Genomic DNA, 57,196 nt, shown 5'->3' with positions numbered 1-57,196 from the left:
CTCACACAAATTTTCGAATCAGAATATATTTTTATTGAAAATAAATCGAAATATGTTAATGAGCAGCGATTATGGTGCATAAGTACTTAGAAACTAAGAGATCAAATTGAGATAACATCTTCATTTTATGGTTTAGGATATTAATCCATAATTTTCAAATAAAATTATCTTAAACTCGATCTAGCTTGTATAATAGTTTTTTTAGATTTATGGTGATTTAGTAGCAAATTTTCGAATCAAAATATATTTTTATTGAAAATAAACCGAAATACGTTAATGAGCAGCGATTATGGTGCATAAGTACTTGGAAACTAAGGGATCAAATTGAGATAGCCGAGGAGCAATTATGGTGTATAAGTACTTGGAAACTAAGGGATCAAATTGAGATAGCCTCTTCACTTTGTGGTTTAGGATATTAATTCGTAATTTTCAAATAGAATTATCTTAAACTCGATCTAGCTTGTATAATAGTTTTATTAGATTTATGGTGATTTAACGGTAAATCATCACCGCTCAGCTTACGTACTAATGTGTACAAATCACTAAAATAGATTGATTGTTTCCATATCCTCAAAGAATACACTACTCCCACTTGAAAAGATTTATCACATGAACGTGTCCTACGAATGAGTGCCATTATATTAAATTATTCTAAAAAATATTAGCAACTATGCATAGCTATGAGATATGAAAATTATATTAATTACTCAATTAAATTTCTTGCACCACTCTCTATAAAAAGGAAGCATCAAACTTTGATAAAACTCATCGACTTCTTTTCATTGTTAGTTTTACAATAGAAGTTTGATTGAGTTTTTGAGAATGTCCAATTTTGTGAAGATAATATTGAAGCTACTTGAATAGCAAGACATTCCCAATCACAATAAAAGAAGTATAATAAACATTACTTAAAATGCAAAACTATATTTTTGTCGAGACATTTATTCCCCTTTACATATAATACAAATATATTTTAGGGTTATTAGTTGAATGCATTTGCATCAAGTTTATGATTTTTCATGAATTATTCTTTGAGGTTAGTTTAATGTAGCACGCGTTGCATCCAGTTTCCAAATTCTCATTAATTATTTTTTGAGGTTAGTTCAATGCAGTTGCATCAAGTTTCCGATTTCCCATCAATTATTATTTAAGGTTAGTTCAGTGCAATTGCATCCATTTTATAATATCCCGTTACTTATTCATTAAGGTTAATTCAGTACAGTTGCATCCAGTTTTTTATGTTTCGTTAATTAGTATTTGAGATTAGTTTATTGAATTTGCATCCGTGTTCTAATCTCGTTAATTACTCTTTGAGGTTAGTTTAATACATCTCAGATCCAATTTTTGATTTCCCATTAATTGTTTTTCTAGGTTAGTTCGATAGTTTACAATTTCTATACAGTTTGCATACATGTAAGAGTCTGTTTTTTTAAACTCACTTTCATTTTGGGTTCCTAATTACTCGTAATTACTCATGTGAGAAGGCTAAAAAAGCCGACATTTATACTTTGAGGTTAGTGCGATGCAGTTACATTCGACTTTCGATTTTCAGTTAACTATTTTTGAAGATATTTCAATGCATTTGCATCCAATTTATGATTTCCCGTTAGTTAATATCTTATTTTAGTTTAATGCGATTGCATCTAGTTTTTGGTTTTTGTTAATTATTCTTTGAGGTTAGTTCAATGCAGTTGCATCCAATTTCGAATTTATGTTAATTGTTTTTGAGGTTAGTTCAATGCATTTGCATCAAGTTTTCGATTTTCCGTTAATTATTTAAATGCAGTTACATCACATTTATAATTTCCCGATAATTATTCATTTAGGTTAGTTCAATGTAGTTTCATCCATTTTTCAATGTTTCGTTAATTAGTCTTTGAGATTAGTTCATTGCATTTGGATCTAGTTTTCGATTTCCCGCTAATAAGTCTTTAAGGTTAGTTCAATACATCTGCATCTAGTCTCTGATTATTTATGCTTTGAGGTTAGTTCGATGCAATTATATCTGGTTTCTGATTTCCCGTTAATTATTTTTTGAGATTATTTCAATGCATTTGCATTTAGTTTCCGATTTCCCACCAATTATTCTATGAGGTTAGTTTAATGCAGTTGCATTCGATTTTTTATTTTATGTTAATTATTTTTTGAGTTTAGTTCAATGCATTTGCATCCAGTTTCCGATTTCGGCCCATTAATTATTATCCGAGGGTTTGTTTGATGTATTTGCATACCGTTTCCGATTTCCCATTAAATATTTTTCAAGGATTTGTATACAATTTCTAATTTCCCTTTAGTTATTATCTGACGTTAGTTTAATGCAATTGCACCCAGTTTTCAATTTATAGTTAATTACTTTTTTAGTTTAGTTTATTGCATTTGCATAAAGTTTCCAATTTCCCGTTAATTACTCTTTGAGCTCAGTTATGCATTTGAATCCAATTTCCGATTTTCTTTTAATTATCCAATGTGGTGTATAATACCAACTTCTACTGATCTATCTGTAGTGTCCTTACAAACATGACATAAAAAGTAAATTATGTTTGATTTACTATGTGGGATCATTGAAGATTATCCAGTTCCCGATTTCTCATTAATTATTCTTTAAATTATGCATGACTTACTATGTAGAATCTTCAAAGATTATCTACGAACGGGTGTTGTTATATTAATTATTTTGAAAAATATTTGTAAATATGCAAAACTTTTATATATTAATATTATATTGATCGCTCAACCAAATTTCTTATAACGTGAAAACCTTATTCTCCATTAAAAAAAAATAACTCATGTACCTTTAATAAAACCCTTCAACTTCATTTTGTTGTTTAATAATAAGAAGTTTGATTGAAGTTTTGTGAGATTGCCTAATAAAGGTGAAGTTCATATATATTGTAGCTACTTGAATAGCAAAGAGTTCCCAATCATACGGAAAGAGATAAGATAAACATCATTTTAAATGCAAAACTATACTTACCGAGACATTCCCACAACATATAACCCAACTATGTTTTGAGGTTAGTTTAATGTATTTGTATCCAGTTCGATTTTCCGTTATTTATATTTTGAGGTTAGTTCCGTTATTTATTTTTTTGAGATCGGGTTCAATGCAAGTTGCATCCAGGTTTCTGATTTCTCGTTAATTATTCTTTTGATTAGTTCAATACATTTGCATCTAATTTCCACCCCTGTTAATTGTTCTTTGAGGTCAGTTCAATACATTTGCATCCAGTTTCGATTTCCCATTAATTATTCTTGTCAGAGAGATTAGTTTAATGCATTTGCATCCAGTTCGATTTTCGTTTATTATTTGATAAAGTTATATTTGCATCTAGTTTCGATTTCTCATTAATTGTTGTTTTGAGATTAGTTCAATGAATTTGCATCCAGTTTCCTATTTACCATTAATTATTTCTTGAGGTTAGTTCAATGCATTTGCATCAAGTTTATTTTTGAGATTAGTTCGCAGTTCCATCCGGTTTCGATTTCCCATTAATTATTTTTTAATATTAGTTCCACGATTTGCATCATGTTTCCAATTAATAATTAATTTTTTTTTTGATGTTAATTCAATGCAGATTGCATCCAGTTTCTGATTTTCTATTAATTTAATCTTTGAGGGTTAGCTCAATGCATTTGAATCTAGTTTCTGATTTGCCGACAATTATTTTTTTTTATGTTAGTTTGATGTATTTGTATCCAAGTTTTGATTTTCCGTTAATTATTCTTTGAGGTTAGTTTAATACAGTTGTATCCATCCATATATATTCCAATTTTCTATTAATTACTTTTTAAGATTAGTTTAATGTTTGCATTTGCATCCAGTTTCTGATTTTCCGTTAAATATTATTTGAGGTTAGTTCGATACATTTGCATCCAGTTTTCGGTTCCCCATTAATTGTTTTTTACGTTAGTTTCATTCAATATTATATATATTTTAAAATATTTATCATTATTTTTTTTTTTTTTTTTTTTTTTTTTTTTTTTCTATTATATATTTTGTGATGTTATTTTGTATAATTATTTTTAACTATGTTTTGAGGCCATGTTAATGATATATTGAAATAAGTCGGTGTTTTATCATAGACACTAAAATTGTATGATTTGTAGTAAAGAATTAGTTTGTACAAATTACATATTTTTAGCAATTTTTTTATTTGATCAAATATATAAGAATTGGAACACTAAAAGTGTTTGATTAAGTAATAGAAAATTACTTTTACAAATCACCTATTTTTTTAGCAATTTTAAAAATATTTGTCATTATTGCTTTTCGCTATTTTTTTTTTTTCATTTTCGATTTATATATTTTGTGATGTTATTTTTTGTATAATTGTTTTAACTATGTTTTGAGGCCGTGTTAAGAATATATTCAAATAAGTCGGTGCTTTATCATAGACACTAAAATTGTATGATTTGTAATAAGGAATTCTACAAATTATATATTTTTTATTTGATCAAATATATAAGAATTGGAACACTAAAAGTGTTTGATTCATAATAGGAAATTACCTTTTACAAATCACTTATTTTTAGCAATTTTTTTATTTGATCAAATATGTAAGAATTGAAAATACACTCAAACTCTCCAAATATAATAATTAAATACACTCAAACTCTCCAAGAGGTTCTATGATGTGAGATCAGCAAAGGTTATTAGAAAAGACTATCTTTTATATTAAAGTCTTCACATAGGAGAGAGAAAAAACTAACTCTCTCATATTAGAGTGCCACATAGGAAAGAGAAAATCCTCAATTAGAGGTCTCTGCTTTAGTATATAGATAGTAGATAATAGATTTGGTATTTGGCAAAATACCAACGAAATTGGAATGATGGAAATCAGACGGTGCGGGGAAAATCTTGATGTTTACAAATGTGAGAGATTTATTATAAACTAGTGACAAATATGGGGGGTTTAAACAAATTAATCCTAGTATATAAATTCATGGGGTTTGATTAATGCGAATTGATTTTGAGTTGGGGCGTGGTTGGAAACCTTCTGATTATAGAATTATTTGAACGCGCTTTTGAAATGCACGTTCGCTGCCTTCTTTATAGATATGAGCTGTTGCAATCAAATAAAACCATAATCTAAATAAGCTCTTTCGAAAATACAAAACTTACCATCATAAGGAAAATATTGTACTGTACAGTCCAAAAAGTTTATCAATTTTTGGACCAGCCGTCTAATCTTAGATTGAACACGAACTGCACTATATTTAAAAAGATGATGTGGACAGCACCTCATGCCGTAGTGCACTGTGGAAGATTCGTAGTTTTGTACATGCATGGAGATAGATTAGTGAAAAGTGACTTTTACTTGTTTGATCTTTTTTGTGAAAAGTGACTTTTATGGCAAAGTGATTAATGGTTTTTTTTATCTTGTTGATAAGATGAATTTAAACATTTAGATTGTTTGATTGGTAGCTAAGTGGGAAGTGACTCCATGACACTTAGTGGTTTCTTGTATAAATGAAAAGTTGCAGTTAGCTAGCTTCAGTTTGTGATTGTCGAATGCTGATTAGAAGAAGTTGAGTAACTTAACAAGTACTCTCCAAATTCCGCAAGCAGGTGCACTCCATTTGCATGCTACATAACTACATTTGTTTCTTTGCTTTCATGTTTACATTTAGCACTTCACTTTCCCGGACATTGAACCCGAATGCCTAGGGCAAAGCATTGTACTAAACTGACACCTTTCAGAAAATATATAGATCAGGAGTTATAGACGGATTTTTTTACTTCACATTGTGTGAACACAAACAGCACCGAATGGAGAGTTGTTGGTGATGGTATATAGTGATGTTGTTTTCTGAATGAGAAATCTGGTCTGGGTGACTCATGTTCTGGTCCTATTAGTCTTGTTTTTTTGCTAAAGGGTAATTGTATTAAGCAAAAATGAAAAACATTACATGTATATTCAGTGAGAGCCTTGTGTAGGTTTCTCCAACTTAATTAAAGAACCTATAGTAGCTTCTAGGTGCCCTCCTCATCTTGTTTTCAAGACCAAGAGCCTGCAAGGTTGCCAACTCTTGTCTGGTGTTGTTCATTGTACCACCTGACTTGTGGTACGCTTCCAATATAGCCGTTCTAGTCGATCTGTAGCCTCACAAATCCTTCCTTGACTTGTGTCCTATCATACATAAGTTTATTTCTAGATTTCCAGATGGCGACTGAGCATGTAATTGCTGCAGCAGACCAGAGATCTTTTGTGAGAGAGCTCCTGGCAGTGCAATCCTTAAGCATGTCTAGCTTACATGTAATAGTTCTCTGCAGCTGAAACCAGTTTTGAAGATGATGCCATTGTTTTTGCACAAACCTACAACCGAATAAAAGATGCTCCTGTGTTTCTTCATGTTCAAGACACAAACAACATTTTGATGCCAGTTTGAAGCCTTTTTTCCTCAATTTGTCATCAGTCCTATTAGTCAAAGAGAAGGTACGATGAAAGTCACAACAACTTATAAATTTTTAAGACCAGATCATCTTAGTACTTACGCCTTGCAAGGAATTTCTTCATGAAAGAGTGTTTAGTGCACTAATAAGTTATAAACATAAATATATTAGTTTTTATTTTGTTCTCAAAGAATGTAACCTTCCTACGAACTGGGGCAATAATGAATTGGGGTCCACAAGAATATCAGGTGTTATCTGGTGATAAGCAGAACTAAATCTCCTCTTGTTCTATGTGCTTGTTTTTCTAAAGAACCAAGACTTGTTTAAACTTTAAACCTTGAAGAATATTTGGGTGGTATCTGGACGCGCGACTTGTACACATGGTTCTTACATACATGTATATATTCAGTTAACTGAGGGAGGTGTGTTTAGAGATGGATACTTTTCTGCTAAAGTTAAAACGATCCTACTTTTATTTTTAAAATTTCCGAATTTTGTTTCCTTGCCAACAATTTTATAGTTTCTCCATAGCCTTCGATTATCGCAATCCTTTTCACTATATAAGAAGTTGATCATGAGGAGTCCTGTGGAACATGCAGCTCGAATTCGAAGAAGTTTAGACTACTGGGGGAACAAGTGTCTTGCAGTTTTTTCCAATCATCTAATAGCTTTGGCAATTCGTGGGAACAAGTATCTTACTTGTGTTCTACATATTTTTTCTGGTCTAGTAATGGCAGAATCCAATTTGAATCTCTCTGAGGAAAGGAAGAGAATGCCTGCCCGCGTTTTCTTCCAGGATGCAAGGTATTGCTTTGTTTCTTTTACATTTCATATTGAGAATTAGCTTCTGTTGTGAGAAGGGAATTGGTCCTTGGAACTCATCCCAATCATGAATAGGTGATTAGAAATGTTTTCAGTTGGAAATGACCAAAAACCTCTAAGCTGGGAGAATGGTCCCAACTCCCAAGTCTCCCAACCCCCATAGGAAATGCTGCAAAGACAATGCAGAGGCTTGTTTAGTTATACTTCTTCCAGTCTTTAGTTTCTTTTGCAATTGCCTAATGGTTCATTGATTCTAATGCCAGCCTTGTTTTTAAGAAGGATGAACTTGGAAGGGAGATTATAAATATCGCATTGCCTACAGCACTTGCTTTACTAGCTGACCCAATTGCTTCTCTAATTGATACGGCATTCATTGGCCATATAGGTTGGTTATTTTCTTTAGTTTTCTCCAATGAACTATTAGAAACTTTGCATTTTCCTGCTCTACAGTACGTCCGTACCACTCATGCTATGTACGCTTTAGTGATACAATGTGTTTCTGTTATAACAGGTCTAGTGGAGCTTGCTACTGTTGGAGTTTCCATTGCTCTCTTTAATCAAGCTTAAAAAATTACCATATTTCCACTTGTCAGTATCACTACTTCTTTCGTTGCAGAAGAAGAAACTATAGTTAGAGTTACTGATGCATGCGAAAGTGATAACCTCGAGAAAGGACTTTCTAAAGACAGTGAGACAACAAAAGACTTGATTACAGAATCTGGTATGTTAATATCATATATGCTTCTAGTTCAAGAATTAAGACTAGGGTGCATTTATATAATTTCACTTCCCAAGTTCTGCTCATCAACTAATTATCACACTATCCGGTATACTAAATAGCTGAGGTAACTTCAATGTATAACAAGCATTCGTTAAATATCAATCAGATTCAGGTAAGGCTTTGCAACAATCAACCAGTACCAGCCGAAATCCAAAGATAGCCAACCTTAAGAATGAGAAGAAACACATTGCATCTGCATCGTCTGCACTGGTTATTGGTGGTATTTTAGGCCTTCTCCAAGCCGTCTTCCTCATACTCGCGGCAAAACCTCTCTTGGGCTTCATGGGAGTAAAATCTGTAAGCTTCTACATCACAATACTGGAGGGGTTCCAATGCATGCTACTTCTTGCCTTTAAAATCCTTTTTATTATTTATTTCTTTGGGCATTTCATGAAGAATGACTCTATTCCTAGTAGGGAATTCATTCAGAATTTTAGTCTGCCGTATATATTGTTTTGATCATGCATGCATGTGGAATATATCTACTTCTGTAAAGTCAGAAATTAAATAACAGATTAGTTTTGTTTGAATAGGGTTCTCCCATGCTCACCCCAGCACTTCAGTACTTGACATTGAGATCACTTGGTGCTCCTGCTATTCTTCTTTCCTTAGCTATGCAAGGGATTTTTCGGGGACTTAAGGATACAAAAACTCCATTATTTGCCACGGGTAAGACATATTAGCTAAATCTGTTATATAGTTTCATGTAACTATTCATAAGCATGAACAACACAAGTACACAACAGAATCTGATCCCTCTGTAGATTTTGATCAGAGGTTCTGATATTTATATCTGTCAAAGAAATATCATATTACGGACCCAATTTTTTGGTTTGGCTATTTGATTGATTACATAAATCAAACACCAAACGAGGAAAATAAGTAATGTATAGGTTTCCCTTTCCTGTCAAGGGTTGGTACCTCATTCAAAATGGGATCCTATGCTATCAGACTGTCTTTATAGCCTGCACATCCACCAGTTGCCTATGCTTCAGAACTCTTTGCCTCAATTTTTTCAGTTTATTCCTTGATTGCCTCCAATACTAAAAGATTTATCTGATTTCATCAGTTGCAGGAGACATAACAAATATCATACTAGACCCGATTTTTATATACGTCTTGCATATGGGGGTCCGTGGTGCAGCCATTGCGCATATTATATCTCAGTGAGTAGTCGTACCTAATTCTTCTTTAATTCTTCTTTGATTTTTCTCTCTTTTCTTCAATTTGGATTCTGATATATATTATAAAGACATATATTATAATAAAACAAGTTAAAGTTTCTCAAGAATCTAGTTTTGGTGTTTATGACCATATGTTTTAATCTACAGATACCTAATTTCAGTGCTCCTGCTATGGAGATTAATGCAAAAAATTGTTCTCTTACCTCCAAGCCTTAAAACTCTACAGTTGGGTCGGTTTCTTAAGAATGGTAAGTACTGAGTTTCATTGCTTCATTAGTAACACATTTCGGAATCTAGAATTGAAGCTCAACCTTGTTTATTTAAGATGTCTCCTTAGAACAATGGCATGATTCTTTTTTGATTGAGATGTTTAACTTTCTAAAACTTTTGGTACATCATCCTAGGTTCTCTGTTGCTGGCAAGGGTGATAGCTGCAACTATCTGTGTAACTTTGGCAGCTTCGTTTGCTGCGCGCTTGGGACCGATTCCAATGGCTGCATTTCAGATCTGCCTGCAGATTTGGTTGGCAACATCCCTTCTTGCTGATGGACTGGCTGTTGCTGGACAGGTAAACAGTAAACTATAGTTTTGGACTACTCTTAATAAACTGAACCAACTTGGGAAAACTTTAAGATCTTTAGTATATTCAATTCTTTCAATGGTTCTCTTTCGAATGGATTTTTATCAGGCAATAATGGCAAGTGCATTCGCTGAGAAGGATCTCAAAAAAGCTACAGCTGCTGCAGTACGAGTCTTGCAGCACGGCTTAGTTCTTGGTGTAGTGCTTGCTTTGGTTCTTGGAGTTGGCATGCAGTTTGGCTCAATACTATTTACCAAGGACAAACATGTTATCCATCTCATCAGTCTAACTATCCCGGTATATATCTGCTTCTCCCATGAACTAGAAATCGTTTGATACTATTCCCAAATAATTCTTGTACTAACCAATTTAAATTTCACTAATCAGTTCGTAGCAGCTACTCAACCACTTAATTCATTAGCCTTTGTTTTCGACGGTGTAAATTTTGGAGCATCTGATTTCACATATTCTGCTTACTCCATGGCAAGTCTAATTTCTCTTACAGAAGGAGCAGAAAATTTATACGTTCTAATGTTCTATATTCAGGTGAATTAACTATGTTGCTTGTTTTCAGGTTGTAGTGTCCATCATTAGCACAGTATCGTTGTTTCTTCTCTTTCATAGTCATGGTTATATTGGAATTTGGGTTGCTCTGACTATCTATATGGCTCTGCGCATGATTGCCGGAATTTGGAGGTAATTTTTTTTTTTGTTGATCCATAATTATTTGATAGATGTATTCCATTGAACTCCTTGGTTGACAAGCAATACATCTATCGAACTCCACTCTGGCGGTGTAGATCAAATTTTGCCAAAGTATAAAACTAAATTTCCATAATAGTTTGCATCACTCATCAAGATTTAATTGACACAATGCAAAAAAAAAATAATAAAAATCAAATCAAACCAAACCAAATCAATTCTAATCGAATTTGTTAATAACAATTGTGCTTCTACATGTGCAGGATGGGTACTGGAACCGGGCCTTGGCGTTTTCTTAGAAATTGATGCTCCCTTTCTTGTAACTGGTGGGCACCTTGGGCTTTAGGCCCATTCCATGTGTATAAAAAGGGCCTTCAACGACCTTTGTTGACTGAAGTGATAAAAGAAGGATAGATACAATGGAGCTGAAGATATTTTTGCTTGGAAGGATTGGATGAACATCACCCATTCGTCCATGTTACAAAGAATCAATGAAAGGGACCTGAGCCCTTAGATCGCAACCCTACAGACTACAGCATCAACATGACCACATGTACGATACTACTGTATACCCGGGCCACCGGCCCGTAGTGAATTGGGCCTTGCCCAATAGGAATCATTGACTACTGTTGTTCTCTGTGTCTAATTTTCATTTAGTTGACCCAATTTACATTGACTATGCTTATATATACATCTCGATTCTCGAATTTAGACCTACAGAGCACAGACTATTGTTTCATACTTTCAAAGTTTCATGCTGTTAAATGTTTTCCCATGCATAACAGTATGAAGAGCACCATTAAGGGGGACCAAAAAAAAAAAAAAAAAAAAAATGCAATGGCCTACTGACAAATATGTTGGAAATTACTACTGAAATAAATATAAATGAAAATAGCCAACACAAAGAGAGACTCATGAAACGAGTCGTTGACATCGGCAAGTTCTTCAAACATAATTCAGAGTTTATTGCCTAACAAATGTCTTTTCGTCTTGAAGTCTTGAACCTTGTCAGGTTTCCAATTGGGCAGTAGAGATTCCGCTTTCTGACGCCACTTGATGAACAGAATGTATGGGTCGTATTCATGACCTAGGAGGTTAGTGGTGACAATGGGACCGGATGCGGTATAGTATGGGGAAACAGGTTGCATATGATCAGATCCGCGATATCCTAACCGCTCTCGAACTGCTGCGAGATGTGGAGAGAGGGAGAGCGGAATCATAATCGTAAGATAAACTCGCGATGATAATGGGTGGAGAGAAGGGACAATGGATGAAAGAGGATCGAGGGACAGGAGGAGAAAGGGGGAAGAGGGGAGGGATAAAAAGGGTGAAGAGGGAGAAGAAAAAGGGGAAAAGAAAAAGAAAAAGACAGAGAGAGAGAGAGAAGAGCAAGAAGAGGACAAATAATCTCAGAGGTTGTATTAAAGGAGTATACATTTGGCGCCGTCTGTGGGGACTCGAGAAAAAATGGCTACGGTAGTGAAGAGAGGAGTAGGGAGACCTAAGAAAGCAACGATGAGAGAAACTATCGAGGAAACCGAGAGAACTGAAGAGGAAAGGATAGGAGAGGAAGAAGTATCTAACGTGGCGGCGGACGCTACCAGACTTCTTCAAGAAGAGATAGTTAGGCTACGGATGGAGAATAACGAGTTAAGGAAGGAGAGAGAGGTTACGCAGGGGGAAAGGTGTCGGGATGATCATCGGAGCAGTGAAGTAGAGGGAGAGAATGAGGAATACCCGCCACAGGAAGCTGAACCAACGGTGGGTATCACCTTGGAGGTAGTACATGCTATGATTGAGAAAGATAGGGAGAGGAATCGCACCGCAGAAAAAGCGAACTAGAACGCTACACAGAAGGAGGTTGCAAGCCTCAACAAAAATCCACTGGCAGATAAGATATGGAATTCGGAAGTGCCTAAGAGATTCTCCCAGCCCAGGTTTGAGAGGTATGATGACCACTCTCCCTTTGTTCCGCATACCAGACTTTTTACAGTTACTTAATGGATACTCTGCGCTGCTACTTGATCCCCCCTTATTTCATATGTTCCCCCATTAGTAGGAAAGCGGATCACTTGGTAAAATGTCGATGGAATGGCCTTCATTTTGTGGATCCATTTTCTCCCCAGGATGACATTATATTGGGAACTTGAATCCACCACCATAAATTTGGTGAACACCGTTGTCGGACCGGCTGTAACCCATAGCATCAATTCCCCCATGGGCTCTGTCATGCTGCCGTTGAACCCGTAAAGATTAGTTTGCGGCGCTTGTAGCTGATCTTTTCCAATATTCATCTCCTCCATCGCCCCCTTAAACAACAAGTCCACTGAACTGCCACAGTCTATCAACACCCTCTTTACCAGATAATTTCCCATCGCTATAGTGATCACCAACGCATCCTCATGCGGAGAAATTACTGACTCTATGTCTTTTGGGGTGAACCTTATGCTTTCCTTACCATTTGCGATTCCGCGCACTAGCCGCGGTATGCTTACCACCTCATTCACTTGTTGTAAACTTGTTGTCTTTCTCATCTTTTCTCGGTGTGCATTTCTTCCCAGGGTTTCCCCACTAAAGATGACATTGATGGTACCTAAAATTCTAGCCGGAGCTAGCACTCTCTCGGCTTGGTGAACCTCTGCGACAAACTCCCTGAGCATCCCTTTTTCAATCATTCTTTCCACCAACCATTTCAAGGCGTAACATTCATTAGTGGCGTGATTCCTGATTTTATGATAGGCACAGAATGGCTTCCCTTCTATCTCCACTGGCGTACTCCGCAAACCCTCAAAGTACTGTTGTCCCTTAATCAACGGCAAGATTTCCTCTAGAGGCCGGTTGAGCGGAGTCTGCTTGATTTCCCTGTACGGCTTCCTCTCTCGGATCTCTCTTCGACCGCAGTCTCCCATCCTATCTGGACCTCGGCTCTCTCCTCTGTACGCTCCTTTCTCTCTTTCCTCTACTCTACTTTTTCCCTTGCGGTCATCGCGGTCAACGGCCTGCACTGCCTTCCCTGCTCTCTTATGCTCCTTTGCATTTCTCTGCATTATATCCTCGTAGCATATGTATTTTTCTACTTTGGGATACAGAGCGTGTAAAGAAGTGATTTCGATTTTGGAAACCGACTCATGAACTCTAGTTCCCGCCCTCAAGCCGTGCTGGAAAGCTATGACCGCGGCATGTTCCTCCAAATTCTCCACCCTCAATGTCTCATCTTTGAACCTACACAGAAACTCTCTCAAGGACTCCGCTGATCTTTGTTTTATGTTGAACAGAGCTGCGATGTCAACCACCCTTCTTTTCTGGTGTATGAAGTGGTCAACAAACGCGCGCTCCAGTTCTTCAAATCTTGTGATGCTCCGAGAAGCCAACCGGTAATACCAATCTGAAGCTCCCCCTTTAGACTAGCGGGGAACATCATGCAACGAAGCCCATCATATTTATTCTCCTGCCATAACGGCATCTGTTGTCGGAAATGGTGCAGGTGATCCGTCGGGTCTCCCCTTCCATCATACCTCTCAAACCTGGGCTGGGAGAATCTCTTAGGCACTTCCGAATTCCATATCTTATATGCTAGTGGATTTTTGTTGAGGCTTGCAACCTCCTTCTGCGTAGCGCTCTGGTTCGCTTTTTCTGCGGTGAGATTCCTCTTCCTATCTTTCTCAATCATAGCCTGTACTACCTCCAAGGTGATACCCACCGTTGGTTCAGCTTCCTGTGGCGGGTATTCCTCATTCTCTCCCTCTACTTCGCTACTCCGATGATCATCCCGACACCTTTCCCCCTGCGTAACCTCTCTCTCCTTCCTTAACTCGTCATTCTCCTGTCCGTAGCCTAACTATCTCTTCCTGAAGAAGTCTGGTAGCGTCCGCCGCCACGTTAGATACTTCTTCCTCTTCCTCTCCTATCCTTTCCTTTTCAGTTCTCTCGGTTTCCTTGATAGTTTCTCTCACCGTTGCTTCCTTAGGTCTCCCTACTCCTCTCTTCACTACCGTAGCTATTTTCTCTCGAGTCTCCACAGACGGCGCCAAATGTATACTCCTTTAATACAACCTCTGAGATTATTTGTCCTCCTCTTGCTCTTCTTCTCTCTCTCTATGTCTTTTTCTTTTTCTTTTCCCCTTTTTCTTCTCCCTCTTCACCCTTTTTATCCCTCTCCTCTTCCCCCTTTCTCCTCCTGTCCCTCGATCCTCTTTCATCCATTGTCCCTTCTCTCTCCACGTATCGCGGCAGTTATCTTGCAGTTATGATTCCACTCTCCCTCTCTCCACGTCTCGCAGCAGTTCCAGAGCGGTTAAGATACCGCGGATCTAATCATATGCAACCTGTTTCCCCATACTATACCGCATCCGGTCCCATTATCACCACTAACCTCCTAGGTCATGAATACGACCCATACACAGAAGTACCCAATCAACTCACTTGCTCTCTTCCTTACTATGTTCCCTTCTTCAGCTAACACCAATTTCCTTATAAAATCTTTTATGGTACCTGAATGCTGAAGATATTAGTTCTTTCCGACGCGCCCATTCTGGAACCACCAAGCCAACCTTGAGTATTTCAGTCACCAACATGGTGCTCCAAGGCTGATCAGTATGCATAGGCCAAACAGCAATAGGTATACACCCATGCTAAAACTCTCCATGCATGAGTTCCAGCCACAGTGACTCAAGAATCCACCAGTTGATGAACGGGCCGGGATTTGAAGTTGTGGCGCTTAATCTCTTACTACCGGCCATTCCTATTTCTCTAACTCTTTCCTCAAAACCATCTGGCAATTAGTTAGGCTTTTCTAACTTCATCCTGGTATACGTTACCTCTATCAGCATCTCTCAATACCAAAATAAATCTCTATTCACTATGTTCCAGTCCAATGGCAATTTCAGCGATCCGATCATCGGATACTGATGACATTGTCCCAAATGAAACGTATATAACAGAATTTATTAGAGGCTGTTTGCTAGCCACTCTAAGCACTTGTGAGGAGTGGCTCACGTCGAATCAATTGTTACGGGGTTGAATGGCCCAATAGCCCATGCTTTTTTGTTTGGTTGAGTTTGAGCTAATAAATAATGAATTTGCCTTCTATTGCATCACAAGTGTTCTATAAATGCCCCACTGCGAAATTTCGATCTCCATTGTGCATTTTGAGCAGAAAACTCGAGAATCCATTCTGTGAAGCAATCCTCGAATGAGACACGAGGTAGATCGCATGGAATTAGCATTCCTCATGGTAGAGAATAGGATGAAACCAATTAAATTTGATGTTAAACACTTAATAGTGACAATAACTGTGTTGTCCAGTTTAGGTGTACTTCAACAAAACTTTCAGTCCTTTTTTAGTTTTATTAAAAATTGTAAGGACTAGTAAGCTCAGAAAAAGACCTGTTCCTTTGGATTCCGCCATATGTTCACTTCAAGGATATATCATACCATAAATTGAATTTCGGTGCTCTTCTTATCTTCGGCAGCTGGTTTACCAAGCATTTCCCACTTGCGATAGAGGCCGGAATATTAGTGGTGTCAAATGGGCTGGGAAACAATGAAGCCCTCATGCTTTGAGGGCCGGGCCAGCCCTACCCTCATTTACTTCGAGGGCCGGGTCGGGTCGGGCCAATACTTAAATCTCGAAAGTTTTACCCGCCTCTCAACCCTCGGAGGGCTTGAAGGGCGGGCTTGAGGGCCAAACGTGAGGGCCCGGATACTATGTTATACATTTGATTTACAAAATAAATTTATAAACATTAGTTAAAAATGATAAAATCGAATGCATTTCACAATTAAACCTTCAAACTACTAAAAAAACTTGTTAAAGTTGTATTAGTCAATTAAGATCAATTAAATTCATTTCATAAAATATTATAATGAAATTATAAGGTTGGCAAACTTAATAGATAAATTTTTTTTTTAAGTGATTTTTAGCATATTAATGTTAAAATAAAATATATTGTAAATCTTTTTATTAAAATATATGTAATAAATGTTGAGGGCCTAATGAGGGTCGGGCTTAAGGGAGGGCTTTAAGTTTCGAAGTCTAGGCCCTTACCCTCCCTCAAAGGCTTGAGGGTTGGTCGGCCCAAAACCACCTAATGTGTGGGCTTCATTTTGAGGGCTTTTTTCGCCCTATGGGCGGGCCTGGGGCGGGCTAAGGGTTTGAGGGGCCATTTTGACACTTCACGGATACAAATGACCGAGAGATGCCATGGAAGCGATGGAGTCTCAAAGACTAGAAATAAAAGGCTTCTTCAAAGAATGAATCGACATGAGTGAATCATACACAACGACTACTCATCTAGTAATAGAAGAAAGAGAACGAAGAAGTAAGCCGAGAGGTTTGCGAAGGTGCATTGAAGCATCCAAGGTTGGTTGTAAATGTGACGGGAACTTGTTTTAACAATGAGGGTGTGGGGGAGGAGTAATGAATTGAGGAAGTGTGAAATCGTGAAAATGAATGTTCGATATAGATAGTTGAAGGGTCCCAACCATGCAATCGATCCCTGGCTTGTTGATTGTGTGTGACGGGGCCGATGTAATGAACCGCTACATGTTTGGAAGATATGAGTCTGGTCAACTGTAGTAATTCGTTTAGATGTCCTCGTGCTGGTAATGGAACCATTACTGGTGTGTTTGTTATGATGGAAACACTATGGAAAGGAAAGGAAAATAAGAGTGGTCCACCTTTTCCATAGTTTTTAAGGCGTTTGTTTACCCATGGAAAGGAAATGAGCTTTTCCATATGGAAACAAAATCATAGAAATGGAAAAGGTTTTGTGTCTTTAGCTAACCTCTGAAATTTTTGTGGAAAGGAAAGGAAAGGAAATAGATAGATAGGGCTTACTACTAATACACCCATGACCCAACAATACAATTATTCCTTTCCATAGTTTTTGCAAACAAACATGATTATTCCTTTCCTCAGTTTTTACTTTCTTTTCCTCAGTTTACCAAACACATACCATTTAAAATTATTTCCTTTCCATTCCATTCCATAATGGACCACCCATTTTATTTCCTTTCCTTTCCATGAGTTAAAATTTAACAAACACAAAGTCCCTAACTAGCGTGTCTACCCGTGCGTTGCACGGGGACTGAACCGTAAGCCTGGGTCGTGAAAATCCTACCCACAACATAGTACGACTATGGAACACAATTTTTTCCTTTTTTTTTTTTTCTTACTTTGAAAAAATGCTTGTGTAAAACTTTATCATCTATGAATATTAATTGTCTGGCAAAAGACAATCTGGAAAAGACCCACGTTGTGAAAGCTAAATTTTGAAAATACAGCAGGATATTTTATATTTTTTTCACAAATCTGTGTTTGGGACATAAGCTGAAAGTAAAATAGCAAGATAGAAGAAAGACACCGCTGTGAAGTGCTAGTGATAAGATTCTATAAGCGGAAAACTGTGTTAATTTGACTTCTGAACTGTGAAAATAAACATGAGTACACTACTTTTGTACAGGATTATACCAAAAAATCTATTCTAATTTGTAATTCTAATTTGTAAGAGAAATGTCATATGTTTTCAAGGTTTAATATTGCACTTGGATTAGGAGTCAAGAGTCAAGAGTCAATAGTCAAGACAATGGATCATGTATGTTGTTGATTGCACACCACATGCATAAGTTTGTTTAGATTAAAAGGGAGCACTATAACATCACGGACTGACACCTTTTTCAAGGGAACTGCTAAGAAGTAAGATACGACCAATCAGCTTGTTTCTTGTATGGCCGGAGTCCCAACTGGAACAATTCTAGGCTAGTAAAATGCATGACGAAGATATGAGAAAATGTCTTCTATAAATTTATTAGCCGCTTAAGTAATTCGGCAAGATAATCGGATTTTCTTTGAAGTCAGGTTGGTATTCACAATATACCACTGGGCCATACATGAAAGGCCAGGGTGCAAGCTTGGTAGACCATAAATTACAACAGAAGAAAGGGAATTCAAATATAATTTAACGACCACCCAGTATTTGCCTCCAAGCCCAATCCGAGCATTGTTTAGGATCTGCAAGATTGCAAGTATCCTCCCTATCTTCTTTGTACTTCCCTAAAAAAATGGCACCAATAAAGTCAGCAACTCCTTTCTTAAAACTTAAGTTGATCACCATTTCTGCACCTTCCAAGCCAAATAGGATTTTGCCAGTAATAGACCTCACAATATCATACCCAACATTTGTTTTGCTAGTGATGCTCAAATAGCAACACGTTGTGCATTAACTATTCCTCTTTTATAAATACTCAATCCCCAGGTCAACTGTAATGGGAAAAAATATATGTTTAAAAAAAACATGAAGCCAGGCAAATGCTCTTGAACTCCATTCAGTGCACTAAGTTTGTTGAGTCAATACTGATGAACAAATAAGTGTGTTGTGTTTCTACTACAAATTAGTATTTGAGCATGAGAGCAGGAGTAATGAAGTCTGACATAGTTAAATTCAATCTAGGGTAATGAAGTCACTGGCATTCTAACATTTTTTTCATAGTTTCAAATCAAATCAAATCAAATCAAACTTTCAAGGAAAAACAAAAAGTAGATCCAAAATAGATGTGTTTTTTTCATAACAAACGAATTTCACAAAAACTAAGACACATGGAAGCAACTTAGATGTGTACATTTTTTTTGTAATAAAGAAACTTAAGATGTAGACATACCTAGTGTAGGAACAGCCCGAACTCTGACAAACAATTGCAAGAACGAATAAGAATGACGACCAATATTATATCGTGCTAGTCACAAAATGCTTCCATTTCCTTGTAATTAATAACAATGATCTCGGAAACTTCATATGGCGCTCACAGCCTTTTGGAGGCTTTTAAACATTTCTAGAAGCAATCCTCCATTGCCATATCTGTATTGACTTATTAACGTCTTCTAAATTTATATAACAGATGCCAAACTTGTTTTCGGTCAGTGTGTCATCTTGTTATACTTAAGAATCTCAAATTATGCACTAAAACTTGTTTCAATTCAAACCTAGTTTCGATCCTATATATATACATACATAATGTCGGATACGCTTCAGTCGTATGTATAATCTAAATAAATGAGACATTGTTTTAATTCTATGTTACATGGACATGCCATATTTCAAAAAAAATCCGTGTCGGATACGTATCCACGTGTCCATGTCGGACACATACCCGTATGTAATATACTTCAATTTTTTATATCTTGCCGTGTCAGACACTTCGTATCCGTGTTGGATATGGACACACATGTCCGTGTCAATGTAACTTAGTTTTAATTCTACTCGTAAAATATACACAAAATACATTATTGATGCAAGGGGGGACAAAACAAAAGACACCATGAAACTTTAGTAGTGGCAATGCACCACAACATCACTATGCACTGCAAAAGACATGGTAATGAAATGGATTGTTTGGGTTCAAACTGTATTCAATATGATACAAATTAAAAAATTAAACTGAGTTGAGTATGGGACTACTGGGTGAATATTAAATTGTGAAAACTATCAGGAAGTTATTAGACATCAAGAAACTATAGGTTAGTAAGTAATAAAGTAATTTGTTTCTCCAACATTAAGATTATATAGCACATTCCTGCAATATCAAGCCTGCTATGTATATCCGTTAATGTTCAAAAGCTAATGTAGTCACAGTCAACAAAGATGACAGTATTTAATGTTGTTTAATTGTTACAATGTTGGGAAAAAAAATCATCGGAATAAAGGGAAGAAAAAAGAAAAGAGGGGTCCATCAAAATATTTCATATAAACATTACATTTAATAACTATAGTGGTTTAACGACATAAAAAAGATTCAGTGAAAGAGAGGTAATACCTTGTCATTTATCAAAAAAGAAGTAGATTCCAGAAGTTTTTGAGAGCGGAATTATGTGATCAGATTAATATACTCATGCATTAGGATAAGGGATCCAAGGAGACAAACAGAGCCTTTTACCCTTCAGTAAAGGACCTTTTGAAATAAAATGATTGTCAATGAATTGAAGCTTCATCAGTGAAAGAAGTATCGAAGTTTCAGCAGGCATTGATTGATTCAGTCGCTGCTGACCTAGCTCTCACTGAAAATGGAGATTGCTTGCTTGATGATCTGAGTATGGGATCACTCATAAATATAATTTTAATTTTTTTCCTCCCTGTAAACAAAAGATAAATATATATATTAAATCAACTTATATAAACACCTTAAAAGAAAAAAATATTAAAACCTCAGATTTAAAAAAACCTATTTTGTAGCACTCAACACCCATATTGCTGACCAGACATCTCTAGTAACCCAAAGATGAACACCTTGAAGAGGAAAAGATAATGTAACTCTTCAGACATCATGAATCTTTGTTTTAGCACCCCACGCTAACATAATTGAACTCTATCTTCAATTGAGAAAATGTTTTTTACAGAGTAGGCAGAGTAGATTTTTTTTTCAAGAAGAATAGAAAATGGAATATTACCTTGTTTGCAAGCTTATGGAACAATGTTATACACATGGTTGTTAAGTTGGCAAGGCTTGCACTGAAGCCACTACACAAATGTTGAGTCTTAATTTATGCACAAAAATAGAGGATACCAACAATGGATAAACAAAGAACCGTTTTAAAAGAAAGATAAAAGAAACATTACAATGTTTTTGAATATACTAAAAATGGCTAAACTCATAAGTCAGACGTCAATTGAGTAAGAAAACTGAAGATTGGATACATATATATAAATGAAAAGAATTTCAGGAAGGAAATGGGTAACTGTTTTAATAGCTGGCTTTAACATTAGACTTGCGAATATGACTCTGTCACATTGTTTCGACCAGATATGATCAAAACATCAAGTGTTGATAAAAGAGACGAAGAACGTAGAAAAGTAATTAGAAAAATGATGGTGATCGGGGGAATGATGAGACTGTACCTTGCGGTTGCCTACGTACCCAAATTATCAATGAGATCAAGTCTCAAGAACGTAGTTCTGAATGAAAAATAGTTTGGTATTTATATAGGTAGAGTAGAGAGTCCTTGTAGCTCAAGTAATCTTGTAGCTTGAGTAATTGTGATAGATTATAACTTTCAACTGATAATTATCTCTTTGATAAGAAATGAATCTAGACATAAATCAATGTACATTAGTGGGAAGCCATGTGACTAAGGTTCAGCCTTAGACACATGAGTTAATGGGCCTGTACATTGATCCATGGTATTGCAAATTGGGCTTTAGCCCTGTCGATTAAACGAATAAAGTGGAGACACCTACTAATGGGCGTTTGCCCGCGTAGGGGGGGTCGAAACACCGCCCTCTTTGGCATGCGAACAAAGTTCATATGGCAAAGAAAAAAAAAAAATGAGTGGAATGTATAACGAAGTGTCGTCGTAAAAGAAATAATTGGAAAATTGATCGTCGAAAAAAAATTAAGTGAATTATCGGGAACGAAATAATGTCAAACTAACGATATCACGAGGGACGAATGTAGTTAAATAAAAGATGGCGAAAATGCACGAAATAAATAAAATATGCACGTAAATAAAATTGCAAAAAAATTCGATTAAACGCATCAACGCAGCGTCACGCGTAATAATACGAAATTTAAATTCGACGATGCGTGCCAACGGAATAGCGATACTTGGATTATACCGTTGAAAATTAAACGTAGGGGCAGTTTAGTAATAATAGTAATAAAAGGAAGTTAAATACTAATTGGACTCAAAATATTCGGATGAGATAAGAATGTGGAGGAGATAAGAATTGAGAGTAGAGATGAAGTTGGAGTTGGAGAAGAATCCCACCAGCACTGGAAAACCCGCTCGTAAACCCTATATAAGTGCTGGTGCAGCTCCCGTATATCCTAATCCATGAAAAACCATGACTCTTATTAAGTAAAACGTGGTCAAGGCTTGGTAGCTCGTAAACAAGAGATTTGCTCTGTCCTCTCTGTCGACTACAATATCGCCAACACTGCTGTTTTACAACTCCGTGATTCTTCCTCGCGTAGACCAACAAGTACGTCTCTCTCCCTTCAACTTTTTTTACGAGGGTTTGTAACGCAAGGGATGTGCCCCTCTCTGGTCGGGATTGTGCGAGCAAGTTTCTGTCTTGCCCGATCCAAGCTAGGAAAGGGTCATGCGGTTACGGGGGCAAAGGCCCTTGGTTCGTGGTTCCGAAAGTGGAGGGCACAGCGTCAGGCTAGTTTTACAGAACAGCGAATATCTCTCTCCTATCGGTGGAAGGATATCGAGATGGGTGTTCCTCAGCTTCAATAAAAAACCACAGCCGCGTCCAACGAACAGACACTCTGCATCGCAGCTTGTGTTTCGACTTCCATGGTAAGTAAATTTTGCGCGGTAAAATTTGTTTTTTTTTTTTAATTTTTTATTTATTTATTTATTTATTTTTATGGTCGTTGAACTGTTGAACTCTTTCCTCATGAATTCCTTGCATGGAACATATGGTGGCGACAAAAATTACTAACTTTGGTAGTTGCAGTGAACCTCTTCATGGTCTGGTGTGGAAGACACTTCGTGATGGCGATACTGATGGCGCTAGTATTCAAAAAACTAATATAAACCAACATGATACGGTGCAGCGCAAGGAAAAGAAGGGCACTGTACTTGCACTTATCTAGTTTGGCCTGGTACATCCGGAACTCAGATATTAACAAACATGATATCGTGTAACGCCTGTAAAGGAAGGGCACCGCACTGTGTTGTAACCGATTTGGCCCGATGAACCGGTTTTGAGCTTTTCTTTTTTTTGCAGGTAGAAACGATCGTATTACACTGATGAAAGATAATCAAGAAGAAAAAAACTCGATGACGATCGTAGACTTGGTGAGGTGGAAAGAAGGTGACAGATACAACAAACGCACGACGCCACGGCGATGTTCACTTAAAGAACTACGGAAAATACTAGTATTCGAGAGATTTGAGATGGACGAAGTGTATGAATTTGAAACGAAAGTCGAAGAAGATGAAGTAGTAATGGCTTACTCATAATTAAGTTGCGGGAGTGCAATTCCGTTAAGCAAAGAAATTGCGCAATTATTGAGTTATTCTGGGCTGCCGAAGAAGACGGAGAAAAGTTCGGAGACTATGACAAAGCGGTGGCAAAAAAAATGATGACAAAGATGAAACGGGTATGTCAATATTTTTTTACCAGTTAGCTTCAAATTTTGGTTAAGTCTGAAAGACTAACGAAAATATTTGTATTTGCGTCGCAGGTTGAAACGGCGGAATTACGAGCAAAAGATATTGACGAAAAGTTTCAAACAGAAAGATCACAATGCCGTAGAGAAAAAAAATAATAAAGAAGCTGAATAAAGTTTTCGCTTAGAAAGTGAACGTAATGCGAATTTTTTGCCGCATGGAGAAACGGCGGTAGTACGAACAAAATATATTCACAAAGAGTCGACGGAGAAAAGTTTTGAGTAACAAGGTGTCAATTAATGTCATAGAAGAATGAAAGAAGTTGAAAGAAATTTCGTTGAGAAAGATCAGCTCAATATCTTATAGCGCTGTTGGAAAGTTTAACTCGGAAAGATTCGCCCGGAAAAATCGGCTCAATGCCTTAGAAAAAATAATGAAACTGTTGGAAAGGTTCAATTCGCTCGGAAAGATTCGCTCAGAAAAATCGGCATGAAACTGTTGAAACTGTTTACTCGAAAAATTTCTCGTAGAAAGATCAGAACAATGCCTTAGGAAAAAAAAAAAAAAAAAAAAATTAAGCTGGCATATAGTTTTGCTTGAAACGGAAAGAGTTGTACGAGTTGTATAAGCAAAAAACTGATAAGGAACCATTGGCTTTTCCCAAACCAATGATTATGTGATTGTGTGAATGTAATATCATAGAGCTAAAAATTCTTGTAATGAAAATAAAAATAAAGTATGTGTTTGCAATTAAATATCGTTGTGATGTCAGATAACATACCTGTGGAAAATTGACAATGTTGTTGAGTTATGTAAATGAAACGAAATAGAATGAAACGCCCCATGTAGAGAAAAACGCCCCCAATGCTAACTTAACTTGGCAAAATTAGACTAAGCGAGCGTAAAAACGTTCAAACTTAGATTGACAAAGTTAAACGTGGTAACTTCGTCAGATTTTGCAGTAGCGATAGTAACGAACTAAGCGAACGTAAAAACGCTCAAACTTAGGCGGACGGGTTAAACGTGGCAACTTTCCGATTTTGTCGTGAGCGAAAATAACGAACTAAAAGCGTTCAAAGCATAAAAGCGTTCAAACTTAGGGCGATTAAATTAAAGCGTGGTAATTTAGCGTTCAAACCGGATTTTGCGTAACTTAACGATTTTGTCGTAATGAACTAAGAAAAGTGTTCAAAAGCGTTCAAACTTAGGCCGATTTTGAAGCTAATCGCTAAACGCTGTAACTTTGTCGATTATGTTTTGTCATAACGATAGTAAAAGATTCACTCTTAGCGAATTTAAATTAAACGCGGTAAACGCCGATTCAACTTAGCGATAGTAACCGATGAAATTCGCGTGGTAATTTCGTAAATTAAACGGGTAATTTTTTTGTAAATAGCGATAGTAACGAACTAAAGCGCGTAAAAGCGTTCAAAGTTAGACCGACGGCTAAACGTGGTAATTTCGCCGATTTTGTCGTAACGATAATAATGTTGCGATGGAAACAAAATGATACCATTAGAACCGGCGTGGAAAGAAAGACTTTATTGAGCACAAATCTTGAAAAGTGCAAAATAATAATGGAAAAGAAACTATTGAATCAGTAAACGCACTAACAAATTTTTGTCCGGTTTTTCGTTCAACTTGTTTATTTTGTCCGCTCCCTTTAGTAAAATAATTTGTTGCGACGGTTTAAAACTAACACCGCCAAGGGTCAGCCGGAAATAAACCAACAATGTCAAGGCCCCATTTCGCAAATGACCAAGGTTTATGGATTAGATGACGCTTCGTCGCGGGAAGTTGACCCATATCATATATCATGTGTTTGACAAGGCACACACTTCTCGAACAAACGCTTAACATCCTTTGGCATGTATGGCCACCAATACCATTAGGTCATTGCTATGTGAGCGAGACTTCGCCCCCGGGAGTGGTGTTCACATAGTCCTAAATGAATTTCTTCGAGGCCTAGTAAATTGTTCGTTCTGCCCAAACAACGAAGGATAGGATTGAGACTTGTGCTGCTGTGATAGAGTTTTTAGTCATCAGAAATTCCTGAGCATTGTCAGCTGCATGATCGTCGTCGGTAGATACCGAGACATTATCAGTGCCAAACTCGTTGGAATCATCTTACAGCATATAAGTGTCTAATATAGTGTTGTCATAACAGTGATGACTTGATTTTTCACGGATAAGTATGCGATAGAATTAGGATGCCTTACATCATAATGCGGATACTGTACAGTAATGATAGATGTAAAATTTCATGCAATTCGTTGAACGAAGTCTAAATAAACGTCCATTCTATCATTGCGAGCCGCATATTATCATTCAAATTGGCTAACGACTAACTTAGAATAATTAATCGTAACTTAGTCGCCCCCAGTTGAAGAGTTGTGCGTATACTACAAATGACAGTTTCGGACTCGGCCATATTATTTGACGCGTCAAATCCCCAATGTAGAGACCTCTCAATTATGTCTTCATTCAGCTTCAAGATGACACAAACAAGACCGGAGGCGGACTTATTATGCGAACTATCGGTGTAAATCTAACAATTAGCTGATATATCTGATAAATATTTCAAGTCATCGCCCCCCGGAGGTAATGACAATTAGAGATCGACGTTTTCCTCATCGAGTAATGCTTTCGACATAGGAATATCATCAATAAGAAAATCAGTCATTAGTGAAACCAAAGTTTGTCTCTGTTTAATTGTATAAGTGTCGAGACAATGCCAGAACGCTTAAGGTAACTTTTCCATTCTCGACTCGATCCGTAGACGCTAAAAAACTTGGCGCAATGCCGGATATTCGACAAGTATAAACTTCGACTATTCCTTCTTTGAAATAAGCTTAAGACGTCTTACAGCATGAAACAAGGCCAGTGTAATATTTTCAATACAAGAATGCCTCGAGACATATGACGGACATTATCCGTAATAGATGACGAAGAATCGTCAGAGGCAATAACTTCGTGCTGAATAATTTGGCGCATCGGTGGAACGGTAGCCGAGTCGTATGCAATCGGATGTTGAAAAGGAATAGGAGGGAGTAGTTTGATACCGCCAGGTTGACCTGGAACCGCACATTCACGATGATCGTCAGTAAGTGCATCGAGAACTTAGGCTCGTCGAGTATTCATCATAACTTTTGTAGAACGTGATCGTCGGTTTTGCATAAGAACCGCAGACGGCGCCAATTATGTTTCGACCAGATATGATCAAAACATCAAGTGTTGATAAAAGAGACGAAGAACGTAGAAAAGTAATTAGAAAAATGATGGTGATCGGGGGAATGATGAGACTGTACCTTGCGGTTGCCTACGTACCTAAATTATCAATGGGATCAAGTCTCAAGAACATAGTTCTGAATGAAAAATAGTTTGGTATTTATATAGGTAGAATAGAGAGTCCTTGTAGCTCAAGTAATCTTGTAGCTTGAGTAATTGTGATAGATTATAACTTTCAACTGATAATTATCTCTTTGATAAAAAATGAATCTGGACATAAATCAATGTACATTAGTGGCAAGTCATGTGGCTAAGGTTTAGCCTTAGACACATGAGTTAATGGGCCTGTATATTGATCCATGGTATTGCAAATTGGGCTTTAGCCCTGTCGATTAAACGAATAAAGTGGAGACCCCTACTAATGGACGTTTGCCACATAGGTGGGGGTCGAAACACACATCTCACAACTACTTCTGTAACTTGTAGGTATGTCAACAGATTGTGGCAGTTCAATGTAATGAAACAGTCCTTCATACTTGACATACTGGGTATTACAGAAAGAACCCTAACGTAATATGGACCAGACTGCAACAATTTCAAATGGAAAGTTGTGAATTCTATCTACTCCCTATTCGGTTGTGATTAAACCCAAATATTTTCTATTCGATTATGATATTTGAATAACATAGCACTGAAATGCCTAGTGGGGACATAAAACTAAAAAGACAATAAACACATGAAGTAAGTAGTGCAGTAATATCTTCTTTGGCGTTTTCTCAAACAACACATGGTATAGTTTCTTCGGAAGATGAAAATACTAAAGAAGGAGAAGAAAATGGAATGGAGAAGAGAGCAATTTCTCTGTTGTTTTCAAGAAACCAACATTAAAACTGATGAATTGATTTAATTGTTTGTAATCCTCATAAACAACAGTACGTGAATGTAAACAAACCGTAGGAGTAGAACGATTAGAAATCGGTCGTGACCTTTTATTTAAGAACTGATTATATAGACACTCAATCTTCCTCTTGGGAATCTCAACTTTCTCGCCTCCTCCATTGTAATAGTATTCATTTGTGCCTGAAAAAAATTAATATTAATAAGTAAGGATATATATATTACAAATAATTGTATACATAGAATTCTCTTCTAAAAATGTTGAACAATTAGTTGTAAAGAAATGTAAAGTGACAAAAGAGAGGAACGAACAGATAATAATATTGGAGTTGGAAGATATTGATAAATTGGTAACACATAAGCAAATGCTTTTAATAAAGAATGAAAAAAACAGCAGAGTAATTCTAATAATATCAATTATATCATAGATGAACAGGAATTACTCCCCAAATCTATAAGTATAAATATTTTAAAAATCTTTTGATTTGAAATGAATTGGCGTGATAGAAAGATTGAACATACCTTTTTTTTTTAAGTCATAATCTTGTGTTAATGTTTGTGTATGGATGTAAATGAAAAATAGAGGGAAGAAACGGATTAGAAAATATTGAGGGATTGAAAGAGGGCATTTGCAGTGAGGGATTGAGTCCTCCTCAAGTGTTGCAACGCTTCGGGAAGAAAATATGAGAGAGTGAACGAAACCGTAAAGATGACATGGAGCTCTCAGAACACAGTAAAGGACAGCGCTTTAGTAGTGTTAATAGATAGATATTATTGGACAGTCCGATAATAGCCCGGCTCAAAATCTATTTTAGATTTGTGTGTTTTATAGTTATGATTAATAATATACTAGTTTTTGGACCCGGCATATGCCCCGGGATCTTTTAAATACTTTGCCAAAGAATTTTCCTCTTTTATAATTAACTCCAAAACCAAGTTTAAACTTGTTTTTTTTTTTTTAATCATAAGCTAAAAATTTCTGTAAAAACATTTAAATTCGGAAACTAATAGAATACTTCATAAGGTAATAATAATTTAGGAAGGACTTCTAGTATAGGCGTGTTTATAACAATTAATTATGGATAACTCTCTTTTCTCTAAAAAATAAAATAAAATAAAATAACATCGTGGAGACTGGAGAAACAACTCTCTTTTCGATAATACACTTATATTTTTTTTATGTGATAGAGAAAGGCTCCATTTCATTTATGTTACATAAATTTTCAATTGTCTTGAAAACCCACGACTTAATGTGTTAATGATCAAACAATGAATGGTGTGTCTTATGCAACCTGCTGAAGGTGAGCATTTGTTGAAGTTGTATTCTGGCTCTATTGCTAGGGGCTATTCCAGTTTTTTACGCCTCAAGGGAAAAGACTTCATCTTCATCCATTAGAAAATCACAATATAAATTTACACCAATGAAAAGGAGAGCAAGGCATTTAACAAATATAGATAGAAGAGATAATGTTGACCTAATGGCATAATGACATAGTAAATGTGAGTACTATACCTTAGATTCTACTTGAGGAACACATTATAGATCTTCTACGAAAGGTGCAGACGATCTAATTCATTGAGTAACGCATATTGAGTATTAAAAAGATATTTAGTAGCACTATTAAGAATTGAACAATCCAAAATCTCTCGTTTTTCGTTTCCTATTATATTTACTCTAGAAGATGAATTGTGTTCCCGCTTCTAAGGCCTTATAACTCCTGCTAGTTATGTCCTCTTAATTGGTGTTGAGCGGACTTGAGTTTTACTCTGTTTATCTGGAAATAATATCATGAACCTACAACATGTCTTACAATTCAAACTATTTATACTAATCCGATTTAATGACATAAATTTTGTCGAAAGATTTTAGAGATAGTCTGTGCTGAACATATACCACACTTAAGACTTAATTCAATAATATACCGAGCTACTATATATGAGATTCCCAATCCATCCTAACAATGCACCCCCACAATCAGAATCCTAAAATACATTAAAAACCCCAAAATCTATTAGGATGAAAACTTTCTTAACCATATAATGACAAACTCTATGTTGATTTAATTACAACAATGTGAAACAGTTACGTGAAATTCACAAACAAAATCGATATCAAACAACATAAACAACGAATATACAGTACATTTAACCAATTAAAAAAATATGTGACATGCATCTTTGATTCTTTTCCATTACTTCTACATGTGTCAATATCTAACATGCTTAACTAATTAACCTTTCACTTCATGATCATATAGCTTCAAACCAATTTCTAGTCAATGGATCAAACATGTACGTATAGGCTATTACCACTGTTTGCTGGTAATGCACATTAACGTTGGTGACTTGAAGACCACAGCCTATTGGGAAAGATGAGTATTCAGCAAGTGTTGCATGTGTCATGCTTCTTTATCTCATACAGAACATAATGTGCATCGATTACATGTAACGATAATGTGTAATACTCAATATATACAAAAGCTCAATGCAATTAGTAGAGAATTAAGAAGAATAAAACATAGTGTCGAAGGTTTACAGGGTTTAAGAAGAAGATGAATGAGCATGCATGAACATCAGTGTTAGTGCCCATAGTCTCTCACAATGAAATCGATTATATGACATTGACATCCAATAGATCGACAATGGAGTGTCTAACACTCTCACAATCATAAAAAAACTGCATATATATAGTTGTCTGGCTTATATTACTTTCGGGCCGAAGCTTTGGAATTCCCCTGGCTCTAGTTTTTGTGTTTCAATCTAATAAATACTTCTAAGGGAATTTTATTCATATTATTAGCATAAAGGTGGCATCTGATAATATATCAAGTGATGTGAACGAAATGAAGGTAGAGGTCCTCAGCCTTGAAGTCTCGTTAGAAAGTTTCTCTCATGTGTATGAAGATTTCGGCGAATCGCTAAGAAAACTGCAGTCTGAGTTGGGTTCTCCCCCCCGATTATTCTACTGAATTGGTTCCTGGTATGCAGAACCTCATGGTGAGCATGTAAAGAACTGCTAACCTTATGCAGCATATATGCCATTCGACTCTAGTGTTAGCTAATTTGGAGTTTCTTTACCAGATGCTCTATGTTTTTGTACCTTAATCAAGAAACGAGGGTGATGTATCTACCCGAAAAATTGTTACTACTTGAGCAATATCTCGTAGGAGATTGCTCAGCTTCACTTTGAAGTTGGTTTTCACAATTTGTTGAAACTCGATTGTTTATGCAAATGAATTGCTTCTTTGTGACTGATAGATTTCTTAATATAGTATGTCAAATGTAAATATTACTTGAACTAAGTAGCAGTTACTACTTGTTCCTTCTTCTCCTGTATTTAGATGTTGTTTTCATATTACTTATTTCGAATTGTTTTCTTATACCCTCTGGGATTCTGGGAATGGAAAACGATGGAAGACATAATTAATAGACCTTCAATTCGGGGAGTTGATTGTGTCGGGCATATGGCCTTAAGCCTAGAATTTCATCAGTCCTTACATGTTGTTCATTTGGTCTTTGGTCCAATAGTGATATGGTCTCTTAGAATAATATGGTCTCTTAGTTAATTTAATAATATTCATCGTCAACAATCCTAACTACCCTACAATTATTCCATCTTCTAAAAACCTCTTTCTTCCCTGTTTCTTATCCGACTCTCAGGCAAATCAACATGTTGATGAACCACACAGTAGTTCTATACCCTTCACCAGCAATAGGCCACTTGATCTCCATGGTAGAATTTGGCTAGCTCATACTCAAACACCATCCTTCTCTCTCCATCACAATTCACAATTTTCATCACAACTCCACCTTACAACACTAGCTCCACTGCTCCTTACATCAAATATGTCTTTCATACTTCTTCATTAATCCATTTTTACTACCTTCCCATTATCAATCTTCCTTCCACCAACTCACGCACCTCACAATGAAATTCTAGCTTTCGAGTTTCTTCGCCTTAACAATCCATTATTCCACCAAGCTCTTCAATAATCTATCTCTCATAACTCCACCAACCAATCTTTCATCATTGACAACTTCTGTACACCTACTCTTGATATTGGTATAAATCTCAACATCATCCCTACGTTCTACTTCTTCACCTCTGCCATCTCTGCTCTAGCTCATCTTCGATCTTTACTTCCCCACACACAAATAAACTTGATGATCAAGACACCTATCTCGATTTTTCTGGACTGCTGCATATCTCAATATCTTATATGCCGAAACCAATGCTTGATCGTACTGATAAGGTTCATGAGTTCATCTCAAATACATGTTCAATTCATAATAGAAAACTCCATATTGGAAGCATTCCATTGAGTAGTATTCAATTCAATTAAGAAGAGTCCACCTAGGATCATAACATTCTATTATTAAATCGGGAAAGTGGAAATGCATTCAAATTAGGAATCTACTAATATTTTCATAGTAAATTGACTTTTTTTTTAATGCATGTCCTAATTAATGGGGTTGAATTGTTGGAAATTTTGGGATTTTCCAGTTTCCTAATAAATTGGCCCTTTCTATAAATTTTGTATATGTTCCACATGGCATATTAGGGAGAGAGAAAAAGATATCTCGCATATTAGAGTGCCACCTAGGAGAGAGAAATGTTTTTCTTAGAGGTCTCTACTTTAGTATATAGATAAGGTTTTTTACCAGGCCATATAGCCGGCTCTTTTAGATATCACCAAAAAATGAATCCTATATGAATGTATAACTATCAAGTCAAGTATATACACGTCGTGATCCATCCTATGACGAACACATTTTTTACGCAGAGCCCACAAACATACTTTTACGCATAAACAAAATGATTGTGAGCATACAATAAAATGATTATGAGCATACAATAAAATGATTATAACGTACACGGTACACCTAAAAACTGCAAATTTCAATTTTTTTAATGAATTGAAGATTAAAATTTTCTATTTTTAAGAAAAACTCAATTTAAACTGGCAATGGCATACACCCACTTCCTGAAATAAAACATGTGTCACGGAAATAACCATTGAAGAAAAAAAAAATAAGAAAAAGTTACATGATAATTGGATGAGCACAAAACCAAATCGACCAGAGCCAGAATCGAAGAGAAGAACTGCTAGCAAAAAACTATTGGAAGAATTTCAAAAGGGAAAAACTAATAGCAAATTTGAGCTATTAAAAACCCAATAATAAACTGAACTGAAAAAGGCGTCCATAGAACTAAACTGAAGATAACAATATAATATTAAATTCAGCGCAGATGACTGAGCCTAAAATAAATCCACCAAAACCAGAATAAAAATCAAAATGAATTGATTGAAGGAGAATAAGAGATTACCCAAAAAGGAGAAAGAAATCAATAGAATGAGCAGGAAGAGAAATCTACCAAATGAACAGATTCAATGAAGAATCGAGAGTCGAAATCGAAAATTGTGAGATTAAATTGATCTCGTATTCATGACATTTTCAGAACCCAATATTACAAATTAATACCAATCATCACTCAAAACAATGAATTTAGCAAATGTGGCCACTGGTGTTGCTACAACAGTAAGTACATTGTTTGATTCAGCTGTCACTCATTGTAACGAAACAACATGGAAAAATCATTTCGACCAGAAGACGAATCGTGTCTGTTCATCCAAGAAAGGATATAAACAGCTACCCGCCAACGGTAGCACATTGGAAACAGTAATTTGATAACACCGAAATGGAGAACGTAAGCAAGAACGAAGATGTAGTATCCTGATAAGCAAATCGGATAGATCAGATTCCTCTCTTTATCTAATGTAACGGTTACACCAGCCATGAACGCTTGTATCATCGAGAGAACTGCTAGTGCAGTGGCCAGTTGTGATGCACAATATGTAATAGTTGCTGGTATTTTACCTCTCATCAGTTGTAACCGCACAAGGAGAATCACTGTTCCTGTTGAGAGATATAGTGCCAATGTATCAGCGGCAACAAACTCTTCAAACTTTTTCTTTTTCTGTAGGACGGCCATTCCTTCATGCTTGTCAACTTTCTCGTCGTCAGTTTGGTTATATCCTCCGGGCATTGTGAAGCCTGCAGCAAATGTGACCGTGGCCACCAGTGTCGCCACCACCAGAAGCACTTCGCCTTTCTTCTTGTATGACTCGATTGACTCTAGTTGATTTTCAAAGCAGTAATTGATTTCTTTTCTTAAGGTTTCACAATTATAGGATCGTGGATTTGCAATTGAAACATGCAACAATGTCGATAACACCAAGGCCTGCGTGTAGGTGAGAATCAGAACACCATGTAATTAGCATATTTGGTTCACTTTTACAACTTCAAAAAAAAAAATAAAAAATCTGACATTTCAAGCCTCAACTTAATTGTGTATGATCTTGTAGCTCAACTGTTTTTGCACCCGTCTCCTCATGGGAGGTAGCGTATCAAAATCTCAAAAGCATATTATTTAATTAAGCTCTTTCGGGACAGTGATATTAGCCTTCCGGCATGATTTTTTAGAGCCGGCGCGGTTACAGCTCCATGACCAATTATCCATTTAGAGCCTTCGGATTAGGTGGACTGTGACGTAGCAACATAGGTCGATTAGACTACTTAATTGGTAGTAACATGTGTTGTGATTCATATATACACCTGATTGCTTAGGTTAGTTGTAAGCAATACTATAAAGAGGTTTTTATTATTAAAACAAAAAACATCTCAATTTGTTTCCTCTCGATAATCCCTTGAAAGTGGTGCTATGTGAGTCCATGCTAAGGGTGGCAATGGCAATGGGTCGGGTGTTGGGTCGGGTTAGGAGAACAAAACCTAAACCCGACCCAATTACTAATCGAAGTTTGTCATATTCGAGTCGGGTGACTATTAAGCGGCGCCGGTTAATTTTAGTCATATTCACAGACAACATGTATGCAAAATATTTAGTATTTCACGATTTTATTTAAAAAAAACATATATATAAAAAAATATATGTATTAATTCTAAAAAACAATCCATAATCCAATTACATATCAATGAAAATTGAATAATGAAACATATATTTATCGAATGAATCAATATGACGATGGCTAATCCTTCTCTTTTTATTCGTTTATTTTAGGTTGTTATGATAATGAGATTTTAAAAAATAATGAAACTTATCTTAAAATAGGTTATACAGGTCACGGGTTGATGACCCGACCCATTAGACCTGAGAACTAATCGGGTCTACTAACGGGTTATTCGGGTTAACATATGTGGTCCTAACCCAACCCATTTATTTGACGGGTTCGGCGGGTCAACCTTTAAATGATCCAAAAACCTTTTTTTCCAACCTAAACCCGCTAATTTCGTGTCGGATTAGAGGGTCGTGTACAAAACTGCCACCCCTAGTCCATGCTACCTGGGAGGCTGGAATAGACAACATTTTTTAAGTGTTCGATCTTATGGTCACCAAGAGGAGGGGCGAGAACCACATGGCTCTCATTTTCACTAATAATCTGAAATAACTTGCTTGTTGTTGAGCCAAGTGAAACTTAAGTTTTTTTTTTTTATTGTTTTCATTAATTAATAATAATTGATACCTTTCTTTCCGTCCTTTCTTGATATTGTGACCTTGCAATGTCTAGAGCAGACAATCGTGTGTTATTCAAGGCCATCACATCTACTCTCTTGTGTTTGACCAGAATATTCACAATGTAGGGGTTACCAGTGATCGCAGCTTCATGCAAAGGAGTGTTACCATCCTTATCCTGCCCATTTAAAAGTCCATCAAATCCTCTTTCATTTAGTATGTACTTAACCACTTTCCAATGTTGCGATTTGATCGCAATATGAAGCATGTTCTGCCCTCTTCCATCGAGCAAGTCTTTTAGCTCTGGTCGCCGGTTCACAAACTCTTTGATTATGTCAAGTCGCCCATATTGAGATGCAATGTGAATTGGAGCAGATCCACTTTTGTCTAAGAAATAGCTTGTTGAGATATCATTTTCCAATAACATTTGCATCGAGTTGAGGAACCCGAATGCCGATACAAAGTGAAGTGGAGTTCTTCTGTTGTCATCTGCTTCTTTGACAAGTTCGAGCCTTTTCTCCAGTAATATTTTTGCTATACCTATAAAATGTTGAAGATTTATGAAAAGCAATAGTAGGTAGTCAGAAACATTAGTAGGAACCTGAATGCCAATACAAAGTGAAAGGTAATCATATCAATTTTTTTTGGAGAGACCAAGGAAACAGGGGAGCATGCAGATGAGAGGAACCGAAAATTGACCCGCAAGTAATGTTGTTTTTGTGCGAATATATATAACCATAACTCCATAACCAGTGAAAGGAGAAAAAGAATGGCGGCTGCAACATACCCTAGTATATAGATTGTGGAAATACTATATTTTCACGACACACGCATGCCGCCAGCAACAAAACACTAGTATCTAATAGGAAGAAACCAAGTGAACCAAACACATGCATAGTTCTCACTAACTAAATAGAGATTCTAGATGAATGGGTTGATCAGAAGTAAACTACCAGTTTTTGAGTTCATACAAAAAACTTATTCTCTCTAGGATAGATTCAGATCTTACCTGGCTTTTTATAAATAAGAGCAGCATGCAAAGCTGTTCGACCATTTGGGCCTTTATAAGAACAATGTTCAGCTTTCAACATTTCCTCTATGACATCTAATTTCCCCGCTTCCACGGCAACATGTAGTGGAGACTCACCAACATCATTAATTATACATAGCAGTTCGGGGTCTTCTTTAATGAGAGATATTACAATTTCAAGGTGACAGTTTCTCGCTGCTTCGTGCATAATAGTATCTTTTTTCCTGTTTTGCTTCCGCATAATTTCAGTTGCTTCTGCTCTGCCGGTTTCAATGTCTCTCCAAGATGAACTTTGAGAGTTTTTAGCACAGCCAATTAGTAAATTTAGTATATGCAAATGACCAGCTCTTGCGGCTATGTGCAGTGGGGTATCACCAACTAAGTTTGCTTTGGAAAGAAGTACCCTAAGAAGTATTGGATATTGGATAAGGATGAATTTGACAAGTTCATAGTGTCCATACCCTGCAGCAATGTGAATGAATGTTTCTTTATTGGTTGTGACTTGTTGGAGGACGTCTGTGTTTCCTTCTAAAATAGGCTCCAAAAGCTCGACTTTCCCCAACGAGGCTGCTTCAAACAATCTGTGATCCATACCTGTAACCTCGAGTGCTAGACCATCTGCATCGCCAGCGTTGAACATTGGATCTATGTGTGCGTACTCTGGCCTCTCCCTGTCAAAGCAAACAATGTAGTTTTATATTAAACTTTTAGCTATTAGATAATCAGACTGAACATATATGCTACGAAAACACTGAGAAAATAAGAGAATGTGCTTCCTAATATTAACCTGCAAAGCTTGTTCATCAATGATGCCAACAAAGAAATTCTTCACTTGCCCCTTAAGACACTCAAAAACTCAAAACACATTATAAAGCAGTCACCAGTTAGAGATCCTAAAGAAAAGAGGCCCAACAATTAATTTTTAAGTCCGACTTTTTAATTTTTATTCTTTTTATGGAAAGCAATTTTGTTGGAACTTGGAACGTTTTATTAATTGCACACAAAAATGCAAACTCAAGATAATCCAATTAGTAGAACATGTGCTGATGTGCCGGTTTCGTATCATCACAATTCACAATTCACAATTCAGTGAATTCACAATCGTGCTGGAAACTGTGAAATGTATCGATATTCCGCATATATCTCGATAGTTTCTAAACTGCATTGACGTGGCATTTATTTTCGAATTCAATTCGGCGCGAAAAAAGAAGGAAAATGGGAGATTGAAGCTTTGAAAGATTACAAATTTTGTAATTCTAAGACCCATCTCTCTGTAATGGAGAATCGAAGACAAATAGTGTGTCCAGAAAATGACGAATTGGCAATGTATATGTGGAACAAGCGACAAGAAATGTCCCAACATAAATCAATTTCTGATCGTTTCGATAATACACTTAACAAAGGTATTATGGTAAGGATGAGTAGAACTTTGAGTTTTCAGGAGAGCTACAAATGGAATAGAGTTTATGAAAAAACAATAACTTATTGATGTGGCTGAAGCAAGTGGGCTTTCAAGAGTGCCGATTGCGTATGTTCTATCGTTGTTAGTTTTATGATTAATTGATTTATCAAGATTTTTTATTTCCTAACCACATTTGCTTTTGCCTATAGTCCTGAACTGGGAAAAGGAAGACAAGGACAGTTTGTGAATTCACCTAAGGAGTGGTATAGTGGATGGAATGCCATGAGTACTCTGATTACGAAAGGATTGGTTGCAAAATCAAGTAACCCTGCAAAGTATGACTTGGAACTCATCTCTTCTCTATGCTATTTTTGCAATATTTTGAGAGTATATATTGTGTTAGGAAAATTTATCAGTGTTAGGCATTCTTTTCTATGTATTTAGAGGGGATATTATAATTTAGGAAAAGTTATTCTTGTGTCGTGAATGTTTTTCTTGTTTTTTAATACTTCGCTTTTGGCGTTTAGCGTGGTGCTTGCTTATGGTTACTTCCCTTTTCTCTGGTTGTAATAAATTTCTTTTTACTGACCTAAAGAACTAGATAAAACTAAAAGATATTAAAGAAGAATATATGTTTACTTCATGAAGTACGGTGATATCTATTTTTTACTCATTTTATACAGCTTAACCTGGTTTCTGTATGCTGATGATTGTAGCTGTTCTTTTTCCCAGATACATGCTAACGCAGGAAGGTCGTGAAGCAGCACGTGATTGCCTCTCAAGGTCTGTGTATAGTGATATTGTTCTTTTACTAGTTAGAGATTTGAACTCTCTAAATTGGTATAAAAAAATCAACTCAAAGTTCCTTACTCACGATTTTCGTTTTCGTAAAGCTAAAGTAAGGATTCGAACTAACCTAAAGTTTAGAACAACTACAAATTGGATGTTACAATAAAGGAAACTAAGGAGTAAGGTTATAATATTAATGCTAGGTTTTCCTTCCTACACAAACATTAAGAAAGACATTAAAGTTTGAAAACATGCACTTAATACCAAAATAGAGATTTGAAAGAAAAGGTGGAGAGTTAATCCTCCTCATGTGAAACTATCATTAGTTGTTGAATTGAAAAATGTTATTTGATTCTTCCTAGACTCATAGACAAGCCCCTAATGGAAGAAAATATTTGATCCCTAGCATGTATGGCTCACTTAAGAGCTCACACATGCTAGCAAGTGGAACCAAGCAATGACTTATCTCTAAGCTCATTACTTTGATTCCTAACTAGACACTACACCAACTATCATTTTGGGATAGGGTGTAGAGCTAGTTGTTCTTCCTAACAACCTACCAAACCAACAACAATGGATTTACCCTCACATGAGTTGGATTAACTCCCCAAAAGGGAAGTTAGCTCATGATCCTTGGGACAAGAATTTATAAACTAGGAAATCAAAAGAGAGAGAGAGAGAGAGAGAGAGAGAGAGAGAGAGAGAGAAGAAAGACAAACAATCAAACTCACTTCTATTTATTTTCTAGAAGAAAACAAGTGTTTCCTCCATTAAAACTATTACAAGCTTTTCTTATAAAAACTAAAAACTAACTTATGATTTTTCCACTAAGGAACTAAAATAATACCATGTAAGGAAAAGAAGTCAAAGGAGTAAATGGAGTGTCCCCCACCCTTGTCTAATTTCTTCTCCATTTGAGAGAAATCTCATTTCCTCCCACGTGAATCATCAAACCACATTAATTCATTTTTATCCACCACATTAAAACAAAGTGACACCTTGCCTTTTTTCACTATTAACACCTAATTTAATTTATTACATGCAAGGTGTCAACTTTGCACCAATAATTTGTTATTTTTGTCTTGACATACTCCATGATTGATGACTCATCCAATCTTGTGGCCCCGCATGGTGGGTCCATGTGCAGTCCAGTGGCAGTTCGGTTTCTGGGCAATTTTACAACTTCCCGCCTATGCGTAGAGTTCATCATACGATCGTCGAAAGCGACTCTCTTGTCGCGATTCGAGTCCCGGGTTTAAGAGGTAAGAGCTTCGGAAGTTTGATGCTTCTGTGCGGATTTATAAGAATTCATATATATGTCGTTCCTCGTGCTTTATCGCAGGTTTAACCAATATTTCCATGTTTACTGCAAATACCTGCAAAAGTATGAAAACATATTTATTTCATGATTATTAAACACATAATTAACCAAATTTATATGTCTCAATGGGGTTTCATAATACACTTTTGGGTGCTTATCACACTACTCCCCCAAAGCGATTACTTTTTGTCCTCAAGCAAAGAAGAGACATTAAAACAGATAAGTGGCCAAAAATGTGTAGTCCTAACTAATTCTCGTTTCGCAGAGTGCGGTTGCATTGACCATATGCAACAAGGCCTTGAACCACTAGGACTTCCCTAGTGGACGAGTTATAGCCTCGTGAGAGTTTTCTAGAGAAGATACTCACAAACTTCATTTATACTACAACGACTTAGTGACAAAAACTCGTTTCCTAATTTAATCTCAGATATCCATACATCTCCTTAGTAGGGAACGATGATTGATTTCTTTGAAACTCAACCTAATATATATTCAATAATTAAAACATCTACATATGATCATGCATGCAGTGAACTTTTCATTGAAATGTACTAGCAGGGTTGTTTCTGGATCCTTTGGAGAGCGTACCTAAATGGGTTCTCACAGGTATGTGTCGAAACACAATTTCACTCAAAATTTTACCACTCAGGTTTTGTTAACTCCAGTGTGCAGTGGGCACACGTTTCCTCACATCTCAATGACAGTCAGAGGAGCCGATGTCGATCAATCACGTCTACTACTTATTATCACACCAACCTACTCCTAATTGAGCTAGAGGTCTTTATTAGGTATTGAGGGGCTTAGGTGATAGTGTACAAGAAAATAGAAATGGATAATCAAAATTTACGAGTATGAGATAATAGGGTCTTCATATATTTATACTAGAGAAATTCTTGTTTCTTTTACTTCTTCTAACTGAGTTTCTCCAACCTTGTTCTTAAGCCTCTGGATACTGATGACGATTTTATATATATATATATATATATATATATATATATATATATATATATATATATATATATATATATATATGGCTTAAGAACATGATTCTATTTTTCTTTCCCGAAGCAAGTAACCCGACTTTTTATTTGGGACAAGTCTTTCTCTTTATTCTTCCACATTTCATCCTATTTTCATATTCATCACTTAGGTAGGTTCTTTTATTTGGTTTAATAGATGGGTTTTTTTTTTTTTTTTTGGTGAAAGTGAAAGGTTTGATGAAAGGTTCAGTGAAGTGACTAGCGGTAAAATTTGTAACAGGTAAGAATTTTTAGCTATGTCGATCCAAAGACGGCCTAAATTCTCGCCTAGGGTTCGGGTGGTGATCAAGTAAGTAGATGCATGATTTCCTCTAATCGGAAAAACTACTCCTATGTGTCATCACACACAAATCACTCATGTCAAGGCTTTTGGTTAGATTCTCACAGGATTTATAGTTTAAGTAACTAACCATTGGTTCCAGAAACTTACTGCTATGTACAATCGATGATACTCAGTGCATGAATTTTCATGAAAAGATGTTTAAACTATTGCATACGTATTATCTTAAGTTTCTTAAAAACAAATCCTAATTCAGATACTTATGTGAGATTTCTAGACAATTTTCATCATTGAAAAGGAAACAAGACTTTGTCACTAAGTTCAATGAAAATAAAAACTATATACATGCTATAATATGCCTAATTTTTGCTACTGGTTAAAGCACCCCCAAACAGAATGATGCTTAGTCCTCGAAGGATCAATAAATAAATAGAGAAAGTACCTGAGAACCGTGAGCAAAATTAGGGCTAGATTGCTGGAACAGAAAGGTTAGAGAACATAATATATTATTCAGAAAGAACAAGAAAATGTTCAATAGCACACTAAACATAACACACGAAATAATGAAAAACAATAGCATACCAAACATGAGGTTTAGCTAGATATATGTACAATGGCAAGCTCAAGTTTACCATCCAGCAGGATGTGAAGCTCTGGCGTCCTCTTGAAGGAAATGCATTTCCTTAGCATCGCGCCAAAAGATAATAGTCTGCCAAATTTCTGCCCATTCTTCGTCTCCAGATTTCCTCAAATGTGTTTTCATATTTTCATCCTTCGGGTAACAACGAACATGCCTCAGGTACCGAGCGGGACGCTTCCATTGCCGAAACCTTAATGAACGAATGATTCTGTTTGCTGGGCACATAGAATCGACCTTGACCTAGTCATGAAAAGTAGCTGCAAACTGTGGTAAATGTGTCTTCATGATTCAGCAAGCAGTGACCGGTAAAAGTATATACTGATCCTGAAAAGTGCGAGCTTATTTCAGGTTGGAGATAACACAACCTAAGATGTTAAATAATGTATGACCTTGAGCTAGTGTAATTGAATACGACGCGTAAGCGACCTCATTGGCGAGAAAAATGCTAATCTCCCATAATGTTCAGGAGTACAAATAACATCGCAGTCCCCATGTTCATGGTCATGCTTGCTAAGGGAATGGTGACGTCACGCCATGCCACATAGCCATTTCCTTCTCATGTAATCGCAAGACCATCACCGTAAGTGTCACGAAATGCTTGCCACTGAAAGGAACGGTAATAATTATGATAGATGTAATGCCATGATGCAACAGGTTCGTGAAATGGAAGATCCAAAGTTAGGGCAAGTTGTTGTTCAGAAAAGATATGGGGTGTGTCACCAACTCGGATTGTGAACCCGTCTAAGTAGAAACCATGCGCATGGTTAAATGCTGGTATGTCTTCCATATTAGCATAAAAGTATGCAACCAAACTCGGAAAATAAGTTTGGTCAGGTTGAAGGATTAGGGAAGACCACCCAATGTTTGTAATGTAGTCACGGAAGAGATGACCATAGGTATTGGAATCCATCATAGACTGAAAGGATTGCTCAGGAATGAGTTTTGGAGGTACCATGTTTGATGAAGATGCAATTGATGAAGATGCCATAATGGATCAAGTAAAGAAATAAGTAACGACAAAGGCAAACTGGATGGATAAATGAGCTAGAAGGAAATAGACCCTCCTATAATCACATGTTACAATTATATTAGTCACAACAGAAATGATGAAAATCCTAATAGTGTTTCGTACAAAAGAAAACACAAAGATAAGACAAAAATAATAATATGACTAAAAATGTAATAATATATACGAATATTTATTTATTGACTGAGTATTATTAGGAAATCATGGATTATTATGTTGATTCTGGAGACGCATATCTTGCACCAGACTGTTTAGTTCTTCAATTTGTTGGCCGAGCTGCATCTGAATGTCCCCTTGGCTGGCAGAGAGTACAGTTTGATTTTCCATTAGGAGAGCATGATTTTGCAAGGACTGAGAATGATTTTCCAAGATCTCCTCCTGTTCAACATTATGCATTGCTTGACGGTCTTAGAAATCTGTAAGAGTTGTAATGATGATATTCTGACGAGCGTGTAGTTCCCTTAAGCCCTGATGAAGAAATTGAATGCCTTCCATGGGATTAAAAATGTTAAACATGGCATTTTCATCAAAGAAATGGTCAGAATTTAAGCTTGGTTCGGTATGTTCATCGATCAAAGTATCAGGAGTCCAAAAACCAACGGAGTAGTCTGTTTGGAGTACATGTATATGTGCTCTTTGAAGGGGTGTTTCTGGAGAAATGACTAGATAACCCCAACGCATCATAATTTGCGTGACTAAAGTGGGTAGAGGTGCTGACCTTCTTGTTTTCTTGGTGATTACGTTCCAGAGGTGTTGGATTAGACAAAAGTCATCTCGTTGAGTCTGCAAAATCCAAAGTAGGTGAAGTTGAGACTTTGTGACTTCTGATTGGTGTGATGTACCTACCACATTGTGTCCCAACCAGTGGAGCACAACACGTTGATTCTGTTTCAAAGAGCGTTGAAGAACAATGTGATGTGTATTTCCGATTTCGTCATGAGATACGGTAGCTCGTAGTAAAGATTTGGCGGACTCAAAAGATGACTCTGGAAAAAGGGACTCCTGGGTATTCATTGGGATTTGAAGTATGTCGGAGATCATTTCCTTAGTCAATTCCGATCGTCGTCCATAGGCATTGAAGTAGAATTTTCCATCTTCAGATCCGCTAAATTGGTAGAACATTAAAACCAATTCTCGAGAATAACCAGCTGCTGAATGATATAGAAGAGGCCCATCCGACGATATGATTTGAGTGTCAAAATAAGGAGAAAACCGCCATCTTCGAAAGTTTTCGTGTAGTCTTTCTCACCGTTATTTTTCTTGGTTGATCCATTGGTAGTATTCTTGAGGGAAGGATAGTGAAAATTGTTTGAATAAGAATGGCTGAAAAAGAAGAGATTTATAGCCAATCTATGAGTCTGTACCAATCTGGATTCCAAGTGTAGTTAATGACCCATGTGAGTATGAACAGCATCAATGGGGATCCATAGTAATTCTTGTCATGTCAGATTTCCAAGGACAATTAATGAGATGGTTCAATGTTAGAAAATACGGAGAAAAGTTTCACAGGATAGTTAGACTTACACGTAATTTCAGAATTTATGATCATACTTCAGTAATAGAATATGGATAGGATAATTGAGCTACATGTGTGACGACTGTTACGCGTACCTTGTAGCGTGCGCGATCTTCTTTGAACACCTCTAGTATAGAGTAATTAATTTTTGAATGGTGTGTCTTTGATATGGTTTGTTTATTTATTTATTTTATTTTTTTAATTTTTAGAAGAGAGAAGAAGACAATTAAAATACACAAATATTTAATACGAGACTTCTCCATTTAATACGTAACTCGTACAAATGTGTGAGAATTATTTAACACACCATACTAATATACAAAACGACAGACAGAAAGAGAGATGGTTACATAGATCTAGATGTTCTGGATCATGTTATGCATCAGTGACAGCAGAACAATAATAAACACTGTTATCACGAATATTGTGATAGCCCATTCGCGTTGCTCCTTTTCCCATAGCTCTATTTGATTCATTATGGTCAAGAATGTGAGAATTTTTGAAGAAGAATTTGTGAAGAGTGAGAGAAGGGGATGAGTGATAGTGGAAAAGGGGAGTTGTATTTATAATTAGATTTCTGACCGTTTGGATCAGTCCGTTGGGTTATGACCGTTGGGTTTTGAGAGTAGGCCCAATGAATCAAGAAGCAAACTAATATTTTTGAAAGTACTATATTCGCATAACGTAAATAATTTCTCATTCAAACCGTCTGGAGATAGAAAATTATGAGAAATAAACCGATATATAATTTTATCACTAGAAAAATAAAAATGCAATGCATAAGGGAAATAAATGACACAGTCATTTCTAAACCAAAGAAAGTAAACAGCTACTGGGAATCCTCCGGGTTAGTAGAAGATGAACCCGGTTTTACGCCGCCGGCCCGCCAATTTAACTTTTGGCCGAAATGGGCCGGTCCGGAATGTGGCCTATATAGATCTTGTAGGAATTGATCTTGGAATTGCTGCTGATTTGCCATCATCATTCTCTGGAAATGGCCTTGGCGATTGCGCATTTCTTGCTGGAAGTCATTCTGTGAAGTAAGCATCTCTTCCTGACGAAGAAACATCCTGCGCATACTAGTATTCATGTGCCTCAAGGCTTCTATGGGCGTGTTGATTCGGCTCATGGTAGCCTTATTAAAACAGTCTGGTGGTGAAGGAGGAGGAGGAGGTACGTTATCATGCTCAATGTCATCTCTAGCTACTGGGTCCCAGTGGTCCAAAACACAAGTCTCAAAAATTCCAAAATTCTCGAAAGACCTAGTTTCAATGAAAGGAGTAGCGAACTGAAATCCTAAGTTAAGCATAAGCTGAGTAACAAGTACCGCAAGAGGAGCTGACCTGTTTGACGCGGTCGTGAGAATATGGCCCAGGAAATGGACCATACAGAAGGTGTGCTTCCTCTCCTGGAGGATCCACAGAAGGTGCAAGAAAGTCTTGTTCACGTCAGACGTCTTTGAAGTTCCAATGGCGTTTGCGCACGCCCCATCGAGTGACGGCTAGTTGGTTACGCCCGAAGCGAATCTTTGGTACACTTGATTCGAGCGGTGTTGTACTCTCCCTCGAGAAGCGTGTCAAACATCAAATCCCTCGTAGACGGATACTCTGACAATAACAGGGTCGAACTATCAGAGTTTATCGGAATCTGTGTGGTATTCGAAATCAACTCCAGTGTGAGTTCACGTTCCAACCCATCCGCCGTAATCCAAAATCCATCACCCCGGAAACCTCCATTGTTGTAAAATTTCAACCCCAATTCTTCGGAATAATGAGCTGGAATTCGATGCAATAGATATTCCCACTCTCTACTAGCAATTTCTTCATCGAAAAATGGGTGAAACATCCCGGAATTGTAGAGATTTCCGAAATTTTTCTCAACTGTGATTCGCCTTCGTGTTGCCATAGCGCGGTGTAGATGAAATTTTTAGGGTGCAAATAGCAAGAGGAGGTGGAGGAGATGGTGCTGGAGGAAGGGGGTTGAGTTTGGTGGAGTTTGGCCCGCGTGCGCGGGTCTAATTCACTGGTGGCAGGTCGCACGCGCGAGTGGTGTGTGGGGGGACCAAGATCCGATTTTTGTGGGAGAAGAAATGAGAGGGGTGGACGCGTGGGTGCCTCGCGCGTGGGCTTTGTATCCGGATTTTTGATTTTTGGGTCGGTAAAATTTTTGCCCAAGCCCAATTGAATTCCAGAAATCCCCCTTTCGTCCTGAAATGATCCGAATTTTCAAACGTGGAAATTCGATTCGTTTGAACTCCGAATTGAACGGATGAGATATCAAAACAATCGGAATTAAAAATGCCATCCACTAGAATATGAGAAAATCATATTCAAACCTCTTTTTTTATTATTATTATTTTATTTTTTATTTTTTTTATTTATTTATTTATTTTTTTATTATTTTTTTACAATCTTTGGTTTTTATTTATTTACACTTTTATTTACAAATGTACAAATCGAGAGGAACGTGACAACATCACCAGAAGTCCAAAAGAAACAACATATCACAACAGCTTAAATCAGGCAACTTTCATGTCGGCTCTGGGGCGAGCCCAATCCAGCCAGAATGTTGCTTAACCTTTATGTTTTGGGGGCCTAGGGTTCAGGACGGTACCATCCCTGACCAATGTGCAATGGTCTAATAATAATATTACCCTTAGTACATATAGTATAGCCTCAAGCCGCCCCAAAATAGTCACATAGAAAACTGATCGGGGTTGGCCTGGGTGGAATCCATTGCCTGCACGAACTAGGAAATGTCCGATGTTGTATATCACGACTCTCTTTGGGCACCATGCTGGGTGCTAAGGGAAAAATACAAAAGAAAAACAAACGAGTATATACATGTTGAGTCTTTTTACATCAGATCCTCAAGACGAATGTGAGTCTTTTAACGTCAGATCCTCAAGACGAATGTGAGTCTTTTAACGTTAGATCCTCAAGACGTCAAATCCTCAAGACGAATGTGAGTCTTTTAATGTCAGATCCTCAAGACGGCACGTCTTTTAATGTCAGATCCTCAAGACGAATGTGAGTCTTTTAACGTCAGATCCTCAAGACGAATCCCAACCTGTGGGAACAATGGGACGACGACGAAGTTTATCCTGCTGAGCTGGTGTCAGACAATAATATACCTTATACCGGCTCATTTCGGATAGAAGATCAAGACCTGGACAGAAAGGAGTTTGACAGTTCATACACCACCCCATCCTTTTCGCCCGTCGCTTTCGAGCAAAAGTACTATGACCATTACCTATTCGAGATGGGTGAGATTTACACCAAATGATTAGTTGAAGCTCGCGAGGAAGAGAATAGAAAAGGGAAGAGAAAGAAGGAGCTAGTTGAAATCTTTGGTACCCATTGTTTTCCAGGAGGCACGTTTGCTCGATTATCAGAAAACATTTATACTCAATTCTGAAGTAGAGTTTTTGTGGACTAAGGTTCCGGCGCTTGCAACCACACACTCTAGGGATTTTTAGAAAAGAAAATAGAAGAGGGCCTGGCTACCCAAATGGCGTACTTTTCTTGTTTAAATAAAAAGAAAGAAGTACACCAGCGAATCGATTAGTTAGTCTGCGTAGATTGGATCATTTAGAAGAGTTTCTTCGACATCTGGAGAACGCAACTCATGATAATGTTTAAGGCGTTGGCCATTTACTTGAAATTCGCTATCATCATTTATGTTTTTCACAGAGATAGCCCTATAAGGGGTGACAGCAGAGACAGTGAAAGGACCAGACCATCGAGTTTTTAATTTTCCTGGAAAAATGTGTAATCTTGAGTTGTACATCAAAACTTTTTGACCTACTTTGAATTCTTTTCTCAATATGTGCTTGTCATGCACTCTTTTCATGTTGGCTTTATAGGATTTCGAGAGATCATAGGCATCACTCCGAATTTCCTCAAGCTCATTTAACTGTAATTTTCTCTTTTCGCCTGCCACGTTAGTGTTATAATTGAGGCTTTTGATGGCCCATAGAGCACGGTGCTCAAGTTCAACCAGCAGATGACACGGTTTTCCAAAAATGAGGCGATACGGAGACATCCCTATAGGTGTCTTAAAAGTCATTCAGTATGCCCACAAGGCATCGATAATCGTAGAGACCGATCTTTTCTAGATGGATTGACAGTTTTTTCCAAAATGGATTTGATCTCTCTATTAGAGACTTCTACTTGACCACTGGTTTGAGGATGATACGGAGTTGCCACTTTATGTGTGACTCCATATTTCTTTACTAATGATTCAAAAATTTTATTGCAGAAATGTTTGCCCCCATCACTAATTATAGCTTTTGGAACACCAAATCGAGAGAAAATATTTTCTTTTACGAACAAAACGACCGTTTTATGATCGTTAGCACGACATGCTAATGCCTCAATCCATTTTGACACCTAATCAACTGCTACTAGTATGTATAGGAAGCCATGAGAATTTGGAAATGGACCCATGAAATCAATGCCCCATACATCAAAGATTTCCACAATTAAAATTGGATTTAAGGGCATCATATTGCGTTGAGTAATGCGATCTAACTACTGGCAGCGATTGCATGCTTTGCAATGCTCATGTGCATCTCTAAATAGTGTTGGCCAATAAAATCCACATTGTAGAACCTTGGCCGCAGTTTTCTTACCACTAAAATGACCACCACAAGATTGTTCATGGCAGAAGGATAACACGTCAGTGTGTTCCCAGTCGGGAATGCAACGGCGGATTAGTTGGTCTGAACAATACTTGAAGAGGTAGGGATCATCCCAGAAATAGAATTTTACAGTGGATAAAAACTTTTTTCGGTCATTACGAGACCAAGATGAAGGAACTTCTTCGGTAACTAAGTAATTTACTATGTCAGCGTACCAAGGGGATGAAAAAATAGAGTACAAGTGTTCATCAGGAAAGGAATCACAGATAGGTTCCGTATCATTATCAGCATCACTGACGAGTCGTGATAAATGGTCTGCAACCACATTTTCGCAACCTTTTTTATCTCTAATTTCGATAGTAAACTCTTGCAAAAGGAGAATCCAACGGATCAACCTTTGTTTTGCATCTTTTTTCGCTAATAGGTAACGAAGTGCTGCATGGTCAGTGTAGACAATAGTTGGAGAACCCACTAGGTAAGGACGAAACTTATCCAAAGCATATACAACGGTGAGAAACTCTTTCTCAGTGGTGGTATAGTTACGTTGAGCTTCATTAAGGGTTTTACTTGCATAGTAAATGACAACTGGCTTATCTTCTCGACGTTGCCCTAGTACAACTCCAATAGCATAGTCGCTCGCGTCACACATTAATTCAAAAGGTTTAGACCAATCGGGTGGTTGAATTATGGGGCGGTAGTTAATGCGGTTTTTAAAATCTCAAAGGCTTGTTTGCAATTGAAACTGAAGTAAAAAATGGCATCTTTAAGCAGGAGATTTGTTAAAGGTCGAGCAACCTTTGAGAAATCTTGAATAAATCTCCTATAGAAACTTGCGTGTCCTAAGAATGCACGAATGTCTTGAACTGTTTTTGGTATAGGAAGTGAAGCAATTTTTTCTATCTTAGCTTTGTCGACTTCGATTCTGCTTTTTGAAACTATATGTCCTAAGACTATTCCTTTTGTAACCATGAAATGATATTTTTCCCAATTAAGTACAAGGTTTTTCTCTTCACAACGTGTAAAGACCTTTACAAGATTTGATAGACAGCTATCGAAAGAATCTCCATATATTGAGAAATCGTCCATAAATACTTCTATAAACCGTTCAACCATATCACTGAAAATGTGGAGCATGGAGCGTTGGAAAGTACCAGGTGCATTGCAAAGGCCGAAAGGCATTCGTCTATATGCAAATGTACCAAATGGACAGGTGAACGTGGTCTTTTCTTGATCAGCAGGGTCTATGACTATTTGAAAATAACCTGAATAACCATCAAGAAAACAGTAATAGGCATAACCAGCTAAACGTTCGAGCATCTGATCGATGAATGGAAGTGGAAAGTGATTCTTACGAGTAACGGCATTAAGTTTACGATAGTCAATACATATTCGCCATTTCACTGGGATACGAGTGGAAATGCATTCATCTTTATCATTTCGCACAACTGTAATGCCAGATTTCTTTGGAACCTCGTGTACAGGACTCACCCAAACACTATCAGAGATAGGGTAAATAATACCCGCATCGAGTAATTTTAACACTTCCTCTCGTACCACATCTTTCATGGTAGGGTTTAGTCGACGTTGTGGTTCACGCGACGTCTTAGCATTTTCTTCAAGGTGTTTGCGATGGGTGCACACAGTAGGTTCAATGCCTTTAATGTCATCGAGGGACCATCCAATAGCAGAACGATGTTCTTGAATTACATTAATTAAACGAGTTTTCTGATCGTCAGTCAACTGTGAAGAAATGATAACTGGGTGACGACCATTTGGGTCTAGCTGTATGTATTTTAATTCCGAAGGAAGAGATTTTAAATCAGGGGTGGGCGGAGTGGGTATTAAAGATTCTTGAGGAAAGTCATCGTCCAATGAGTAAACAAAATTATGATCATCCAAGTTAGTGGACACCACAGTCATAGGGTCAACTAATGGTATTGACTCTAATAACTCATTTACTTCTTGTGTATAATCATCGTCCTCAAACTTGGATTCACTAAAGGAAAGAAATTGATACACTTCATCTTCTGGAAAAGAGTTTGTTAAATACTCTCGCGGAATGCTGTCAACCCTGTTCACCTCACCATCAATGTCAGGCTCTGGAATTTGTTTCATCAACTTGAACACATTTACTTCGACCGAAAGATTCCCGAAGGACATGGTCATGGAACCATCCCTACAGTTAATAAGAGCATTAGCAGTTGCTAGGAATGGACGTCCTAAGATGATAGGAATGGAATCACATGCAACTTCTGTATCCAAGATAACAAAGTCTACAGGATAGAAGAAGTCTTGGACTTTTATAAGGACGTTTTCCACAATTCCTTTTGGATACTTTATGGAACGATCAGCTAACTATAGAGTCATGGTGGTAGGCTTGAGCTCATGAAGACCTAGTTATTTAAATAAGTAATATGGAAGTAAGTTCACACTAGCTCCTAGGTTTAGTAGCGCAGTAGCCGTATATTTGTCACCTAAGGTGCATGGAACTGTTGGTCGACCAGGGTCCTTGTATTTGACTATACCATTGTGTTCGGTGATTGAGGGAAATTGTTCAGTGAGGAACGCTTGTTGAGGAACATTAGTTCTCCTTTTTGTGATGCACATGTCTTTCAGAAATTTTGCATGTTTTGGTAATAGCTTTAAGGCATCGAGAAAAGGTAAGTTGATTGTCAAATTTTGAAAAGTTTCTCGAATTTCAGCAAAATTATCATCAGGTTTATTCTTTGCCAAGTGTGCAGGAAACGGAGCCTTAGGTTGAAATTTGGCAAAGGGATCTACTTGCTTGTTTCCTACGTTCGGAGTTGTTGACTTTGTTGGAGTTGTGGACTCCTGCGTAGGTTCATTATTAGAAATAGATTCATTGGAACCTTCGGGTTCTTTTGGTTGATCATCTGGCATACGTATTTGATTGTCTACAGTTTTTCCATATCGTAAAGTAGTGATTGCATGCACCTCACCTTGGTTGTTTGTGCTTGTACCAGGTGCATTGGTGAGTTCAAAGGCTGTGTTTGCTGGTTTAGGGTTTGGAACTGCTTGTGCATGAAACACGCCTTTCTGACTCTTTTCTTGTGCCAATTGTTGAAGTAATTGTTGGATAGACGTTAAAATTTAAGACTGTTTGTTCATGTAAGCTAAGAAAGTCTCGTTTGTCCTATCCGACGCGGTTGGCGTTTGTTGTGCAACAGGTAGTAGTTCTCGATTATTGCTTAGAAGTTGTTGATTATAGTTGGGATCTGGATTAGCTGGAACAAGACTGCGGTTGTTTTGATAATTAGCATTGGAATTATTTTGAAATTGACTTTGTTGGTATTGTTGATTATTTCCTTGGCGGTATGGAATAAAGTTGTTGTTTGGACGAACAGGTGGATTAGCAAAACCTGGAGGAGCCCCCATCGGTTGTGTATTTTGGCGCCAAGCGAAATTTGGATGCTGTCTCCAAGGTGCATTAGGAATGTTGAATGCACATGCCTCCTCCGATTGTTGAGAAGGGGAGGCATATAACAAGGGACAATATGCATCAGGATGGTCAGGACTAAAACAAAGAACACATGGGGAGGTGTCAACGTTCATGACTGGTTTTGGAAGTTGGTCGTTTACTTGAACTGCAAGGGCATCTACTTTTTTAGTTAGGGATTCTATCAAATTTTTTAATTCGGGATCGGGTTTTACCTCAAAAATAGATGTAGCCTTTGTAACAAAGTCCTTTGATGACCTAGACGACTCAGTGTTACCCCAGTGTGTACCTTTTTTAGCTTGTTTTTCAAGAAAAGTATAGGCTTCAGTAGCTCCTTTATCCATGAAGCAACCGCCGTTCATTATGTCAAGAGTTTCCTTTTGATGATCAGAAAGACCATTAAAGAATGAACGAACAAGGACAGCTTTGTCTAGTTGGTGATGAGGACATTCTAACAGAAGATCAGTGAAACGACTCCATGCTTCCGTAAAGGATTCATGAGGATTTTGACGGAAGAATTGAATCTTCTTAAGCATTTCAGTTGTTTTCTTCTAAGTGTAGAATTGAAGCATGAAAGCTTGAACTAGTTTATTCCATGTGTCTATGGATTGTGGCTGTTGTCCTGCTAACCAAATTGATGCTTTCTCTGCTAGAGTGAATGGAAACAGCCGAAGCAAGAGTTGTTCCTTAGAGACGGCTGGGTGGTGAAATGTTGTGGCTACTTGTTGAAGCCTACGAAGATGATTGTAAGGTTTTTCATGATCCAACCCATGGTATATAGGTAACAAACTAAAAACATTAGGGGGGATACGAAAATCACCGACAATGTCCTCAAGTTTGATGCAGGAAGAAGGTCCTTCCTGTAATGCAGTATAGAAGTCCGACAAGGGCTTCTCCGCTGGTGGAGGATCGTCGGCCATAACGACAGAAGTTAATGGCGACGAAGGATCTTGATGAAGGTAACTAACAGAAGAACAATTTTTAGGTGATAACTTACGTAATTGCTTATCGTATTTTCTTCGACGATAGGTATGTTTCAATTCTTTAGTGGAACCAGACTTTAATCTCATGCAAGCATAAAGTTAGATCTAGAAGAAATTTATTATTACTTGAATTTTATTATTATTTTTAAACATTATAGTTAAACAACGTAGGCCTAAGCAGCTGGTAACTTAGCAGAGAAGCTAGGAATACGTGTGCATAAACCAACAGCCAGGTCACAAGAGAGATATGAGGGAGGCTTTCCGTGCGAGCACGGTTCTAATTAAGTAACCTCAATCTTTCAAGTTTCCTAGACACCGTTGGAATATGATTAAGATTTATGGAATTAAAATTTATGCAAGGTTTTTTTTTTTTTTTTAAGATCTATGCAAGGGTGAAAATACAAACATGCATATACTATCTACTCATACAATACTAGATGCAGTAGCATGTGAAGATACTCTACTCATACGTATAGCAATACGAATAGGCAAAGATGTATCGTCGATAAATACTTCTATACGTACAGGCAAATATACATCCGTAATACGTATATGTACGCTAATTTGTAAATATATATTACGTAGATATATATCGACAGTAACAGACACATGTGAATCACTCATACGTATCTAAATACATGAGCATGTGAATATATTATACGTACGCAGTTAAATACTATAATGCTTAAAACTAAACATGAAACGTATTATACTAAGATACGACTTTTGTATCGTATAATAATTCGATTTCGACAATACTCATTGAGATTGCAGATATCATATAGAGAGCAGCTTCACCCCGTAGGATTTAGAAACAACTTACCCAACTCAGATTTTAACCCTCGTTGGAATGTTCTCCTCTTTCTTGACAAAATCGACTTATTAGACAATACCGTGTACTTGTACGTAGATAAATACTAAACATGTAACAATAAACATTTATACGTAGAAAGACATATACCCATGCAAGACAGTACCATTAATATGTAAATATACATTAATATGTAATTCATTTCCGTGTAATCGTATATAAACATTTACCGGTGTACGAACTTGATTCATGCATAATTCTAGGCTAAAACATAAATAATAATCCATAACTTTTTCCTAATACTACATACATGGCATTCATGCAGAAAAAATGAAAAATATAAATAATACTGAAAATTTGGAACCTGTAGCTTCCCATCTATTCCGCCTTTGAACTGAAACAGACGTTTCAATCCGTCGACGCGATTAATCACAAAGGATTATTGAATTTTTCAGGTACAAGGCCAGATATTTAGGCCTGGAACTGGATCAAGGTAGATCAGGAGATGCTGCTGGTTGAACAGGGGTAGCAAACAAGCAAATTGACTAGCGGACGCGGGTCACACCTGCGCACGCGACTCCATACACGCGCACGCGTGTCAGGTAATTCAGAATGACTTCAAATTTTCACAGAAATCTTATAATTGTCCTGTTGTGTATTTTCCCAGTCCTAACTTTTGGTACCTGGAAGTGCAACGAAAAATCCGTGAGCTTACAGGTCTATTGCGAGGCAAAAATACGAAACAACAACAAAAACGTAAAAACGAACGAAAAGGAAAGGAAGAAAGAGAATGGGGGTTCCCCCTTGATGCAACTTCCGATCTGTAGAACACGTTCTATGGCTTTAGAACAGCAGCGGCGCCATTTTGATATTGTTCTTTTACTACTTAGAGATTTGAACTCTCTAAATTGGTATAAAAAAATCAACTCAAAGTTCCTTACTCACGATTTTCGTTTTCGTAAAGCTAAAGTAAAGATTCAAACTAACCTAAAGTTTAGAACAACTACAAATTGGATGTTACAATAAAGGGAACTAAAGAGTAAGGTTATAATATTAATGCTAGGTTTTCCTTCCTACACAAACATTAAGAAAGATATTAAAGTTTGAAAACATGCACTTAATACCAAAATAGAGATTTGAAAGAAAAGGTGGAGAGTTAATCCTCCTCATGTGAAACTATCATTAGTTGTTGAATTGAAAAAGGTTATTTGATTCTTCCTAGACTCATAGACAAGCCCCTAATGGAAGAAAAGATTTGATCCCTAGCATGTATGGCACACTTAAGAGCTCACACATGCTAGCAAGTGGAACCAAGCAATGACTTATCTCTAAGCTCATTGCTTTGATTCCTAACTAGACACTACACCAACTATCATTTTGGGATAGGGTGTAGAGCTAGTTGTTCTTCCTAACAACCTACCAAACCAACAACAATGGATTTACCCTCACATGAGTTGGATTAACTCCCCAAAAGGGAAGTTAGCTCATGATCCTTGGGACAAGGATTTATAAACTAGAAAATCAAAAAGAGAGAGAGAGAGAGAGAGAGAAGAAAGACAAACAATCAAATTCACTTCTATTTATTTTCTAGAAGAAAACAAGTGTTTCCTCCATTAAAACTATTACAAGCTTTTCTTATAAAAACTAAAAACTAACTTATGATTTTTCCACTAAGGAACTAAAATAATATCATGTAAGGAAAAGAAGTCAAGGGAGTAAATGGAGTGTCCCCCACCCTTGTCTAATTTCTTCTCCATTTGAGAGAAATCTCATTTCCTCCCACGTGAATCATCAAACCACATTAATTCATTTTTATCCACCACATTAAAACAAAGTGACACCTTGCCTTTTTTTACTATTAACACCTAATCTAATTTATTACATGCAAGGTGTCAACTTTGCACCAATAATTTGTTATTTTTGTCTTGACATGCTCCATGATTGATGACTCATCCAATCTTGTGGCCCCGCATGGTGGGTCCATGTGCAGTCCAGTGGCAATTCGGTTTCTGGGCAATTTTACAATTTTCCGCCTATGCGTAGAGTTCATCGCCCTAATCGTCTGAGCAGCTCTCTTGTCGCATTCGGAGTCCTGGTTCAAGAGGTAGGAGCTTCGGAAGTTTGATGATTCTGTGCGGATTTGGAAGAATTCATATATATGTCGTTCCTCGTGCTTTATCGCAGGTTTAACCAATATTTCCATGTTTACTGCAAATACCTGCAAAAGTATGAAAACATATTTATTTCACGATTATTAAACACATAATTAACCAAATTTATATGTCTCAATGGGGTTTCATAATACACTTTTGGGTGCTTATCATATAGGACGTATACATGACATAGGAGGTTAGTGGTAACAATGGGACCGGATGCGGTATAGCTGGGGGAGACAGGTTGCACAAGATCAGATCCGTGGTATCCCAACCGTTCTGGAACTGCTGCGAGACGTGGAGAGATGGAGAGCGGAACCAGAAGCGCAAAGGTAACTGCTGCGCGATCACGTGGAAGGAGGAGAGATCATGGAGGGGATAAAAAGGAGAGGTGAGACAAAAAGAGAGGGGAGAAAAAGAAAAAGAGGAGAGAAAAAAGAGAGGTGAAAGACGAGAGAGAGACTTGTGAGATTAGAGGTTGTAACACCAGTTCATACATTTTGGCGCCGTCTGTGGGGAAAGAAGAGAAAATGGCTACGATAATAAAGAGAGGAGTAGGAAGACCTAAGAAAGGACCAGTCAGAGAAACCATTCATGAGGAAGTAGAGAGTGCTGGGATGGAAGGGGTAGGAGAAGAAGAAGTATCAGATGTGGGCGGGCATACGCCGGACTTCCGGGAGGAGGAGATAGTTAGGTTAAGATAGGAGAATGAAGAGTTGAGAAAGGAGAGGGAGATTACGCGGGGTGGAATGGAACATGGGGAGCCCAGGGGCAGTGAAGCGGAAGGGGAGAATATAGAGTGCCCACCACCGGACGTCGAACCAACAGTGGGCATTACTTTAGGGGTGGTTTAGGCTATGATCGAGAGA

The 57,196-nt window shown here is 37.1% G+C and overlaps 3 protein-coding genes and 3 long non-coding RNA genes across 10 annotated transcripts; 3 read left to right on the top strand and 3 right to left on the bottom strand.

Moving 5' to 3' along the window:
• The first annotated feature begins 5,575 nt into the window (after nt 1–5,575).
• LOC147485304 (uncharacterized) lies at nt 5,576–7,603 on the top strand. Its single transcript, XR_015201316.1, has 3 exons — nt 5,576–6,437; nt 6,994–7,198; nt 7,493–7,603. It is a non-coding gene; the product is annotated as an uncharacterized LOC147485304 (long non-coding RNA).
• A 104-nt stretch (nt 7,604–7,707) lies between these two features.
• Nucleotides 7,708–11,174, top strand: LOC147485303 (protein DETOXIFICATION 42-like). Its single transcript, XM_086571334.1, has 10 exons — nt 7,708–7,937; nt 8,104–8,294; nt 8,531–8,666; nt 9,067–9,163; nt 9,329–9,429; nt 9,586–9,749; nt 9,870–10,058; nt 10,149–10,244; nt 10,336–10,457; nt 10,727–11,174. Exons 2-10 carry the CDS (start codon nt 8,280–8,282, stop codon nt 10,767–10,769), a joined length of 963 nt encoding a protein of 320 aa, XP_086427460.1. The 5' UTR covers nt 7,708–7,937; nt 8,104–8,279; the 3' UTR covers nt 10,770–11,174.
• Nucleotides 11,175–12,460: 1,286 nt separating this feature from the next.
• LOC147485302 (uncharacterized) lies at nt 12,461–13,510 on the bottom strand. Its single transcript, XM_086573510.1, has one exon. It carries the CDS (start codon nt 13,508–13,510, stop codon nt 12,461–12,463), a length of 1,050 nt encoding a protein of 349 aa, XP_086429636.1.
• A 4,769-nt stretch (nt 13,511–18,279) lies between these two features.
• On the bottom strand, nt 18,280–27,881 carry LOC147485301 (uncharacterized). 5 transcript variants are annotated; one of them, XR_015202913.1, is made up of 5 exons: nt 27,792–27,881; nt 20,905–20,974; nt 20,679–20,743; nt 20,274–20,589; nt 18,280–18,585 (listed from the first exon to the last, which is right to left on the bottom strand). It is a non-coding gene; the product is annotated as an uncharacterized LOC147485301 (long non-coding RNA). The 5 variants fall into 5 exon arrangements; XR_015202914.1 differs by lacking the exon at nt 27,792–27,881 and adding an exon at nt 27,758–27,772; XR_015202912.1 differs by lacking the exon at nt 27,792–27,881 and having other exon boundaries at nt 20,905–21,239.
• Nucleotides 27,882–33,116: 5,235 nt separating this feature from the next.
• On the bottom strand, nt 33,117–37,335 carry LOC147485300 (protein ACCELERATED CELL DEATH 6-like). Its single transcript, XM_086569864.1, has 4 exons — nt 37,054–37,335; nt 36,246–36,937; nt 35,247–35,776; nt 33,117–33,946 (listed from the first exon to the last, which is right to left on the bottom strand). The coding sequence occupies exons 1-4, from the start codon at nt 37,068–37,070 to the stop codon at nt 33,269–33,271; spliced, it is 1,917 nt and encodes a 638-aa protein (XP_086425990.1). The 5' UTR covers nt 37,071–37,335; the 3' UTR covers nt 33,117–33,268.
• A 354-nt stretch (nt 37,336–37,689) lies between these two features.
• Nucleotides 37,690–38,456, top strand: LOC147485299 (uncharacterized). Its single transcript, XR_015200728.1, has 3 exons — nt 37,690–37,794; nt 37,878–38,003; nt 38,401–38,456. It is a non-coding gene; the product is annotated as an uncharacterized LOC147485299 (long non-coding RNA).
• Nucleotides 38,457–57,196: the final 18,740 nt, after the last annotated feature.

This window comes from Coptis chinensis, chromosome 7 (assembly GCF_015680905.1).
Source record: "Coptis chinensis isolate HL-2020 chromosome 7, ASM1568090v1, whole genome shotgun sequence".
Lineage (NCBI taxonomy): Eukaryota > Viridiplantae > Streptophyta > Magnoliopsida > Ranunculales > Ranunculaceae > Coptis > Coptis chinensis.
Note: the sequence above shows the minus strand (reverse complement) of the source record. Positions and strands in the feature narration are given on the sequence as shown.

Coding starts and splice junctions, on each gene's coding strand:
- LOC147485300 (XM_086569864.1), bottom strand. Junction 35,777..36,245: donor TCTTATTTATAAAAAGCCAG/GTAAGATCTGAA, acceptor AACATTTTATAG/GTATAGCAAAAATATTACTG. Junction 33,947..35,246: donor AAGAAAGGACGGAAAGAAAG/GTATCAATTATT, acceptor ACCTACACGCAG/GCCTTGGTGTTATCGACATT.
- LOC147485303 (XM_086571334.1), top strand. Junction 9,430..9,585: donor GGGTCGGTTTCTTAAGAATG/GTAAGTACTGAG, acceptor ACATCATCCTAG/GTTCTCTGTTGCTGGCAAGG. Junction 10,245..10,335: donor CATATTCTGCTTACTCCATG/GCAAGTCTAATT, acceptor GCTTGTTTTCAG/GTTGTAGTGTCCATCATTAG.
- LOC147485302 (XM_086573510.1), bottom strand. CDS start 13,510: ATGCAGAGAAATGCAAAGGAGCATAAGAGAGCAGGGAAGGCAGTGCAG.